Here is a 72,089-nt window from a genome sequence, read left to right as displayed (position 1 = left end):
GAGAGGGCTGCGTCGCTTCTAGCTCTTAGGAAACTTTGCAGTATTTTGTTTTTGGGCGGCAGGTAGCCTTGTGGTTAGCGAGATGGGCCAGTAAAGTTTGCAGACGACACAACAGTAGAAGGCTTGATTACCAACAATGACGAGACAGCCTACAGGGAGGAGGAGAGGGCTCTGGGAGTGTGAAAAACAAAGGAGATGATCGTGGACTTCAGGAAACAGCAGAGGGAGCACCCCCCTTATTCACATCGACGGAACGTGGAAAGCTTCAAGTTCCTCTGTGTACATATCACTGTCAAACTGAAATGGTCCACCCACAGAGACAGTGAGGTGAAGAAGGCACAACAGCACCTCTTCAACCTCAGGAGGCTGAAGAAACTTGGCTTGGCACCTAAAACACTGGCAAACTTTTACAGATGCACAATTGAGAGCATCCTGTTGGGTTGTATCACCACTTGGTACGGCAACTGCACCGCCCGCAAACGCAGGGCTCTCCAGAGGGTTGTGCGGTCTGCCCAACGCATCACTGGGGGCAAACTACCTGCCCTTCAGGACACCTACAGCACCCAATGTCACAGGATCGCCAAAAAGATCATCAAGCACAACAACCTCCTGAGCCACTGCCTCTTCACCCTGCTATCATCCGGAAGGCGAGGTCAGTACAGGTGCATCAAAGATGGGACCTAGAGACTGAAAAACAGCTTCTATCTCAAGGCCATCAGACTGTTAAATAGCGATCATTATAGCCATCACTAGCTGCTGCCTATATACAGAGACTTGAAATCCCTGGCCACTTTAATAAATAGAACACTAGTCACTTTAATAATGTTTACTTATCTTGCATTACTCACCTCATATGTATATACTGTATTCTATACTATTCTACTGTCACGGCTGTTTGAAAGAGCGGACCAAGATGCAGCGTTTTCGTAGTTCCACATGTTTTATTTAAATCAGTGAAACCGAATGCAACAATTAACACTTTAAGTAAATACAAAACAAACCGTGACGCTGGAGGAACATAAACCTCACAAAGAACAATCACCCACAAACACCTGTGGGACAAACCTAAACTTAAATAGGATCTCCAATTAGAGACAACAACAACCTGCTGCCTCTAATTGGAACACATGCCAAATAACACCAACATAGAAATACAAACCTAGAACCAAAACATAGACATACAATAACCAGACAAACACCCTCTGTCACGCCCTGACCTAATCTACCATAGAAAATAACACTCACTATGGTCAGGACGTGACATCTACTGTATCTTAGTCTTTGGGCTCCCGAGTGGCGCAGCGGTCTAAGGGACTGCATCTCAGTGCTAGAGATGTCACTACAGACCCTGGCTCAATTCCAGGCTGTATCACAACCGGCTGTGATTGGGAGTCCCATAGGACGGCGCACAATTGGCCCAGCATCGGCCGGGTTTGGCCGGGGTAGGCCCGTTATTGTAAAATAAGAATTTGTTCTTAACTGAATTGCCTAGTTAAATAAAGGTTAAAAAAGAGAAATGTCGCTATGATAGTGCTTGTCCATACATTCTTAATTCCATTCCTTTACTTTTTTGAGTATTGGGTATATATTGTGAAATTGTTAGATATTATATATTACTGCTCTGCCGGAGCTATAAGCACAAGCATTTCGCTACACCCGCATTAACATCTGATAAACACTTGTATGTGACCAATAAAATGTGATTTGATTTGATTTTATACTTTTTTTATTTCAAAAAAGCTTTCGACTCAATTTGTTATGAGGGTCTGCTATACAAATTGATGGAAAGTGGTGTTGGGGGAAAAACATACGACGTTATGAAATCCATGTACAAAAACAACAAGTGTGTGGTTAAAATTGGGGGAAAAAAACAGACATTTCTTTCCACAGGGCCATGGGGTGAGACAGGGATGCAGCTTGAGCCCCACCCTCTTCAACATATATATCAACGAATTGGCAAGGGCACTAGAAGTCTGCAGCACCCGGCCTCACCCTACTAGAATCTGAAGTCAAAAGTCTACTGTTTGCTGATGATCTGGTGCTTCTGTCCCCAACCAAGGAGGGCCTACAGTAGTACCTAGATCTTCTGCACAGATTCTGCCAGACCTGGGCCCTGACAGTAAATCACAGTAAGACAAAAATAATGGTGTTCCAAAAAAGGTCCAGATGCCAGGACCACAAATATAAATTCTATCTAGATACCGTTGCCCTAGAGCACACAAAAAACTATACATACCTCGACCTAAACATCAGTGCCACAGGTAACTTTCACAAAGTTGTGAACGAACTGAGAGACAAGGCAAGAAGGGCATTCTATGCCATCAAAAGGAACATAAAATTCTACATACCAATTAGGATCTGGCTAAAAATACTTGAATCAGTTTTAGGATCCATTTCCCTTTATGGTTGTGAGGTCCGGGGTCTGTTCACCAACCAAGAAGTCACAAAATGGGACAAACACCAAATTGAGATTCTGCAAAAATGACCTCAGTGTACAACGTAAAACACCAAATAGTGCATGCAGAGCATACAGATCAGAATTAGGCCGATACCCGCTAATATCAAAATCCAGAAAAGAGACGTTCATTTCTACAACCACCTAAAAGGAATTGATTTCCAAATCTTCCATAACAAAGCCATGACCTACAGAGAGATGAACCTGGAGAAGAGTCCCCTAAGCAAACTGGTTCTGGGGCTCTGTTCACAAACACAAACACAGAGCCCCAGGACAGCAACACAATTAGACCCAACCAAATCATGAGAAAACAAAAAGAGATAATTGGGTGAAATACCACAGTGTGTCATCACAGCAGCAAGATTTGTGACCTGTTACCACAAGAAAAGGGCAACCAGTGAAGAACAAACACCATTGTAAATACAACCCATATTTATGCTTATTTATTTTCCCTTTTGTACTTTAAGTATTTGCACATAATATGACATTTGTAATGTCTTTATTCTTTTGGAACTTTTTAATGTTTACTGTTAATTTGTACTGTTTATTTCACTTTTGTTTATTATCCAGTTCACTTGCTTTGGCAATGTTAACATATGTTTCCATTGCCGATAAATTGACATTGAATTTAATTGAGTTCAGAGAAAGAAAGAGAGAGAGAGAAACAGAGACAGATGTTTATGGTTTATTTCACTTGCTTTGGCAATGTAAACTTACAATATATTTCTTATGCAAATAAAGCTCCTTTGAAATGAATTGACATTTTGAGAGAGTGTGGGAAGGAGAGCAGAGAGAGAGAGCGAGAGAGAGAGAGAGAGAGAGAGAGAGAGAGATAATCATCTTGATTAGAGGAAAGCTGGCTGTTGTTCAGTCCTCATCCTCTCCCCCTCCTCCTTCACAATCCCTCTATGGTGCAGGACCACTCACAGGAAGAGTGACAGGAAGAGCTAAGAGTATGCACGACACGCTCTCACCACTGATTGTGTGTGTGTGTTTACACACTGAATGTTCTATGTCCCACTGCATGACAGAGGTCAGGGTTCACCTCCTATGGATCAGTCACCAACATCCTTCCTTTCTGTCTGTGCATGTCAGGCAGGGCCGTTCACAGTCTTTAGATGGGCAGGTGCTCAATGTGGACCCCCAACACACACACACGCAACAACAACAACAATTATACCCAAATTCCTTACTTTCTTAATTCTCTACTGCTCATAGACAAATTTCAAAAAATATTATTTGAGCATTTTTCTTTTCAGCAAAAACATTCTTTAAGCAAGCTACCTAGCCTACTACTCACAGAAAGGGGCTATAGGGGAGTATCAGCTGATCATAGCAAATGTAGATGTTGTAAATCAGTTCACTAGTTATGTTGTAACAATGTAGCTATTCTTTACCTGTGATTGGAGTTTGTCCTGCTGTTGTAACAATGTAACTATTATTTACCTGTGATTGGAGTTTGTTCTGCTGCCAACATCTGCGTTGTAATCCTCCTGAAAACAGTCAAATTGAACCCTTCCCTGACCCCGACCCTGTCCTTGACCCTGTTCCTGACCCTGTCCCTGACCCTGACCTTTTCGCTGACCCTGTCCCTGACCATGAGAGACGACGTACAACTCAAAAAGTAGCCAGTATGCAACTACTCATACTACCGCTAGGCGCCCGTAACTTCTGCTTGTGCAGCAAGAGGAGAAGGAGGACATTGGGGCAGAGGAGCGTGGAGGGGCAATTTTCTAAAATTCCAAAATAAGATATTAACTAGTTTGATGGGTAATTCTTTGACATTCCACTTGCAGTTTGTGTTTGATATAGCCCCTTAGGATAGGTAGAGGAAAATACCTCTCTGTCACATCCTGCAACATGAATTGGTTTACCCTCGCTGTACAACCAGTCACCAGGCTGATGCTCTGCAATTTGATTACAGTGTGGATGAATCAAGTTATTGATCATATTTCCTCTGTGTCCACATCACTAAGGGCCTATCATGGTCCAAACACACCAACACAGTCTAGAAGAGGGCACGACAACACCTCTTCCCCCTCAGGAGACTGAAAAGATTGGGTCCTCAGATCCTCAAACAGTTCTACAGCTGCAACATTGAGAGCATCTTGACTGGCTGCATAACTGCTTGGTAGGGCAACTGCTTGGCAAGTAAGCAAGGCGCTACAGAGGGTAGTGCGTACAGCCCAGTACATCACTGGGGCCAAGCTTCCTGACATCCAGGACCTCTATACTAGGCAGTGTCAGAGGAAGGCCCTACAAATTGTCAAAGACTCGAGCCATAGACTCAGTCATAGACTGTTCTCTCTGCTACCCCATGGCAAGTGGTACCGGATTTCCAAGTCTAGGACCAAAAGGCTCCTGAACAGCTTCTACCCCGAAGCCATAAGACTGCTAACCGGACTATTTGCATTGACTCCCTTTTTTTTGTTGCATTGACTCTCTTGCACTGGTTCTATGCACACTCTCTGGACTCTACCCACACACTCATACTACACTGACACTCCAACACACTCATATACGCACACGCACACGCACACACACACACACACACACACACACACACACACACACACACACACACACACACACACACACACACACACACACACACACACACTAGTCTAAGCGTCTGAGTCATTGGAACCAGGCAAGGTGACAAGCAGAAACAAAACAACACTCTTTCACACTCTTTTCATACGCTGCTGCTACTCTGTTTATTATCTGTTCTGAGTGCCTAGCTACTTTTACCCCTACCTACATATTACCTCAATGACCTCAACTACCTCGTACCCCTGCACATTGACTCGCTACCAGTGCTCCTTGTATATAGTCCTGTGTTGCTCAGTTGGAAGAGCATGGTGCTTGCAATGGGTTTGATTCCCACTGGGGACAAGTAAGAAAAGTATGAAAATATATGCCCTCACTACAGTAAGTCACATCTGCTAAACGACTAAAATGTAAAACATATTGTTTGTACCGTGTAGCTCAGATGGTAGAGCATGGCACTTGCAACGCTGTGGGTTTGATTCCCACGGGGGACCAGTATGAAAATGTATGCACTCAATACTGTAAGTTGCTCTGGATAAGAGCGTCTGCTAAATGACTAAAATAGATATGTTATTTTTTTGTGTTACTATTCCCTTTTTTTGTGCCTTTTTTAATACCTTTTTTTACTTGCGAATGGGCTCGAAAGTAAGCATTTCACAGTAAAGTCTACATCTGTTGTATTCGGCGCATGTGACAAATACAAATTTATTTGCTTTTGATTTTATATTGTGGTTGTTTGTATGTATGACAGAGAGCAGTCTCCATTCTAGTAATAGGTCTTGTTCACTTGCAATTCTTATAATTCAATTACAGATAGAGTTACAGTATGTAGACAGAGCAGAGAGGACTACTCTCATTTACCAGCCAAAAACCGAGCCTAGAGGTCTGAGTCAAGGACTTGGAAGTCTTAACACAATGATATCACCTGCTGGACACCCATTGTAACTGCATTTTGTTTTGAATCCCAAATGGCACCCTATTCAATATCAAGGGCACTACTTTTAAGGCCCTTAAAAAAAGCAACAAAGTTAGACCTTGACCTGAAAGGTACTACAGAAACCTCCATCAGCAATGAAATAAAGTGTTGGCCTATTAGGCCCTAATAGGCCACGCCATGGCCTATTAGGGCCATGGCTTTCAGATAATTATTTTTGGCCACCAGTAAGAGTAAATGTAATTCCTATTGATGATGTTGACAAACTTAACTTTGTACATGGCAAAGTAAAATTTTCCTCTAATATTTTCACACATTTAATATTCTGATATAAAATTCTTAACATTATATTTACGTATCCAAACATTTGGAAATGCATAGGCTAAGCCATGCCTCCAGTCTTCTGATCTGTCCCACTGGGTTATATCTTAATAAACCATCTACAATAACCCAGCACCCAGCATCAATAACCCAGCAGTTTTTAAAGAAAACAATGAGGCCAATGAGAGGTTTTCAAACCACCGGTCGGCCATATTGGCAGTCCTCCATACGAATGAATTCATGGAATTCTACAGTATTTCAATTAAATGTTTCAAGGACAAAATTCTGTGTATATTTTATAAAAATGATGTATTGGAAATTTAACTCACATAAAATAATTTAAAAGTATCATCAAGGTGTCTGTAATAAAATGCATGTGTGTCACGTTCTGAGCTGTAAAGGTGTGATTTGTTATTGTTTAGTTTGGTCAGGGCGTGGCAGGGGTTATTTGTTTTATGTGATTCATGGTGGTTGTGTGTATGTGTCCATGTAGAGGGGTATTTGATTTATTAGTCCAGGGTTTTGGTTATTGTTCTATGTGTCACGTCCTGACCAGTATAGAGTATATTTGGTTATTGTAGTTTGGTCAGGACGTGGCAGAGGGTAGTTGATGTATGTTTATGGGGTTTGTCACTGGTCTATGTCTGTGTTTCTATGTCTAAGTTGATTGGGGTTGGACTCTCAATTGAAGGCAGGTGTGTTGAGTTGCCTTTGATTGGGAGTCCTATATAGTAGGGTGTGTTTGTCTTTGTGTTTCGTGGGTAGTTGTATTTCGCACTGCGAGTGAATGTATAGCCTGTGAAACTGTCACTAGTCGTTCGTTGTTTTCTTGTTTTCACGTGTTCACATTCATTTAATAAATTAAGATGATGAGCACGCAACCCGCTGCGTATTGGTCCACTTTCTCTGACAGTGACTTCAACTTATCGTCAGAAGACGAGGTTTGTGACACTATGTTAGTTTATTTCTATGTTCTGTCTAGTCATTTATATTTCTGTTTAGTTAATTGGTGTTGGGGCCTTCAGTTGGAGGCAGCTGTCTATCATTGCCTCTGATTGAAGGTCATATAATTAGGGGTGTGTTTGTATTGTGGATTGTGGGTAGTTGTATTCTGTTTTGTGCTTGTCACCTAACAGAACTGTTAGTGTCGTTTCTGTTAATTGTATGCGTGTTTATTTTGTTTCTCCTTATATATTAAAAAGAGAAGATGAGTATACACTTCCCTGTTGCTGTCACGGTTGTCGTCGGTGAAGGAGGACCAAAACGCAGCAGGTACGTGTATGCTCATCTTGATTTTGAATTACTCTCAAAAATGAACATACAAAAATAACAAAGAAACGAACGAACGAACAACTACAAACAGTCTGGCCAAGCAAAGCTCCACACAGCACAATCACCCACCAATCCCAAACACAAACACACCCTACTATATGGGACTCTCAATCAAAGGCAGATAGACAACACCTGCCTTCAACTGAGAGTCCCAACCCCAATTAACCAAACATAGACATACACTCACTAGACTCTACATAGAAATACCTAAACATAAACCAACACCCGGAATTACTAATCAAACACCCTTTTTACAAAAACACACCACCCTGAACCACATAAAACAAATACCCTCTGCCACGCCCTGACCAAACTACAAAACAATTAACCTTATACTGGCCAGGACGTGACAGTACCCCCCCCCCCCCTGAAAGGTGCTACCCCGGAAGCACCTTAACAAAAAATAACCCCAAGCAACACCAAAAGAAAAAATTCCCCTTTTCTAAAGGGAGGGAAGGGAGGGTGGCTGCCGTCAACGACGGCACTGTGCTACACCCCCCCTCCCCAACCCACCTATTTCTGGAGGTGGCTCCGGCTCAGGCCGTTCCAGGTTGTCTGAGCAGTCTGGCAGCTCGGGACAGTCTGGGCAGTCTGGCAGCTCGGGACAGTCTGGGCAGTCTGGCAGCTCGGAACAGTCTGGGCAGTCTGGCAGCTCGGGACAGTCTGGGCAGTCTGGCCGCTCGGGACAGTCTGGGCAGTCTGGCCGCTCGGGACAGTCTGGGCAGTCTGGCCCCTCGGGACAGTCTGGGCAGTCTGGCCCCTCGGGACAGTCTGGCCAGTCTGGCCACTCGGGACAGTCTGGGCAGTCTGGCCACTCGGGACAGTCTGGGCAGTCTGGCCACTTGGGACAGTCTGGGCAGTCTGGCCACTCCGGCAGTTCAGGGCAGTCTGGCCACTCCGGCAGTTCAGGGCAGTCTGGCCACTCCGGCAGTTCAGGGCAGTCTGGCCACTCCGGCAGTTCAGGGCAGTCTGGCCACTCCGGCAGTTCAGGGCAGTCTGGCCACTCCGGCAGTTCAGCGCAGTCTGGCCACTCCGGCAGTTCAGCGCAGTCTGGCCACTCCGGCAGTTCAGCGCAGTCAGGCCACTCCGGCAGTTCAGCGCAGTCTGGCCACTCCGACAACTGTTGACTGGCGGGCAGCTCCGACGACTGTTGACTGGCGGGCAGCTCCGACGACTGTTGACAGGCGGGCAGCTCCGACGACTGTTGACTGGCGGGCAGCTCCGACGACTGTTGACTGGCGGGCAGCTCCGTCGACTGTTGACTGGCGAGGCTGGGTTTACGCACTTGCCGGCTAGTGCGGGGAGCGGGAACAGGACGAGTCGGACTGGGTTGACGCACTTCCGGGTCCGCACGAGAGACAGGAGCTGGAAACCCCGGGCTATGGAGGCGCACAGCCGGTCTAGATCTTACCTCCTGCAGAACCCGCCTTGGCTGGATGGAACTTGTAGCCCTGTACGAGCGGGGTGCTCGTACAGGGCAGACTGGGCTGTGCAGGGGCCTGATGGTAGCCGTGCGTAGAGCGGGAGTTGGGTAGCCTGGTCCTCGGAGGCGTACCGGCAACCAGATGCGCTGCGCAGGCATCCTCCTACCAGGCTGGATGCCCGCTCTAGCACGGCACCTGCGAGGGGCTGGAATAACTCGCACCGGACTGTGCGTGCGTATTGGTGAGATAGTACACTTCTCAGCGAAACATAGCTCTCCCCACCCCATACGCTCCTCCATATAACCACGGGTAGCTGGCTTCCGGCTCTTCCTACGCCTAGCCAAACTACCTGTGTGCCCCCCCCCCAAAAAAATTATTGGGGGTGCCTCTCGTGCTTCTCCCTCAGCGCGTCTCTGGCCTCGTACCACCGCCTCTCTGCCTTGGCTGCCTCAATTTCCCACTGCGGGCGGCGATACTCCCCAGCCTGGTGCCAAGGTCCGGCCCCGTCCAGAACTTCCTCCCAAGTCCACTTCTCCCGCCAGTCCAACTCGAAAACTGTCCGCTCCTTCCTCTGCTGCTTGGTCCTTGAGTGGTGGGTGATTCTGTCACGGTTGTCGTCGGTGAAGGAGGACCAAAACGCAGCAGGTACGTGTATGCTCATCTTGATTTTGAATTACTCTCAAAAATGAACATACAAAAATAACAAAGAAACGAACGAACGAACAACTACAAACAGTCTGGCCAAGCAAAGCTCAACACAGCACAATCACCCACCAATCCCAAACACAAACACACCCTACTATATGGGACTCTCAATCAAAGGCAGATAGACAACACCTGCCTTCAACTGAGAGTCCCAACCCCAATTAATCAAACATAGACATACACTCACTAGACTCTACATAGAAATACCTAAACATAAACCAACACCCGGAATTACTAATCAAACACCCTTTTTACAAAATCACACCACCCTGAACCACATAAAACAAATATCTCTGCCACGCCCTGACCAAACTACAAAACAATTAACCTTATACTGGCCAGGACGTGACAGTTGCGTCTTGGTCCTCCACACACGACAACCGTTACAATGTGGCAAAAACAGATGTGGAAATTAATAAATGCATTTTTACAGCTTCCGAAATATTTTTTTACAATAGGGGGTACTAAAATGGAGGGGTGGATTCAAAACAGCGCCCCCTGTAAGTCATCTAGTGTATATATAAATCATTGGTTATAACTTTTATGAGGTCTAAAACCATGGGTGAATTAGAACAATTCAAGCTTGCATTTTGAAGCATTCGTTTTGAAACACCTAGAAGCTAGTCTTTGTGTTTCCAAGAGTTAGTTTTGACAGTCTGATAATCTGTGTCTGTGTGATTGACAACTTCATCAGGGATCTGTCTGAATTATCTTCCACCACCTGTGATCCCTGAAAATGTCCTCAGTTTAGGATTCTGTTTCTTAGCTTCAATAAGCATTTTTCTACGGCTGGCCATGCTTTCCACCTTGCTACCCCTACCCCGGCCAACAACTCAGCAACCCCTGCAGCAACTTACCCAAGCCCCCCCCCCCCCCGCTTCTCCTTCACCCAAATCCAGACAGCTGATGTTCTGAAAGGGCTGCAAAACCTGGATCCCTACAAATCAGCTGGGCTAGACAATCTGGACCCCCTCTTTCTAAAATTATCCGCCAAAATTGCTGCAACCCCTATTACTAGCCTACTCAACCTCTCTTTCGTATCGTCTGAGATCCCCAAAAATTGGAAAGCTGCCGCGGTCATCCCCTCTTCAAAGGGGAGACACTCTAGACCCAAACTGTTATAGACCTATACCCATCCTGCCCTGCCTTTCGAAAATCTTTGAAAGCCAAGTTAACAAACAAACAGATCACTGACCATTTCGAATCCCACCGTACCTTCTCCACTATGCAATCTGGTTTCCGAGCTGGTCATGGGTGCACCTCAGCCATGCTCAAGGTCTTAAACGATATCATAACCTCCATCGATAAAAGGCAGTACTGTGCAGCCGTCTTCATCGACCTGGCCAAGGCTTTCGACTCCGTCAATCACCACATTGTTATCGGCAGACTCAACAGCCTTAGCTTCTCAAATGACTGCCTTGCCTGGTTCACCCACTACTTCTCAGAGTTCAGTGTGTCAAATCGGAGGGCCTGTTGTCCGGACCTCTGGCAGTCTCTATGGGGGTGCCACAGGGTTCAATTCTCGGGCTGACTCTTTTCTCTGTATATATCAATGATGTCGCTCTTGCTGCTGGTGATTCTCTGATCCACCTCTACGCAGACAACACCATTCAGTACACATCTGGCCCTTCTTTGGACACTGTGCAAACAAACCTCCAAACAAGCTTCAATGCCATACAACACCCCTTCTGAGGCCTCCAACTGATTTTAAATGCTAGTAAAACTAAGTGCATGCTCTTCAACTGATTGCTGCCCGCACCCGCCCGCCCGACAAGCATCACTACTCAGGACGGTTCTGACTTAGAATATGTGGACAACTACAAATACCTAGGTGTCTGGTTAGACTGTAAACTCTCCTTCCCGACTCACATTAAGGATCTCCAATACAAAATTAAATCTAGAATCGGCTTCCTATTTCGCAAAAAAGCCTCCGTCACTCATACTGCCAAACATACCCTCGTAAAACTGACTGTCCTACCGATCCTTGACTTCGGCGATGTCATTTACAAAATAGCCTCCAACACTACTCAGCAAACTGGATGTAGTCTACCACAGTGCCATCCGTTTTGTCACCAAAGCCCCATATAATACTCACCACTGCGACCTGAATGCTCTCGTTGGCTGGCCCTCACTACATATTCGTCGCCAAACCCACTAGCCCCAGGTCATCTATAAGTCCATGCTAGGTAAAGCCCTGCCTTATCTCAGCTCACTGGTCACCATAGCAACATACCCCCCGTAGCACGCGCTCCAGCAGGTATATTTCACTGGTCATCCCCAAAGCCAACACCTCCTTTGGCCTCCTTTCCTTCCAGTTCTCTGCAGACAATGACTGGAATGAATTGCAAAAATCACTGAAGTTGGAGACTTATAGCTCCCTGTATAACTTATGCATCAGCTGTCCGAGCAGCTTACCGATCACTGTACCTGTACACAGCCAATCTGTAAATAGCACACCCAACTACCTCATCCCCATATTGTTATTTATCTTTTTGCTCTTTTGCATCCCAGTATCTCTACTTGCACATCATCATCTGCACATCTATCACTCCAGTGTTAATGCTAATTTGTAATTATTTTGCCTCTATGGCCTATTTATTGCCTTACCTCCCTAATCTTCTACAATTGCACACACTGTTCATAGATTTTTCTATTGTGTTATTGACTGTACGTTTGTTTGTTAAACTCTGTGTTGTTTTTGTCGCACTGCTTTGCTTTATCTTGGCCAGGTCACAGTTGTAAATGAGAACTTGTTCTCAACTGGCCTACCTGGTTAAATAAAGGTGAAATATTTGTATTTAAAAAAAAAGCTTGATCCCCCAGCTGTTTGAAACCTCTCTCTGTCTCACACTCTCTGTGTCTCTCCCCCTCTCTCCCTTGTGGTCCTCACCGCCTACAACTATAAGGGCACAAGGCGAGATCCAGATGCAGACACGGGAGGCAGATGGTTTGAGTCTTTGATAGTTATTAATCAATCCAAATGGGATAGGCAAGAGAATGGTCATGGACAGGCAAAAGGTCAAAACCAGTTCAGAGCCCAGGAGGTACAAAATGGCAGGCAGGCTCGAGGTCAGGGCAGGCAGAATGGTCAGGCAGGTGGGTGCAGAGTCAAGAAAACAGGCAAAGGTCAAAACCGGGAGGACTAGCAAAAAATAATAGAAGCAGGAGAACGGGAAAATACGCTGGTTGACTTGAAAGACATACAAGACGAACTGGCACAGAGAGACAGTAAACACAGGGATAAATACACCAGGGAAAATAAGCAACACCTGGAGGGGGTGGAGATATTGATTTTGGTCTAGTAAACTGCAATGCTCTCTCACTATCTCTCAATTCAATTTAAGGGCTTTATTGGCATATGTTTACATTGCCAAAGCAAATGAAATAGATAATAAACAAAAGTGGCATAAACTAAAATAATTATACATTAAACATTACACTTAATAAAGTTCCAAAATAATAAAGACATTTCAAATGTCATATTATGTACTGTATATATATACAGTGTTGTAATGATGTGCAAATAGTTAAAGTACAAAAGGAAAAATAAATATAGGTTGTATTTATAATGGGAATGGTTCTTCACTGGTTGCCCTTTTCTTGTGGCAACACGTCACAAATCTTGCTGCTGTGATTGCACACTGTGGTATTTCACCCAAAATACACGGGAGTTGATCCAAATTGGATTTGCTTTCAAATTCTTTGTAGGTCTGTGTAATCTGAGGGAAATATGTGTCTCTAATATGGTCATACTATCACGTTTGAAGGTAAGACCCAGGTGCAGACAGTGTCGAAGTAACAAAAGTTGATTAAATTGAACACGGGCAGGCAAAGGTACAGGATGGAAGGCAGGTTCAGGGTCGGGTCAGGCAGAGGTCGGTAATCCAGAGTAGTGGGGCAAAGGTACAGGACAGAAAGGTCAGGGCAGGCAGAAAGGTAAAAACTGTGAAAACTAGAAAAACAGGCACTATAGACAAGATAAGAGCAAGGGGGAAAACGCTGGTAGGTTTGATGAACAAAACAAACTGGCAACAGACAAACAGAGAACACAGGTCTAAATACACAGGGGATAATGGGGAAGATGGGAGACACCTGGAGGGGGGTGGAAACAATCACAAAGACAGGTGAAACAGATCAGGGTGTGCCACCTGGCATCCTACCTAGGCACATACCTGGTTGACGGGGTGTGAGCGTTGGAAATCTGCAATGAGGCCTGGGTCCAGGATGTCTCTGGCAGGGACCTAGCACCTAGCGCTGGGTTCTGGAGGTGATCTGCTTGTCGCCGATACCTGGAGGTGGTCTTGAAGAGAGCTGACCTGGCTCTCCTCCAGGTACGATGACAGCGGCGGACAAACATCTGGGCAGAAGGTATGCCGACCCCTTCTTCCTGCTCAGGGAAAAGCGGGGGCTGATACCCCAGGGAACACTCAAAGGGAGATAGGCCCATGGCAGAGCAGGGAAAGGTGTTGCGGGCGTATTCGACCCACAGCAGCTGCTGGTTCCAGGTAGTAGGATTGGCAGAGACCAGGTAGTGAAGAGCAGTCTCTATGTCCTGGTTGGCTCACTCCGACTGTCCGTTGGACTGGGGGTGGAACCCGCAGGAAAGGCTGGCCAATGACCAAATGAGGTTGCAGAATGCCTTCCAGAACCGGGACGAGAACTGAGGGCCATGTCGACTGGTAGTCCACTGATCCGGAAGACGTGCTGCACCATGAGCTGGGCTTTCTCTTTGGCAGAGGGTAATTTAGGGAGAGGAATGAAGTGGGCAGCTTTGGAAAACTGATCCACCACAGTCAGGATGGCAGTGTTGCCATCAGATGGGAGAAGAAAGTCCAGGGAGATGTGGGACCAGGGACAGTGAGGGACAGGCAGAGGTTGGAGGAGACCAGCCAGAGCTTGTCGAGGAGTCTTGTTTTGTGCACAAACCGTGCAAGCGGTGGCGAATGCGGAGACGTCAGGGACCATGGTAGTCCACCAAAAGCGTTGTCGCACAAACACCAGTGTCCGGCGGGAGCCCGGGTGACAGGCCAGTCTGGAGGAGTGGGCCCACTCCAGGACCACAGAGCGGACCGCGTCAGGCACGAACATTCGGTTATCTGGGCCCCCCGGGGTTCGGCTGGTAATTCTGTGCCTCCCGGACCTGCTTCCCTATACCCCAGCTGAGTGCCGTCGCCAGGCTCGATGTGGGTATGATGGTCTCGGGCTCCGGGGTAATAGCCGTGGGGCTATAATGGCAAGACAGTGCATCCGGCTTGACATTCTTGGTTCCCTGCCGATATGAGAGGGAAAAGTTGAACAGTGTGAACAGCAGGGCCCATCTAGCTTGCCTGGAGTTGAGACGTTTGGCGGTGCAGAGGTACTCCAGATTTTTGTGGTCGGTCCATACGATGAACGGGTGTTTCCACCTCTTCCAGCCAGTGCCTCCATTCCTCCAACGCCATCTTCACTGCGAGAAGCTCACGATTCCACACATCGTAGTTTTTCTCCGTGGCGATGGGAGAAGAAGGCGCAGGGATGTAGCTTCAGGTCCAGGGCAGAACGCTGGCACAGGACCGCTCCCACTCCTACATCAGAACCATCGGCCTCCCCCACGAACTGACGGGAAGGGTCAGGATGAACGAAGATGGGAGCAGTGGTGAAGTGGTGTTTGAGGTCCCGGAACGCCCGGTCAGCAGCGGGGGACCACGTGAACGGAACCTTGGGAGAGGTAAATGTTGACAGGGGAGAAGCCAGGGTGCTGTAACCCCGGATAAAGCGACAATAAAAGTTTGTGAACCCCAGGAAACGTTGCAGCTGCACCCTGGACGTGGGCTGGACGTGGGCCAATCCACCAGCTCTCTCACCTTCCCGGAATCCATCTGGACACTCCCAGCGGAGATGATGTACACCAGAAAGGGGATGGTGGAGCGATGGAACTCACACTTCTCTGCCTTAACAAACAGCTGATTCTCCAGGAGGCGTTGATGAACCTGTCGAACATGGAGCACATGTTCTTGGGGGGAGCGGGTGAAAATGAGGATGTCATCAATGTAGACGAAGACGAACTGGTTCAACATGTCGCAGAGAACATCATTTACCAGAGTCTGGAACACAGCAGGGGCATTGGTGAGACCAAATGGTATGACCAAATATTTGTAGTGGCCGCTGACCGTATTGAAGGCGGTCTTCCACTCACCCCCCCCCCCCCCCGTATCCGCACCAGATGGTAGGTGTTCCGTAGATCCAGCTTGGAAAACACGGTGGCCTCCTGGAGGCTGGCTCAAAGGCCAAGGAGATGAGTGGTAGCGGGTAGTAGCTCGTCACCATTATGTCATTGAGTCCCCAGTAGTCAATGCATGTGCACAGGGTCTTGTCCTTCTCCACAAAGAAGAACCCTGCACCGGCGGGAGAGGACGAAGGACATATAAATCCTTCAGCTAGGGAGTCCCCAATGTAGGTTTCCTTTGCCTTGGTCTCTGGTCCCGACAGCGAGTACAATCGTCTCCAGGGTCGGAGTGGTGCTAGGGAGAAGGTCAATCCCGCAATCATAAGGTCGGTGCGGTGGAAACGAAGTGGCCCGGGCCTTGTTGAACACCTCCCGAAGGTCCTGGTACTCCGCGGGAATGGCGGAGAGGTCTGGGGCACCTTCCGAGCCCCCAGGAAGACGATCCGGGGCAGGTTGTGCTGACTTCAGACAATGGGCATGGCAGAATGGACTCCAGCCTATGATGGAACCAGTAGACCAGTTGATGGGGGGATTGTGTCGCTGGAGCCAGGAGAATCACAAAATTATGGGAATCCGAGGAGACTTGATGAGCAGAAATTGAATAGCGTCACCTCGATTCCCTGACACCCATAGGTTGTTGAGAGTGGTATTATGAGTGACCCGGCCTATAGAGCGCCCGTCCAGTGCTCTAACCTCCATGGGAATGGAGAGGGGCTCTTGGCAATGGGACCTTCGGGGACTTCCGGGATGACTCGGAGGCAAGGTGGAATCCCTGGACATGTGAGCGAAGTCAAATTTCCTCTCCCTCCATCGTTCCCGTAGTTGCCCATCGATTCGGATGGTCAAAGAGAAGAGGGAATCACGATCCGCTGCAAGCTCATCCTTGATCTCCCCCGAGACACCATGCAGGAACATATCAAACAGTGCTTCCTGGTTCCAAGCACTCTCAGCTGCCAACGTGCGGAAATCCACCGCTTAGTCTGCCACATTGCGGGAGTTCTGCCGAAGCTGGATTAGCTTCCAGGCAGCTTCTCTCCCGGAGAACGGGGCATCAAAAACCTTCTTCACCTCTCCCACGAACCCCTCCAGACTAACGCATATGGCCGGTTGTTGTTCTCATACCACAGTAGCCCAGGTGAGAGCCCTCCCGGACATCGGCGTGATGTGGTAGGCTATCTTGGAGCGATCCGAGGGGAAGGAAGAGGGCTGAAGCGGGCACACTGAGCTATAATCTCCCGGCTCTCCATTGAAGCTAGAATCGCCAGGTGCTCGGCTCTCCATTGAAGAGTTCCGGTGGTGGTGGTGGTGGGGGGGGGGTGTAAGCGGGGCTCCCGGGAAGGTGGAGTGACCGATGAGATGGCACTGCTACCCGCTGAGTGACTGAGGGGCTGTGGGGTTACCACCGTGGTAGGCTGCCTCCCAGACAATCCACGGAATTGCTACAGCAAAATGTCCAATGCCCGGTCATGTCGTTCAGCCAACGTTTGGAACCCCTCCATCAGGTCACAAAGCAATTCCTCCTGCCTACCGATGGTGGCTACTTGGGAGGAGATGGCATTGCGCAGCTGGCCCGGGTGGGTCAGTCATGGCCAGTTTGTACTATCACGTTTGAAGGTAAGACCTAGGTGCAGACAGTATCGAAGTAACAAAAGTTTATTAAATCGAACACGGGCAGGCAAAGGTACAGGATGGCAGGCAGGCTCAGGGTCAGGGCAGGCAGAAAGGTAAAAACTAGAAAACAGGCACTATAGACAAGACAAGAGCAAGGGGGAAACCACTGGTAGATTTGATGAAAAAATGACCTGGCAACAGACAAACAGAGAACACAGGTATAAATACACAGGGGATAATGGGGAAGATGGACGACACCTGGAGGGGGTGGAGACAATTACAACGACAGGTGAAACAGATCAGGGTGTGACATACATTTGGCAGGAGGTTAGGAAGTGCAGCACAGTTTCCCCCTTATCTCTCTCTCTGTCGCTGTCTCTCACTCTCACTCACTCTCAATTCTCAATTTAAGGGCTTTATTGGCATGGGAAGCATATGTTAGCATTGCCAAAGCAAGTTAAGTAGATAATACTCTCTATCACTCTCTCTCAATTTCTCTCGCTCTCTCTCACACACTCTCACACTCTTTCTCACTCTCTCTCTCTCTGTATCTCTCTCACTCTCCCTCAGGCTCTCTCACTCTCTCAATTCTCAATTTCTCAATTTAAGGGCTTAATTGGCATGGGAATGTTAGCATTGCCAAAGCAAGTGAAGTAGATAATAGTCTCTCTCTCTCTCTCTCTCTCTCTCTCTCACTCACTCACTCACTCACTCACTCACTCACTCACTCTCTCTCTCACCCTCTCGCTCTCTCGATCTCTCCCTCATGTTCTCGCTCTCTTTCTTTCTCTCTCTCACTCTCTCTCTCACTCTCCCTGTCTCTCTCTCTCTCACTCTCACTCTCACTCTCCCTGTCTCTCTCTCTCACTCTCACTCTCACTCTCTCCCTGTCGGTCTCACTCTCTCTCTCTCTCTCTTTCTCTCTCTCTCTCTCTCTCTTTCTCTCACACACACACTCTCACATTCTCTCTCTCACACACTCTTCACACTTTCTCTAGTACTCTCTCTCTCTCTTTACAGTAGATGGCACTGTGCCATAATATCATAAATCCCACCATAATCCACTTCACAGAACACAATAAATGATCAGGCCTAAAATAAAGAAATTAAAAAGACACTGTGAATTGAAGTTTGACATGAAGTCTGGGGTTGACTTTCAGTGCATGGAAAGTACTCTGGAGAGTGGAGTGTTAGTGGGTGGGCTTTTGGGTCTGATGAAATGCAGACAGGCCCATGCTCAGCTGGGCATTGATTGGCATGACGACAGCCAGCCAGTGTGGAGGAGTTAGAGCAGTACTGTGCAGTAGTCTAATGGAAGACTCATTGGGGACCGGAATACAACGCTAAAATACAACGCTAGCTTAGAATGGAATTCTCCTTTTGACCAGGAACAGCTGCTCATGTGACTTGTAAGGGATTTCTTTGCTCAATGTTACAGGAAAAGCAGGATTTTTGTCAAGAGATTTGGTCACTATGTTCAGGGATATAGATACTGTGGTTCCAGTCTGAGGAAACATTTAAACAGATGACAAACCAGAGACATCTACATATTCTGTCTGACAGCATTGGATATTTTGTTATTATTTTGTTATCTAGTCGTGATTATGTCATTATTTTGTAATTACCATTTAATTTTTAGTAAATATTGAGTAAATGAAACATAACATTATATCATTGATTCATCAGGCTCATCCTATGCTCTATAATTAGGTTAGCAGAGAGATCCATCTTTCTGGTGAATCATGCTTCTGCCTCTAAACACAGTATGTAGAAGCTGCCCTAACCATAGGTCCAGTCAGCTATGTTTTAAACTCCCTAATGGGTAGGGTTAAACTTGGAGTTAGGGCTAATCTTATCCTGGATCTGTGGTTAGGGACTTCTACACAGTGTGTCATAGTGCCCTGGCCCCCGTCCTGCCCTGCCCCCGCGGCCCTGCCCTGCCCCCGCGGCCCTGCCCTGCCCCCGCGGCCCTGCCCTGCCCTGACCCGAGTCCCATTCTGGTGCCGCTGATAGGGGCAGCTGGAGGCCTTTATCAGCCTCCTCCCTCCCTTTCTGAGAAACCTGGGCTGACCTCTCCTCTCCCAGACCTGGGCCATGACCACTGGAGTTCCAACCATAGATACACAGACAAATGGAAATTAGGCACATCTGGTTTTAACAAAAATGGTGTGGTTCTACAGTAAATATAAAGCAATAAATACCCACAGATGTATCTCAGAGCATGTTGTTGTTTTTTTCCATTTATGTCAGTGTAAGATCTAACCCTACTGTTGTACGCATATGTATGAATATGTATAACCTATGTTTTGCCTACTGTACACTACTGTAGGATAAAGACCATGATCCTACAAGATGTTGCAAGCTGTCTTGGATTTTGGTTTTATTGTAATATGTTTGTTGGGACCCTTGAATTGGACTTGTATGCAGATGCTATATTTCAAAGATTTTGTGGAAACTAGAAACATGGGCAGGGCAGTGCACTGTTCCAGGTGATAAGCAAACCTTCACTGCAACCTGGCTTGGGTTGAAGACCTACATAGAGGCATCTAGTATGGCTCATAAATGGGTCATTGTAGAGAAGTGGTGCAAATAGGGGATTGGAAAACAATTCAAATTAGTATCCTATTTCTCCCAAACTTATATCACACATGTCTTCCAACATATGTCAGATAGACATAACTACTACTCACACTTTGTTTATATTGCATATTTGAAATATTGTCCTGAATTCCTGACCACCCCACTAAAATTGTCACTACTGAAATATAGTGGAAAAGTTGCAGTAAAGGGAGAACCAGGCACAGTAATGCTAATTTTGATTAACCTTCTTTTACAGATACATTTTACAAAACAATATGCAACATTTACAAAATAGTTCAAATCGGATTTTTTTTTTTTACCTGATTTTCAAAACCCTTAAATTGAATTTAGAGAAATATGATCTCTATTTTTCTTTGTAACATATTCTATTTGGTTTTATGAATCTGACACTTATTGATTGATTGAAGTACTTATGCATCTAATTAATTATGTTGTTATATGTTTAAATAGTCACTTTTCCTATTTTTTTGTGGCAAAATATCAGTTGTTTCAGTAGTGATGTCATTGTTTTGGATGTGACCTGGCATATACAGTGGGTATAGAAAGTCACCACCCTCTTTCAAAATGTTCACCTTTTGTTGCTTTACAGCCTGAAATGAAAACACATAAAATCAGACTTTTTCCAGATTTATTTACACACAGTTGTCACACCCTGATCTGTCTCACCTGTCCTCGTTATTGTCTCCACCCCTCCAGGTGTCGCTTGTTTTCCCCTGTGTATATATCCCTGTGTTTCCTGTATCTCTGTGCCAGTTTGTCTTGTATGTTCCAAGTCAACCAGGATTGTTTTCCTGTTCTTCTGGTTTTTTGTTATTCTCCTTTTTCTAGTCCTCCCGGTTTTGACCCTTGCCTGTTTCTGGACTCTGTACCCGCCTGCCGGACCATTCTGCCTGCCTTGACCACGAGCCTGTCTGTCACTCTGTACCTCCTGGACTCTGATCTGGTTTTGACCTTTTGCCTGTCCACGAACAGACTCTTGCCTACCCCTTTTGGATTAATAAACATTGTAAGACTCCAAGCATCTGCCTCCTGTGTCTGCATCTGGGTCTCGCCTTGTGCCTTGATACACAGTAACCCACAATATCCAAGTACATTTCTTTCTCTAAAAAACTCAGAAAATGTATTAACATTAAAAAGTAAAATATCCTATTTGGATAAGTGATCACCTCCCTGAGTGAATACTTTGGAACCACCCTTTGCTTGAATTACAGCCATGAGTCTCTTTGAATACTTCTCTACTAACTTTGCACACCTAGGCTGTGCAATATTTGCCTGTTGTTCCTTGCAGAATTGTTCAAGCTCAGTCAAATTGCATGGTGACTGCACTCTTCAAGTCATTTCACAGATTCTCAATGGGATTTAGGTTGTGGCTCTGACTAGGCCACTCAAGGACATTCACCTTGTCCTTCATCCACTGGATGATTGCTTTGGCGGTGTGTGAACCATCTTCGCATTTTCAACTTCCTGGCAGAGGGCTGCAGGTTCTCCTCAAGAATCTGTCTGTATTTTACACTGTCCATTTCCCCTTCTATCCTGACAGGTGCTCCAGTCCCTGCTGAAGAGAAACACCCTCTCAAAAGGATACTGCCACCGCCGTGCTTTACTGTAGGCATGGTGTTCTTTACTGTAGGCATGGTGTTCTTTACTGTAGACATGGTGTTCTTTACTGTAGGCATGGTGTTCTTTACTGTAGGCATGGTGTTCTTTACTGTAGGCATGGTGTTCTATACTGTAGGCATGGTGTTCTTTACTGTAGGCATGGTGTTCTTTACTGTAGGCATGGTGTTCTTTACTGTAGGCATGGTGTTCTTTACTGTAGGCATGGTGTTCTATACTGTAGGCATGGTGTTCTTTACTGTAGGCATGGTGTACTTTACTGTAGGCATGGTGTTCTATACTGTAGGCATGGTGTTCTTTACTGTAGGCATGGTGTTCTTTACTGTAGGCATGGTGTTCTATACTGTAGACATGGTGTTCTTTACTGTAGGCATGGTGTTCTTTACTGTAGGCATGGTGTTCTTTACTGTAGGCATGGTGTTCTATACTGTAGGCATGGTGTTCTTTACTGTAGGCATGGTGTTCTTTACTGTAGGCATGGTGTTCTATACTGTAGGCATGGTGTTCTATACTGTAGGCATGGTGTTCTTTACTGTAGGCATGGTGTTCTATACTGTAGGCATGGTGTTCTTTACTGTAGGCATGGTGTTCTTTACTGTAGACATTTTCTTTACTGTAGGCATGGTGTTCTTTACTGTAGACATGGTGTTCTTTACTGTAGGCATGGTGTTCAATACTGTAGGCATGGTGTTCTTTACTGTAGGCATGGTGTTCTATACTGTAGGCATGGTGTTCTATACTGTAGGCATGGTGTACTTTACTGTAGGCATGGTGTTCTTTACTGTAGGCATGATGTTCTTTACTGTAGACATGGTGTTCTTTACTGTAGGCATGGTGTTCTTTACTGTAGGCATGGTGTTCTTTACTGTAGGTATGGTGTTCTATACTGTAGGCATGGTGTTCTATACTGTAGGCATGGTGTTCTTTACTGTAGGCATGGTGTTCTATACTGTAGGCATGGTGTTCTTTACTGTAGGCATGGTGTTCTTTACTGTAGACATTGTGTTCTTTACTGTAGGCATGGTGTTCTTTACTGTAGACATGGTGTTCTTTACTGTAGGCATGGTGTTCAATACTGTAGGCATGGTGTTCTTTACTGTAGGCATGGTGTTCTATACTGTAGGCATGGTGTTCTATACTGTAGGCATGGTGTACTTTACTGTAGGCATGGTGTTCTTTACTGTAGGCATGGTGTTCTTTGCTGTAGACATGGTGTTCTTTACTGTAGGCCTGGTGTTCTTTACTGTAGGCATGGTGTTCTTTACTGTAGGTATGGTGTTCTATACTGTAGGCATGGTGTTCTTTACTGTAGGCATGGTGTACTTTACTGTAGACATGGTGTTCTATACTGTAGGCATGGTGTTCTATACTGTAGGCATGGTGTTCTATACTGTAGGCATGGTGTTCTATACTGTAGGCATGGTGTTCTTTACTGTAGACATGGTGTTCTTTACTGTAGACATGGTGTTCTATACTGTAGGCATGGTGTTCTATACTGTAGGCATGGTGTTCTTTACTGTAGACATGGTGTTCTTTACTGTAGGCATGGTGTACTTTACTGTAGGCATGGTGTTCTATACTGTAGGCATGGTGTTCTATACTGTAGGCATGGTGTTCTTTACTGTAGGCATGGTGTTCTATACTGTAGGCATGGTGTACTTAACTGTAGGCATGGTGTACTTAACTGTAGGCATGGTGTTCTTTACTGTAGGCATGGTGTTCTATACTGTAGGCATGGTGTTCTATACTGTAGGCATGGTGTTCTATACTGTAGGCATGGTGTTCTATACTGTAGGCATGGTGTTCTATACTGTAGGCATGGTGTTCTATACTGCAGGCATGGTGTACTTTACTGTAGGCATGGTGTTCTTTTGGGTGGAAAGATGTATTGAGTTTTCGCCAGACATATCGTTTTGCGTTCAGGCCAAGAAGTTCAATTTTGGTCTCATCTGACCACAGCACCTTTTGCCACTTGGTCTCGGAACCTACAATGTGCTTTTTGGCAAAGCTCACATGAGACTTGATGTGGCTTTTTTTGAGGAGGGTTTTTTTTCTTGCCACCCTCCCATAGAGGCCAGATTTGTGGAGCGCTTGTGATAATGTGGTCGCATGCACACATTGACCAGTCTTTGCCATAAAGGCCTGAAGCTCCTTCAATGTCGCCATTGGCTTCTTGGTAGCCTCTCTGATCAGTCTCTTCCTTGCCCGGTCATCCAGTTTGGAGGGAGAGCCTGATCTATGCAGGGTCTGGGTGGTGCCATACGTCTTCCACTTCTTAATAATGGTCTTAACTGTGCTATGAGGGGTAGACAAAGCCTTTGAAATCTTTTTATATCCATTCATGGTGACTTTCAATTCCCACTGTCCATTCTGAACTTAATTGATACCATATCTAAATGGGGCATGTGATTCACATATATCAAAATCAATAGAAGACACAAGTCTTTCTATCTGTGTCTTCATGCCTTTTCCCTGTGCTGTCTTTGACTTGAACTCCATCTTGCTCTTGTGTACCTCTTCTCCCTCAGATCAATATTTTGACTAATTTGACCTTACCCTCTTCCTTTCTATTAGTATTTACGTATTTCCCTTTCCTTTTCAGATATTCTTGATATCGCACAGGGTCAGACTTCATCCTCTCTCTGTACTCACAGGGTCAGACTTCATCCTCTCTCTGTACTCACAGGGTCAGACTTCATCCTCTCTCTGTACTCACAGGGTCAGACTTCATCCTCTCTCTGTACTCACAGGGTCAGACTTCATCCTCTCTCTGTACTCACAGGGTCAGACTTCATCCTCTCTCTGCACTCACAGAGTCAGACTTCATCCTCTCTCTGTACTCACAGGGTCAGACTTCATCCTCTCTCTGTACTCACAGGGTCAGACTTCATCCTCTCTCTGTACTCACAGGGTCAGACTTTATCCTCTCTCTGTACTCACAGGGTCAGACTTTATCCTCTCTCTGTACTCACATGGTCAGACTTCATCCTCTCTCTGTACTCACAGGGTCAGACTTTATCCTCTCTCTGTACTCACAGGGTCAGACTTTATCCTCTCTCTGTACTCACAGGGTCAGACTTTATCCTCTCTCTGTACTCACAGGGTCAGACTTTATCCTCTCTCTGTACTCACAGAGGCAGACCTTATCCTCTCTCTGTACTCACAGGGTCAGACTTTATCCTCTCTCTGTACTCACAGGGTCAGACTTTATCCTCTCTCTGTACTCACAGAGGCAGACCTTATCCTCTCTCTGTACTCACAGGGTCAGACTTTATCCTCTCTCTGTACTCACAGTGTCAGACGTTATCCTCTCTCTGTACTCACTGACTGTCTGCTCTACTTTTCGGCATATTGGCACCTTCTGGATGTCCCTGTCCTTCAATAACTCTACAAATAATCCAAAATATCAATAATGATCTATGTGTTTAATGTAGATTATCATTTCAAGTGTTTAAAAAAAATGTTTTGGGGGGTAAATGCAGTGGATTAACAATTGTGCCAATCATAGAGATATAACCCGTTTTACCTTGGACATTGCAATTGATGGATTACATTTTAAAGTGGTATAGTTCAGTACAGTCAAGTAGAGTAGGTTATAGTACAGTACAGTAGAGTAGGGTGTAGTGCAGTACAGTACAGTACAATAATTGATAGACCTCTATGTTTGGGCTCTTGGAGGGTTGAAGCCCCCTGCTGGCTATGCATCTCAATACACTTTTTCTTGAAGTGTGCACTTGTCAACTACCTACATGGTGGGCCTCTGTAGCTCAGTTGGTAGAGCATGGTGTTTACAACTTTCAAATGGAGATAGCTCCATGCCATGACAGGCACCATAATGGCACAGATACAAAGATGAAACATTGTACATGTTTTCTGTTGTGGCTGTTTTAGACTTTCATGTATTCTCATAGCATTCTCATTCGCATATGGCTCACTAGCTTTCATTTGGACAGATGTACATCCCAGCAAACATATATTTTAGTCCCAAAACCATACTTTACATATTTCTTGAAATATTAGATGTTCGGTAATGACACTTCTTAAACATACATGATTTACCAACTTGCTCACTCATCTTCTTCAAAATGTTTGCAGACAGACATGCAGCCATGCTGGAAAGAGGTGATATATGTAGGGGTGTAGCTTAAAGCAAAATCATTCTACCGTCTTTTAAAGTGTGTGTTAGTGAGGTCGGGCACTGATGTTGGGAGATAAGACATGGCTCGCAGTCGGCGTTCCAATTCATCCCAAAGATGTTTGATGGGGTTGACATCAGGGTTCTGTGCAGGCCACTCAAGTTCTTCCACACCGATCTCGACAAACTATTTCTGTATGGACCTCGCTTTGTGCATGGGGGCATTGTCATGCTGAAATAGGAAAGGGCCTTCCCCAAACTGTTGCCACAAAGTTGGGAGCACAGAATCGTCTAGAATATAATTGTATGCTGTAGCGTTAAGATTTCCCTTCACTGGAACTAAGGGGCCTTTCCCGAACCATGAAAAACAGCCCCAGACCAGTTATACGGTTCTAGAAACATAAATCCCTCTACTTTCAAATCACATACAAATAATTTCACAAATGCAAAATAAATACTTACTGTACACCGTTTAACAGCCGACAGTATTTTTCACTGACAACATGTTTGTGGCATCTGTCTTCCTTTTACACACAGATGTTAAGAGATGCCGATAGCTAATAAGCCCGGATAGTTGACTTTTTTCCCCTTCTGTTTTCCTAAACATGCTGTAACACACATATATGGTCAGTGTGTGAACACTAACCCTATAAAGGTGTGTATCTACAACAACAAAAATATGTTTACGGATAAGAAAGATAAGGTCCTTAATGCTTCCAAAAAAGTACTGCAAGTGATGCGTGTTAATGTTCAGACCAATGTTCAAAACTCCTACGTAGCCTACCTAAAGAAGACGCCTTCATCGATAACTTTTATGTGTAATGTAATGGATCTGAGAGTCATTATCAAGGGCTAATTTGTGACACACCATCTGCAATTTCACACATTCACCCAAACCGCTGTATTCCATACATTTATCTACAGTTGAAGTTGGAAGTTTACTTACACCTTAGCCAAATACATTTAAACTCAGTTTTTCACAATTCCTGACATTTAATCCTAGTAACAATTCCCTGTCTTAGGTCAGTTAGGATCACCACTTTATTTTAAGAATGTGAAATGTCAGAATAATAGTAGAGAGAATGATTTATTTCAGCTTTTAATTCTTTCATCACATTCCCAGTGGGTCAGAAGTTTACATACACTCAATTAGTATTTGGTAGCATTGCCTTTAAATTGTTAAACTTGGGTCAAACTTTTTGGGTAGCCTTTGACAAGCTTCCCACAATAAGTTGGGTGAATGTTGGCCCATTCCCCCTGACAGAGCTGGTGTAACTGAGTCAGGTTTGTAGGCCTCCTTGCTCGCTTTTTCAGTTCTGCCCACAAATGTTCTATAGGGTTGAGGTCAGGGCTTTGTGATGGCCACTCCAAAACCTTAACTTTGTTGTCCTTAAGCCATTTTGCCACAACTTTAGAGGTATGCTTGGGGTCATTGTCCATTTGGAAGACCCATTCGCGACCAAGCTTTAACTTCCTTACTGATGTCTTGAGATGTTGCTTCAATATATCCACATAATTTTCCTACCTCATGATGCCATCTATTTTGAGAAGTGCACCAGTCCCTCCCCCATGGATGGTGTTCTTCGGCTTGCAAGCCTCCCCCATTTTCCTCCAAATATAACGATGGTCATTATGGCTAAACAGTTGTATTTTTGTTTCATCAGACCAGAGGACATTTCTCCAAAAAGTACGATCTTTGTCCCCATGTGCAGTTGCAAACCATAGTCTGGCTTTTTTATGGCAGTTTTGGAGCAGTGGCTTCTTCCTTGCTGAGCGGCCTTTCAGGTTATTTCAATATAGGACTCGTTTTACTGTGGATATAGATACTTTTGTACATGTTTCCTCCAGCATCTTCACAAGGTCCTTTGCTGATATTCTGGGATTGATTTGCACTTTTCGCACCAAAGTACGTTCATCTCTAGGAGAGAGAACGCGTCTCCTTTCTGAGCGGTATGGCGGCTGTGTGGTCCCATGGTTTTTATACTTGCGTACTATTGTTTGTACAGATGAACGTGGTACCTTCAGGCATTTGGAAATTGCTCCCAAGGATGATCCAGACTCGTGGAGGTCTACAATTTTTTTCTGAGGTCTTGGCTGATTTATTTTGATTTTCCCATGATGTCAAGCAAAGAGGCACTGAGTTTGAAGGTAGGCCTTGAAATACATCCACAGGTACACCTCCAATTGACTCAAATTATGTCAATTAGCCTATCAGAAGCTTCTAAAGCCATGACATCATTTTCTGGAATTTTCCAAGCTGTTTAAAGGCACAGTCAACTTAATGTACAGATGGATATCATTTGTTGAAGGCAAAATTAAGTATAAAGTGTATTAAAAATGTATTTGAATGTGGTTTTTACTAAACGAGTCATTATTGACATAATTGTGGCGCATGTGCACTCAATGCCCCAGGTAGAAAGCCAAATAGGGTGCCATTTGGAATGTAACAGTGCATAAAGGCGATGTGTCAAAGTGGACTATCATTGCGTAATGTTTTGATTATCCTGCAGCTACATACAGTTGCTCTTTAATATATTGGCACCCTTGCACTTTACATTGTAGTGCAATGGACCATAATGTTCTGGGTGAATGGCTATTTTTACGCTATATACCCCTGCAATTTACCACAGTTGAGAAATTATACAGTAAAGGAGAATCACCTAGTCCAGGCCATTTTTTTTTACTTGAAGTGAAAATGTCAATCTCAGTATTTTTTGTTGTTGTCCTGTGCTGTTGTAAATCAAACAAATACATGCGTGAACACCAAAAGTTTTTTCAACGTCAACTTATTTGAAAATAAATAGTGAATCGTGAAGGGTGCCAATATATTATAGCGCAACTAGGCCTAAGTGAAGCACATCGGGCCTGTGTGAGGCCCACCCCGTATGTAAACATATACCATCTGAAGCTATAAATAACCATGTTATCATTTGCGTCTCCTTTTGGCAAATGTTGCATTCATCACTGATTTAAATGTAGATTCTTGCCACATGTATTAAATTAATGTCCTATCAGTTTAAAAAATGAACACGTAGGCATGTTTATCATGGCAAGAATGAAGTTCGAGAGCTCTCCTTTTGGAGCTTCGTTTGGAGTCAGTAATGGGTGACGGTCTTACTGTTGGAGATAACGCAGATGTGTGTGTGGGGGGGGGGTTGTAGATAAAGGGATCTACAAAGAATACGCAAACGGCGCGGCAGAGCGTATAGCGCAGTGTCGCAATGTCGTTTTTCGTCACAAAATGTTCTGCTCCTTGTCGTGCGCTCCGAAATTCGACTTTTCCCGTGTCACATGAAAATTGTAACGCACTGTATCTCACCTTCCGTAGCGGTGGGGGCAGTGTCGTGTAGGTAATGAAGCTTGATTTGTTCCTTGATCTGATCTATACACTATGCATCAAAGTAGCCTATTTTGCATTGATAAGCAAATATAATCTCAGCGAATGTTCAAACAATAAACCAAACAACATTGTAGCCTTATTAGAATCCCTTCCAAAATGTATTTTGTTTAGAAGTAGTAATTAGTGATTCCAGGCTACTGGTAAAAACAGCTGCGAAATACAGTGCCTTGCAGAGGTATTCAGACCCCTTGGATTTTTTCACATTTTATTGTGTTACAAAGTGGGGTTAAATTTGATTTCATTTATAATTTTCTGTCAACAATCTACACAAAATAATGTCAAAGTGGAATAAAAAAAACTGTATATATATATATATATATATTTTAAATTACAAAGAAAATATAGTCATTGCATAAGTATTCAGCTCTCTGAGTCAAGACATGTTAGAAACACTTGTGGCATCGATTACAGCAGTGAGTTATCTTGGGTAAGTCTATAAGAGTTTTCCATACCTGGATTGTGCAATATTTACCCATTATTCTTTTCAAAATTATTCAAGCTCTGTCAAGATGTTGGGGATCATGACTAGACAGCTATTTTCAAGTCTTGCCATAGATTTTCAAACAGATTTAAATCAAAGCCATAGATTTTCAAGCAGATTTAAATCATAACTGTAACTTGGCCACTCAGGAAAATTCACTGTCTTAGTAAACAACTCCAGTGTAGATTTGGCCTTGTGTTTTAGGTTATTGTCCTGCTGAAAGGTGAATTCCTTTCCCAGTCTCTGGTGGAAAGTAGACTGAAGCAGGTTTTCCTCTGGGCTTTTGCCTGTGCAAATCCCATATATTTTTATACTGATAAACTCCCCACTATTTGCCGATGACAAGCATACCATACATACCATGATGCAGCCACCACCATGTTTGAAAATAAGGAGGCAGTTACTCAGTGATGTGTTTTGTTGGATTTGCCCCAAACATAAGGCTTTGCATTAAGGCCAAAAAGTGTATTGCTTTGCTTTGTTTTTTTGCAGTATTACTTTACTGTCTTGTTGCATACAAGATGCAAGTTATGGAATATTTGTATTCTGTAAATGTGTATTCTTCTTTTCACTCTGTCATTTAGGTCATTATTGTGGAGTCACTACAATGTTGTTGATTCATCCTTGATGTTCTACCATCACAGACATTGAACTCGGCTGTTTTAAAATCACCAATGGCCTCATGGTGACATCCCTGAGAAGTTTTATTCCTGTCCTGCAGCTCAGTTCAGAAGGACAACTGTATCTTTGATGTGTCTGGGTGGTTTAATATATAATCAACAGCATAATTATTAACTTGACCATGCTTAATGAGATATTCAATGTCTGATTTGTTATTGTTACCCATCACTGCCCTTATTTTTTTTTAAATTAAAAATGTAACTAGGCAAGTCAATTAAGAACAAATTCTTATTTACAGTGACGGCTTACCGGGGAACAGTGGGTTAACTGCCTTGTTCAGGGGCAGAATGACAGATTTTTACCTTGTCAGCTCGGGGATTCGATCCATCAACCTCTAGGCTACCTGCCGCCCCACTAGGCTACCTGAAGCTTTCGAAAAAATCCCTGGTCTTTGTAGTTGAATCTGTGCTTTAAATGCAATACTTGACTGGGGGACCTTACAGATGTTATGTATGGGTGACAGAGGAAGGGTTAGTCATTCAAAAATCATGTCAACCCCTATACTTCACACTGAGTGAGTCCATGTAATTTATTATGTGATTTGTTAAGCCAAATTGTACTCCTGAACTAATTTAGTCTTGCCTAAACAAAGGAGCTGAATACTTACTCAACGACTATATTTTAGTTATAAAATAAATTAAAAAAGACAATTAAATAAATGTTAATCCCACTTTGTAACACAATAAAATGTAAAGAAATGTAAGTGGTCTGAATACTTTTGCAAGTTACTGTATGTGCTTTCTCTCCATGACCAAAACTTGATGACATTCTATTTTTAGCAAAATGGGAGTAATACATTGATGCAGCATAACAAACTGGGATAGGTTTTTGTAGGTTACACCGGTAAGTATAAGAATATTTGCCAGGGCATATTATTTATTTAAACATCTGATTATATCACATGGTACGTGGGAAGCTAATCAACTTCACATAATCAATTCAACTTCCAAATTGCTGTCTTGGTTTAGCTTGGCATTAAATAAGCAGCCTATTTTGCATTGATAACCAAATATAATCTCAGGGACTGTTCTAACAATAAACCAAGCAACATTGTAGCCTTATAGAATCCCCCCCAAAATGATTTTGTTTAGAAGTGATAATGTTGTTCTAGGCTAAAACAGACAGCCATGTGCTTTTTTTTCTCCCTGACAAGAATTATGACATTCTATTTTTAGCTGATGTGGGAGCAATACATTGAAGCAGCATTTCAAATGATGATAATGTTGTAGGTTATATTAGGATAATGTTGTAGGTTATATTAGGATAATGTTGTAGGTTACACTGGCAAATATAAGAATATTTGCCAGGACATACAGTGGGGGACAAAAGTATTTGATCCCCTGCTGATTTTGTACGTTTGCCCACTTACAAAGAAATTATCAGTCTATAATTTTAATGGTAGGTTTATTTGAACAGTGAGAGACAGAATAACAACAAAACAATCCAGAAAAAATGCATGTCAAAAATGTTATAAAATGATTTGCATTTTAATGAGGGAAATAAGTATTTGACCCCTCTGCAAAACATGACTTAGTACTTGGTGGCAAAACCCTTGTTGGCAATCACAGAGGTCAGACGTTTCTTGTAGTTGGTCACCAGGTTTGCACACATCTCAGAAGGGATTTTGTCCCACTCCTCTTTGCAGATCTTCTCCAAGTCATTAAGGTTTCGAGGCTGACGTTTGGCAACTCGAACCTTCAGCTCCCTCCACAGATGATTTTCTATGGGATTAAGGTCTGGAGACTGGCTAGGCCACTCCAGGACCTTAATGTGCTTCTTCTTGAGCCACTTCTTTGTTGCCTTGGCCGTGTGTTTTGGGTTATTGTCATGCTGGAATACCCATCCACGACCCATTTTCAATGCCCTGGCTGAGGGAAGGAGGTTCTCACTCAAGATTTGACGGTCATGGCCCCGTCCATCATCCCTTTGATGCGGTGAAGTTGTCCTGTCCCCTTAGCAGAAAAACACCCCCAAAACATAATGTTTCCACCTCCATGTTTGACGGTGGAGATGGTGTTCTTGGAGTCATAGGCAGCATTCCTCCTCCTCCAAATACGGCGAGTTGAGTTGATGCCAAAGAGCTCCATTTTGGTCTCATCTGACCACAACACTTTCACCAGTTGTCCTCTGAATCATTCAGATGTTCATTGGCAAACTTCAGACGGGCATGTACATGTATTTTTGAGCAGGGGGACCTTGCGGGCGCTGCAGGATTTCAGTCCTTACCAATTGTTTTCTTGGTGACTATGGTCCCAGCTGCCTTGCGATCATTGACAAGATCCTCCCGTGTAGTTCTGGGCTGATTCCTCACCGTTCTCATGATCATTGCAACTCCACGAGGTGAGATCTTGCATGGAATCCCAGGCCGAGGGAGATTGACAGTTCTTTTGTTTCTTCCATTTGCGAATAATCGCACCAAATGTTGTCACCTTCTCACCAAGCTGCTTGGCGATGGTCTTGTAGCCCATTCCAGCCTTGTGTAACTCTACAATCTTGTCCCTGACATCCTTGGAGAGCTCTTTGGTCTTGGCCATGGTGGAGAGTTTGGAATCTGATTGATTGATGGCTTCTGTAGACAGGTGTCTTTTATACAGGTAACAAGCTGTGGTTAGGAGCACTCACTTTAAGAGTGTGCTCCTAATCTCAGCTCGTTACCTGTATAAAAGACACCTGGGAGACAGAAATCTTTCTGATTGAGAGGGGGCCAAATACTTATTTCCCTCATTAAAATGCAAATCAATTTATAACATTTTTTACATGCATTTTTCTGGATATTTTTGTTGTTATTCTGTCTCTCACTGTTCAAATAAACCTACCATTAAAATTATAGACTGATCCTTTCTTTGTCAGTGGGCAAACGTACAAAATCAGCAGGGGATCAAATACTTTTTTCCCCACTGTATTATTTAATAATAAATCTGATTATTTAATGTGAAAATGTCAGAAGCTAAAAGGCTAGCTTGCAGTGTTTAGCCAACTTGCTAGTAAGGGAATACAAGACAAGACTCTTCTTTTGCTTTTACAACAAATGAGAAGGCGACAACAAAACCCAAGAATCCACCCAAAAAGGTATTTTGTTTAGAAGTAATAACTAATGATTATAGGCTATAGTGAAATGGTAGATCCTGCTGTAGCCAACTAGCTAGACATGTGCTTTGTTCTCCATGACGTTCTATTTTTAGCTGATATGGAAATGAATACACAAGCAGCATATCAAACTGGGATAATGTTATAGGTTACACCGGCTAGTAGAAGAATATTTGCCGGGCTGATTATTTCACATGGAGATGTGGGAAGCTAAAAAGGCTAGCTATAGCTTGCTATGTTTTTAGTCAGGCTGCCAGCTAGCTACTACTACCAAGGGAAGGCGACTCTTCCTTGTTAACACAAAATGAAAATACAAAAATAAAATACTTTTGTTTAAGCCCCCTGTGAATGGGAGTGGGACTGCGAGGATATTGTGTTACCAAAAGGTGTCTGCTACTCCAAAACTCCCACTCCGCCCATGTGCACGCACATCGATCAACGGAGTGGAGGTTGTAGTAACACCTATTATACGTACAGTATTTTATTCATGTGCTTTTATTTTGTAATAAAACATGACAAAACCCTTAATGAGTTAACTTGTGTCATTAACACTATAATGTGGAGGAAATCGTTACTTGTTCAGCTGTATTAACTTTTGTTCTGTCGGACAGTAGTGACAGAACTGATCTAAAATAAACTGTCTGCGGTGGACCGTACATTTCTAATTGGCAACAGATGGATATCATTTGTTGATGCCACAATTAAGTATAAAGTGTGTTAAAAATGTTTTTCAATTAGGTTTTTACTAAACAAGTCTGTCAATACTGACACGTCAGAGGATGGGAAACTTTGTCCCAATTTGAGGATTTTAACTAAAGGTTTGTTTGTAAATCTTTCAATAAATTTCAAACGATGGCATCAAATTGATCTGAACGTACAGCTCATGCCATTGTATGTAGCCTCGTTATTGTTCTTTTATTGTCTTACTTTTAATTACCTTCTTTACTTAAGTATATTTAGCAAATGTTTTATTACCTATATTTATTGAACTGCATTGTCGAGGACTTAAGGGCTTGTAAGTTAGCATTTCACGGTAAAGTCTACAGATGTTGCATTCAGCGCATGTGACAAATGAAATTTCATTGGATTTGAAGGAAGAAACCACAACGAAAAAGTGGTAAGCAAGTTAGGTCCCAAAAAATTATTTTCGCACAAGTCCAATTCATTTATTGTGTTAGAGGTTTCATGATGCTTGTATTGAAACCAAAGTAGATAATTTAAAGATTGTTCTATACATCAATTGGGGTCTCTATAAGCTTCAATATGAGGTCCTAAACCAAGCATGATAGTGCATCCTTGTAGCTGTGTGGGCTACTAAATATTTTAATAGACACTTATCCAGAGCAAGTTACAGAAGTCTGTGTATATATTTCCATACTTTCTATCTGTACTGCTCCCCCATGGGAGTCAAACCCACAACCCTGGTGTTGCAAGCACCATGCTCTACCAATTGAGCCACAAGGGACCCTATATAGTTGAAATGTTTGCCTTGGGGTAAGTTGAGTCAATGGCCATGGGCTAAGTTGAGCCAAAGGTTCAGCCAATGGCAAGCTAAGCAAACATAAGTGTTTTCTTCCCAGGCATAATGCAATACATGTTAAAAGTGTTTTTTTTTTAAGTACAAAGTGTTTGTTAGGTGTTAAGCCTGTGTTAAAATATGCCTATTCTATTAAAATGATTCAAAAACAAAAAAAGCTATTTTGATTGTCTTTGGGAATTAAAAAAAAAGGTATTGGTAACATTTCATTCAGTACAGAAATTTGAAGGTGGCTTTCTTAATCCTGTCCCATACCCGGGGTAAATCATCAAATCAAATCAAATGTATTTATATAGCCCTTCTTCCATCAGCTGATATCTCAAAGCGCTGTACAGAAACCCAGTCTAAAACCCCAAACAGCAAGCAATGCAGGTGTAGAAGCACGGTGGCTAGGAAAAACTCCCTAGAAAGGCCAAAACCTAGGAAGAAACCTAGAGAGGAACCAGGCTATGAGGGGTGGCCGGGCCTCTTCTGGCTGTGCCGGGTGGAGATTATAACAGAACATGGCCAAGATGTTCAAATGTTCATAAATGACCAGCATGGTCAAATAATAATAATCACAGTAGTTGTCCAGGGTGCAACAGGTCAGCACCTCAGGAGTAAATGTCAGTTGGCTTTTCATAGCCGATCATTCAGAGTATCTCTACCGCTCCTGCTGTCTCTTGAGAGTCGGAAACAGCAGGTCTGGAACAGGTAGCATGTCCGGTGAACAGGTCAGGGTTCCATAGCCACAGGCAGAACAGTTGAAACTGGAACAGCAGCACGGCCAGGTGGACTGGGGACAGCAAGGAGTCATCATGCCAGGTAGTCCTGAGGCATGGTCCTAGGGCTCAGGTCCTCCAAGAGAAAGAAAGAATTAGAGAGAAAGAGAGAATTAGAGTGAGCATACTTAAATTCACACAGGACATCGGATAAGACAGGAGAAAAACTCCAGATATAAAAGACTAACCCTGGCCCCCGACACATAAACTACTGCAGCATAAATACTGGAGGCTGAGACAGGAGGGGTCAGGAGACACTGTGGCCCCATCCGATGATAACCCCGGACAGGGCCAAACAGGCAGGATATAACCTCACCCACTTTGCCAAAGCACAGCCCCCACACCACTAGAGGGATATCTTCAACCACCAACTTACCATCCTGAGGCCGAGTATAGCCCACAAATCTCCGCCACGGCACAACCCAAGGTGGGGCGCCAACCCAGACAGGAAGACCACGTCAGTGACTCAACCCACTCAAGTGACGCACCCCTCCTAGGGACGGCATGGAAGAGCACCAGTAAGCCAGTGACTCAGCCTCCTTAATAGGGTCAGAAGCAGAGAATCCCAGTGGAGAGAGGGGAACCGACCAGGCAGAGACAGCAAGGGCGGTTCGTTGCTCCAGTACCTTTCCGTTCACCTTCACACTCCTGGGCCAGACTACACTCAATCATAGGACCTACTGAAGAAATGAGTCTTCAATAAAGACTTAAAGATTGAGACCGAGTCTGCGTCTCTCACATGGGTAGGCAGACCATTCCATAAAAATGGAGCTATATAGGAGAAAGCCCTGCCTCCAGCTGTTTACTTAGAAATTCAAGGGACAGTAAGGAGGCCTGCGTCTTGTGACCGTAGCGTACGTGCAGGTTTGTACGGCAGGACCAAATCGGAAAGATAGGTAGGAGCAAGCCCATGTAATGCTTTGTAGGTTAGCTGTAAAACCTTGAAATCAGCCCTTGCCATAACAGGATGCCATTGTAGGGAGGCTAGCAATGGAGTAATATGATCACATTTTTTTGGTTGTAGTCAGGATTCTAGCAGCTGTATTTAGCACTAACTGAAGTTTATTTAGTGCTTTATCCAGGTAGCCAGAACGTAGAGCATTGCAGTAGTCTAACCTAGAAGTGACAAAATCATGGATTAATTTTTCTGCATTATTTTCGGACAGAAAATTTCTGATTTTTGCAATGTTACGTAGATGGAAAAAAGCTGTCCTTGAATCAGTCTTGATATGTTCGTCAAAAGAGAGATCAGGGTCCAGAGTAACGCCAAGGTCCTTCACAGTTTTATTTGAGAGGACTGTACAACTATCAAGATTAATTGTCAGATTCAACAGAAGATCTCTTTGATTCTTGGGACCTAGAACAAGCATCTCTGTTTTGTCCAAGTTTAAAAGTAGAAAGTTTGCAGCCATCCACTTCCACTAAATTATGCCAATAAACCACTTTTTTTGGACAAACTATGTTTTAAACACTGTAATGTTGACATGAACGCTGATTATTTCTAGGGATACACAACATGCTGAAAAATACTTAGATATCTTTGTTAGAAATAAAACTATATTTCCCTTGATGGAGTGACCCTGATTGTGAAAAATGGCTCAATTTACCCTACTCCCCCCTAAAGGAGCTTAATGTGGAGTCAGTAATGGGTGGAGGGTCTTGTTGTAGGAGATTACACAGATGCGTGTTTGTTGCAGATAACACGTCAGAAGATAGGAAAACCTGGTCCCTATTTTTGGATTGTAACAAACATTTTATTTGTAACGCTTTCATTTCATTAAAATGTTTACATTTTAGTCATTTAGCGACGCTTTTATCCAGAGCGACTGAATTATAGCCCATGCCCTTGTTATTTCAACTATGGAACAAGGGCACCATCAGGATGCAGGGTTGCAATGAAACCAATGCCATGCCAATGTCATACATTATCATACATACATCTCGACTTATTAATGATTATCAATGCGAACTCATTCAAATGCAATGACAATTATTCAAAATCCCCAAATTATGGCGAAATAGACTAATGGAGAGTAGGCCTGTATTACTAAATAGGCTACTGCATATGTAAACCTCCAATATTTTGCAGGTTACCCACATGATCTATTTTTGGTTTCAGAAATGTTTGGTTTTTTGCAGTTTTACGAAAAACCGCTTGATAGTAGGCCTTTTGTCCTAAATGAGGGCCCAATGTTCAACAATGTATTATCTAAAACATGGGTTACCTCCAACCAATCACATTCACGTTTTCGTCTTGGGGGCGGTGTGCAAAAATACCATAAAAAGAAAGATTTTTCCGAATTTGTTCATAATTCTGATTCTCACTAGCATCTAAGCTAAATCATCACGAGCAAACATGGTTGTGTGGACAGATGAAGAGCGCGCATCCATCTCCGACATCTTCTCCAAGCTAGACTATGACGACGTTGGCCCAAAGTGCCTGTCAAGGTAAGACAATAAACGTAACTTTAATTTGATTTGGAGTGTTAGTCCCCTTAATCTTCATCTTCTTCGTCATGTTATGTTGTTGTTCAGCCTCACACTGTTCTCTCCGCTCCCCTCAGGTGTCTGATCGTTTACCCCTGGACCCAGAGGTACTTCGGGGCCTTCGGCAACCTGTACAACGCAGAGGCCATCATGAACAACCCTCTGATCGCTAAGCACGGCACCACGGTGCTGCGCGGTCTGGAAAGAGCGCTGAAGAACATGGACGACATAAAGAATACCTACGCCGAGCTGAGCATTCTGCACTCCGAGAAACTACGCGTGGATCCCGACAACTTCAAGGTAAGATACAAAAGAACCTTGAAGTGCACTTTTTGCGCGTGCAAAGTATAGTATATTATGTCATTGCACCACTCGATCAAGCTACCCCCAAAGACATTCTAAACATCTCAGTTCTGCTTTGGTTTGTTCTCTTTTAAAGCTGTTGTCTGACTGTCTGACCATTGTCATCGCTGCGAGGATGGGCACCGCCTTCACCCCCGAGTATCAGGCCTCCTTCCAGAAGTTCTTGTCTGTGGTGGTGTCCGCTCTGGGCAGGCAGTACCACTAGAGTCAGTCCTCCATACCTGACAGAGGAGACATGTGTTTCACTCCTCAATTAAAAAATAAAAGAAGCATAGAAGCATCTGTTTGTTGATTTTGTATGTTCATTTTACTCGTGCGTAATTGTATCCATATGGGCCTATAATATAATAGAATAAGACAACTTTAAAGGTTTCAATGTTTTCAATGGTTATTTCATTAATAGATGTTATATCTACACATTATAAATAATACATTAGCCAAGATGAACAAGTTGGCGAATGGATGCACATTGCCTACAAGCTTACAGAGTTGGCCCGGCTGAATTGTATAATGTCGCTGGCTGTAAAACACGTGACACACAATATGTTAATTAACATATAAAAGGTACAAAAACAAAACTATGAAGTGACCACTGTATTGTTTTTAACTAATAAGAAAACTTGGACCATAAAACGAACATAGACGCATCATGGATGGAATGCGCAATTTACATTTTTGTTCACAAAACTTTTTTTTCTTCATTATTGACCTTTGAGTCTTTAACAGTTAATATGCATTTGTCAAAACTATTTACCTTATATTGACATGAGTGTACTGTAGCAGTTGTCATATTCATATCCGTTATGTAAAACATAATTCCAGAAATGTTTAATCCCCTTTAAGATTGTTTTCCGTTTTGTTTGATACAATTGACCTACACTTGTACATTGAGCAAACGCTAGTTTGTTTGGTGTAGCAAACTGCCCCATATTCATTAAAAAAAAGTTTGACATATTGGTCCCATTTTTTTATAATAAAGGGATGAGATTCAAGTTTCCTATACCAGATCCCTACATGAGCTATATGATTGCAGTAGCCTACATGACCCACAGCAACCTAGTCCATGCAGGCCTCTGCAGCAGCTGGCTTCTTCACCTATGATCCTACGTGAGGTTTTAGAATATAAAAATGGGAACACCTAGTGTTATCTTTAACCACATACAGTAGGCCCACACATGATCTGAGAAAATCTATGAGTAAAAGGCATATCTATGCCTTTACATTCAATTTAATGAAAACATCCTAATAAAATGTATAACCATAGGTCTCTCCATTGTGCCTGTACTGTTCCCTACTAGATGATTCCTCCTCATCCCCCAGGGAGGTGTAGGAGAAGCCATATATTTGCTGCCACATACGTAACACCTTCATGAAGAAAGTGACATAACATTTTCTCGGTATAGCGATATCAGGTTCTTCATTTTAGAAATCATTCTATTCGTAAAGAACCGACCAAATGTTGTTGGTCTTCATTCTGTCTTTTCCCCATCTCCTAATATCAAGTCACAACTCCGCTGTTAGCAACTATTTTATTTTTATTTAACCTATATTTAACTAAGCAAGTCAGTTAAAAACAAATTATGTTTACAATGACGACCTACCCCTGCCAAACCCTCCCCTAAACCCGGACGACGCTGAGCCAATTGTGCGCCGCACTGTCGGACTCCCGATCACTGCCGGTTGTGATATCCGGCGACGTCTGTACGCTGCTGGTGAGATGGCTAAAGAGAAGCTATCAAGAAGCTATCATCTTCACAGGGGAGGATAAATGGCAAATTTGATCGACGAGCTGAGCCTCGTCACTTTAGTCCAGGTGACCAGTTTCTTGCTCTGCTGCCAATTGTTTGTTCTCCATTTCAAGCCAAGTTTCAAGGTCCATATACGGTTGAAGGTCATTTAGCAGAAGGTCATTTTGAAAACCTTGACAGATCAGTGAAAAATGCATAGTGGGTTGATAAATGTCGTAAAAAGCTATAAATCAATCTCCATTACATACTAGCGATTACAACCACATTGTTTCATTGCATACTTCACTTACCGGGAAAGAGGATGATCGCATGGGAGGATCGGGTACGTTCCAAGTTGCCTTGGTTGAAGTCATGATGCGCATTTGTGTTGTAGGTCAACATACACAGATTCTGCACAGAAGAAGAATATACATTCAAACTGCCTGGAAATGCGTTTCTTAGATTAATTTAATATTCTTATATAAACCGAACAACCCAGAAAGTAACGTCCCCTGCAGCCTATTGTGTTGACGAGCTGGAACGCGCTCTGCAATACATTGGCTTGAAGATGCAGTGGCGGTTCTAGACCATTTCAACTGGGGGGGCCAAGCTGGGGCCAGTTGTACTGTTAGAGGGGACAGTTACATTAGACTTATTGTTGTCATATCGTTTTGCATGTGGTACGATAAAGCATGTGGTACGATACCGCCTAAAGCCGTCCCTCTAGAAAATGTGTGGGTTAAATTAGTGTTCCGCGTTGCCACTGTCTAATAAAGGATGTAAAAAAAGAAAGATAGCAAAAATGTGTTATGTAAAAATTATTTCCTACTCCACATTTAGGGGGGCCACAAGGGGGTCCAAAATTGTTGTCACATGTATCAAAGAGCATTGGTTAAATGAGGACATTCATACTACGGAAGAGTGGCTTGGTAGATTGAAAGAAATGTATTTAATGGAAAAATCACCAATAAAATAAATCTGAAGACAGATGTAGGCTATGTATGTAGGCTAAACATTGGAACCGCTCCTTGAAAAATATTATTGTGTAGACATGACTTATTAGTCTTAAAGCAACCAAACATTTGTTAATGTTATATTTAATTTTTTGCATTTATTTCATTAATACTTTATTTCCTTTAGTTTCTTAATTCTATAGTTATATTGTTTGCTGTAATAGCCTGTATCTCAGACGACCAGAACCTTAATAATAATCACCATACTTACTTCACAAACAACAACTATACTAGTAGTGACTGCACGGACACAGTATGATACTGACTCACTCCGCGGTGGTGGTGAATGGGTATGAGGGCTGGACACGCCGCGACCCAGACCCTACTGTTGTCTATTACACATACTAATGCCTCGTTCACGTGCTATTGGTTTTCTCGGAAATTCCTAGTTCCGACTGGGAAATTTCACTTGAATGACCCTCCAAATAGGAATTACAAGTGGGAAATGAGAAAAGGATGTTGCCAATCTTATTGGTTTAAGAATTGTTCCGACTTCAAAAGCACTTGAATACAATCATGTCGGAGTCTCAACTGCCCATTTTTCTATTTCTCACACGAATGTGAAGCCAGCATAATACATCATTCAAGTCCTAGTCGGCACTAGGAAAATGAAATTTCTGACTTACTAACTGGTTGAACGCGCTACAGTAGCCTAAGTATATAACATGATTGACATGACCGTAATAATCATCATGGAAAGGCCTTGGATGTGCCATAAGTGTAAGCCAACATAACTCATTATTTTACAATAACCTGTTTAACGTAATAAATGCGTTATGAAGAAAACCGTGTACTGTTGCCTACACGAAAAAAGGGCCTTTCTGATGACAAGTGCACCAGTATCCCAAAGTATTATTGAAATCAAGCATAGAAAACAGCATTGATATTAATAATACATTTTTTCCCACGAATTAAGTCGCACGTAAATGTGTTTATTTTCTCACAAATTCTGTTCACCAAGTTTAAAACACTACATATACGCATACAATTACATATTTTAAAACAGGGTTAAATAAAGAAATAATTTCTGTATATTCATAACGTTGAATTAGCCATAAAGAAGAAGAAAATGAAATATAGGCTATCGTGTCTATGGTTTTTGCAAAGGCTTGTGTGTAGCGTACTGGTTACATTTGTGTCTTTTCGCACGAATTAAGCCACACAAAAACGCACGAAAATGAATTGAATGTGAGATTGTGTTGGCAACACATAATCCAAAACACTACCAAAACAAACTGCAAACGTATCCAACACGTTTGTTGTCACATTGCGTGCTAGGAATATGGGACCAAACACTAACTTTTGACTACTCTAAAATGTATGGCATTAGTTCATTCCAACCCTGCCTCCTGAGAGTGCACCTGTGCCGTAGTTGATGGGCTGTAATTTCAGATCAATTTGATGCCATCGTTTGAGATTTCCTTAGGCCTAATTAAAAGCGTGAGAAATAAACTTTTAGTTACAATCATAAAAATCGGGACCATGTTTTCCCACCCTCTGACGTGTTATCTGCAACAAACACGCATCTGTGTAATCTACAACAAGACCCTCCACCCATTACTGACTCCACATTAAGCTCCTTTATATCTGGAAACTTCTCGAGCGTCATTCGTGCAGTGATAAACATGCCTGCGTGTTCATTTTTTAAATTGATAGGACATTAATTAATTGAATGTGCCAAGAATCAACATTTAAATCAGCAGTGAATAAAAAATGAAATAAAACACGGTGACACGAAAGGAAATCAGAGTTATTTATACTTTGTAGCCTGTATTACATGCCTGTCCAAAACAGTAAAAATAATCATTTACATTCTTCACTTCGAGGTAAAAAAATGTCCTGGACCAAATTATTCAGAATTTGGTTGGAGGCAGGTGATTCTTGTTTACTGTGTAATTTGGCTCACGTGGGTAATTCTTGAACTGTGGTGATAATGCTGTCCCTGGACTTTGGCAACATGTAAAACACTTTAAAAGTACAAAATTAATATAGTGGCGAGAATGGGTTCAAAGGATGACAGAAAGGACACAAGATCAGTTAGATAACAAAGCAAGTGTTCTATCATGTAGGAACTACACTATATATACAAAAGTATGTGGACTCCCCTTCAAATATGTGGATTTGTCTATTTCAGCCACACCAGTTGTAGTCAATGAACAGCATTCTCACACATAGGTGTTCCTTTTGTCAAGGTGGGAAAGGGCAGTGAGGAGTGCGATTGAGATTGTATCATCTGTGAATCTGTTAGGGCGATAATGCGAATTGGAGTGGGTCTAGGGTTTCCGGGATGATGGTGTTGATGTGAGCCATGACCAGCCTTTTAAAGCACTTCATGGCTACCGATGTGAATGCTACGGGGCAGTGGTCATTTAGGCAGGTTACCTTTGCTTTCTTGGGCACAGGGATTATGGTGGTCTGCTTGAAACATGTAGGTATTACAGACTCGGTCAGGGAGAGGTTGAAAATGTCAATGAAGACACTTGCCAGTGGGTCCGCGCATGTTCTTGGTACACGTCAATCCGTCTGGCCCAGCAGCCTTGTGAATGTTGACCTGTTTTAAGGTCTTGCTCACATCAACTACGGAGAGCGTTAACAGCTGTTGCTCTCATGCACGCTTCAGTCCCCAGCAGAAGGTGCACCTGTGTAATGATCGTGCTGTTTAATCAGCTTCTTGATATGCCACACCTATCAGGTTGATGGATATCTTGGCAATGGAGAAATGCTCACAAACAGAGATGTAAACAAATTTGTGCACAGAATGTGAGAGAAATAAGCTTAATGCGGTAGGGAACATTTCTGGGATCTTTTATTTCAGCTCATGAAACAAGAGACCAACACTTTACATGTTGCGTTTACATTTTTGTTCAGTGTAATTAGCCTGCCTGCCTAATATGGTTAGCCTGCCTGCCTGACTGTCTAATTGATTAAACTTAATTTCAAACGGTCTAACGTATAAAAGTGGTTTTCCATAAATCTCTTTGACTCAGATGTTGTCACTAGTTACCACAAAGTCAAAATTGGCTATATGATAAAAATTCAAGAAAACAAAAATGTGCTGTGTGGTTAGGGTTAAACTTTTAAGAAACTGTAGAAATAGGCGGGGTTTAGCCATAATTATGACTTTGTGGCTGTGGTAACTAGTGAAGACCAGGACATAATTCTAGGCCTCAGGAACTAACAATACAACCTTGAACTTGCTAAAATGCTGAACACCACTCTGTTCCAGATAACATGACAAAGTAGCAGAAGTTTAACTGTTGTCATTGTTCATCTGCAAGTTCTATCAGTTTCATATCTACCAAAGTCTGTAATGATGTTTACATAAATCAGAATGACTATATAGTCTTGAGGCCTAGAAGCATTTTTATATTTTTTATTTTTTTATTTCACCTTTATTTAACCAGCTGGCTAGTTGAGAGCAAATTCTCATTGACAACTGCGACCTGGCCAAGATAAAGCAAAGCAGTGCGACACAAACAACAACACAGAGTTACACATGGAATGAACAAAAACATACAGTCAATAATACAATAGAGAAAGCCTATAGAGTGTGTGCACATGAGGTAGGATAAGGGGGGTGAGGCAATAAATAGGCCACAGTGGCAAAATTATTACAGTATGGCAAATTAAACACTGGGTTGATAGATGTGCAGAAGATGAGTGTGCAAGTAGCGGTACTGGGGTGCAAATGAGCAAAATAAATAAAATAAATAACAATATGGTGATGAGGTAGTTGGATGGTGTCACGCCCTGACCGTAGAGAGACTTTTTATTTCTCTATTTGGTTAGGTCAGGGTGTGATTTGGGTGGGCATTCTAGATTATGTATATCTATGTTTTGATTTTCTATGTTGGCCTGATATGGTTCCCAATCAGAGGCAGCTGTCTTTCGTTGTCTCTGATTGGGGATCATATTTAGGCAGCCTTTTCCCACTGGGCTTTTGTGGGATCTTGTTTTTTGGTTAGTTGTCTGTGAGCACACCATTTACTTCACGTTTCGTTTGTGCTTTATTGTTTTTGTTGTTTTGACAGTGTTTGTTTTTAATAAAGAAAAAATGTTCGCCTACCACGCTTCACCTTGGTCGCCTTCTTACGACGGACGTGACAGAAGATCCCACCAAAAACGGACCAAGCAGCGTGGCCAAGATGAGTGGACTTGGGAGGAAATTATGAATGGAGAAGGGCCCTGGACGCGGATTGGAGAGTATCGCCGTTCAAGGGAGCAGATGGAGGCAGCAACGGCGACGATACGAAGAATTAGAATAACAACAGAAGACCAAGAGGCAGCTCCCCCAATTATTTTTTTTGGGTGGGGCACACGGGGAGATTGGAGGAGTCAGGGTTTAGACCTGAGCCAACTCCCCGTGGGGAGCGTGTGACCAGTCAGGCACCGTGTTATGCGGTAACGCGCATTGTATCTCCAGTGCACATTCATAGCCCGGTGCGCACTGTGCCTGCGCCCTGCATTTGCCGAGCTAGAGTGGGCATTCAGCCAGGACGGGTTGTGCCGGCTCAGCGCTCCTGGCCTCCAGTACGCCTCCTCGGTCCAGGATATCCTGCGCCGGCTCTACACGCTGTGTCGCCAGTGAGCCTTCACAGCCCAGTGCGTCCTGTGCCTGTGCCCCGCACTTGCCGGGCTAAAGTGAGCATCATGCCAGGACGGGCTGTACCAGCCCTACGCTCCATTTTTTTACATTTTTGTCATTTAGCAGACGCTCTTCTCCAGAGCGACTTACAGAAGTGAATGCATACATTTCATACATGGCCCCCCGTGGGAATCGAACCCACAACCCTGGCGTTGCAAACACCATGCGTTGCAAACACCATGCTCTACCAACTGAGCTACAGAGAAGGCTGTACAGAGAAGGCTCCAGACCTCCAGTGTGCCTCCACGGCCCAGTATATCCTGTGCCTGCTCCATGCACCCGGCCTCCAGTGCGTCTCTCCAGCCTGGTATGCCCTGTGCCTGCTCCACGCACCAGGTTTCCAGTGTGTCTCCCCAGCCTGGTAAGCCCTGTGGCAGCTCCACGCACCAGGCTGCCAGTTCGTCTCCTCAGTCCGGTGAGACCTGTTCCGGCTCCACGTACGAAGCCTCTAGGGATGATCCATGGCACGACGCCTCCAGTGATGATCCATGCCCTGGAGCCTGTAGTGATGATCCATGGCACGAAGCCTCCAGTGATGATCCATGGCACGAAGCCTCCAGTGATGATCCATGCCCCGGAGCCAGTAGTGATGTCATTTGACAGTAATGAGGGGTGGTCGCTTGACCGCAGACCCATTACGGACGCAGGCAATGAGGCAGTGATCGCTGAGATCCTGGTTGAAGACAGCAGAGGTGTATTTGGAGGGCAGGTTGGTTAGGATGATATCTATGAGGGTGCCCGTGTTTACGGATTTGGGGTTGTACCTTGTGGGTTCATTGATCATTTGTGTGAGATTGAGAGCATCAAGCTTAGATTGTAGGATGGCCGGGGTGTTAAGCATGAAGATAAATGGGGGGCAATCAATTCGCATATGGTGTCCAGGGCACAGCATAATTGCAATTTTTGAACATTTGCCTTTTAGCAATGCTCTTTAGCCACCATGCTATTGGCCTTGGCCTTTTAGTCCTTGGTGCTATTAGCCTTTGCATTTTTACACCACCTGTATCCAGAAAGCTCTGTATTAAGCCTTTTACGTCTCCACATTTACCTTTACATAGTCAACTTGCTAAATTCGGTCTTCAGTATACAGTATATCAACCACACTGTAGAAGGATCTATAGATGTTTCTAATACATTTGAACTCGTTACCTTCAAAATGGAATTTGAATCAAGAAACGAAAACATGCCAGTAGACCTCCTGCGATAGGACCAGCCCAGTAAACCCGATGGTAGGTCCAGTAGTTGGCCATCACTGCTGGCCCCAGAGCCCTGGCTGGCTTCAGACAGGTCCCAAACACATCCCTTCTGCACCAGCACACAAACTGGTTAACTGCTGCACACACAAAAATCTAGGATAAGAGTCTACACAGACATGCTGTTTGGTAAAGGGGACATTATCAGGCACATGATACAAACTTGACAATGTTAATGAAACAGACTATTGGTGATTTCTGAGCATGTGGGTGTTGTAATAGTCTAGCTAGGGCCAGTTTCAGAGACAGGGCTTAGATAAAGCCAAGAGTAGGCCTTAATGTGTACTAGTTAAACTAGGACATTTAAGTATCTTTCATGAACGTGGCTTAAATTTGGCTTAGTTAGTTGGAGACTATGGAGTCATGGAGTAATAAGGTAAGTAAGCCTAAATGAGAACACCTAGGTTAAGCCTGATTAGGTTAAGTATGAGCACATGCTGTTGGTCTAATGGTGCTCATAAAAACCCGGAATGGAATAGAAAACACTATTACTGGTGTGAATCTTGAGACAACACAATGGCAGAGGCAAAAATAATTAGTTCAAAAACCTTAGTGAGTATGAAAAAACTATACTAAAACTAATTTTGTCAATCCATCCAGTTATTGAAGGTAAAAACCATACTGCTGCTACTGGGCAAAATAAAAAGAGTGGTTGGGCTGCAATTTGCAGTGAATTCAATGCAAATGAAAATGTAACCACAAGAAGAGTACAACAACGTCAGGTGAGATATCTTCATTATTATCAGTATTTCACATTTCTCATATTCATATTTTTGTGACATCACTTATATTGAATGATATCTGCCTTTAAATACTCTGTGGAATGACATTAAACTGGCTTTAAAAAGAGAGAACGCAGAGATCAGAAGAGAGCGATTTACTACTGGTGGTGGACTACCAAAAAAAGACAAGACTGATGAATTGAGTGACTTGCTGTCTGGAATAATAGAGCACCAGCAACCTCTGGATGGTATATCAGACGATGACCAACCTCTGGATGGTATACCAGACGATGACCAACCTCTGGATGGTATACCAGACGATGACCAACCTCTGGATGGTATCCCAGACGATGACCAACCTCTGGATGGTTTACCAGACGATGACCAACCTCTGGATGGTATACCAGACGATGACCAACCTCTGGATGGTATACCAGACGATGACCAACCTCTGGATGGTATACCAGACGATGACCAACCTCTGGATGGTATCCCAGACGATGACCAACCTCTGGATGGTTTACCAGACGATGACCAACCTCTGGATGGTTTACCAGACGATGACCAACCTCTGGATGGTATCCCAGACGATGACCAACCTCTGGATGGTATACCAGACGATGACCAACCTCTGGATGGTATCCCAGACGATGACCAACCTCTGGATGGTATACCAGACGATGACCAACCTCTGGATGGTATACCAGACGATGACCAACCTCTGGATGGTATACCAGACGATGACCAACCTCTGGATGGTTTACCAGACGATGACCAACCTCTGGATGGTTTACCAGACGATGACCAACCTCTGGATGGTTTACCAGACGATGACCAACCTCTGGATGGTTTACCAGACGATGACCAACCTCTGGATGGTTTACCAGACGATGACCAACCTCTGGATGGTTTACCAGACGATGACCAACCTCTGGATGGTATACCAGACGATGACCAACCTCTGGATGGTATACCAGACGATGACCAACCTCTGGATGGTTTACCAGACGATGACCAACCTCTGGATGGTTTACCAGACGATGACCAACCTCTGGATGGTTTACCAGACGATGACCAACCTCTGGATGGTTTACCAGACGATGACCAACCTCTGGATGGTTTACCAGACGATGACCAACCTCTGGATGGTTTACCAGACGATGACCAACCTCTGGATGGTATACCAGACGATGACCAACCTCTGGATGGTTTACGAGACGATGACCAACCTCTGGATGGTATACCAGACGATGACCAACCTCTGGATGGTTTACCAGACGATGACCAACCTCTGGATGGTTTACCAGACGATGACCAACCTCTGGATGGTTTACCAGACGATGACCAACCTCTGGATGGTATACCAGACGATGACCAACCTCTGGATGGTTTACCAGACGATGACCAACCTCTGGATGGTTTACCAGACGATGACCAACCTCTCGATGGTTTACCAGATGATGACCAACCTCTGGATGGTATACCAGATGATGACCAACCTCTGGATGGTATACCAGACGATGACCAACCTCTGGATGGTATCCCAGACGATGACCAACCTCTGGATGGTTTACCAGACGATGACCAACCTCTGGATGGTTTACCAGACGATGACCAACCTCTGGATGGTATCCCAGACGATGACCAACCTCTGGATGGTATACCAGACGATGACCAACCTCTGGATGGTATCCCAGACGATGACCAACCTCTGGATGGTATACCAGACGATGACCAACCTCTGGATGGTTTACCAGACGATGACCAACCTCTGGATGGTATACCAGACGATGACCAACCTCTGGATGGTTTACCAGACGATGACCAACCTCTGGATGGTTTACCAGACGATGACCAACCTCTGGATGGTTTACCAGACGATGACCAACCTCTGGATGGTATACCAGACGATGACCAACCTCTGGATGGTTTACCAGACGATGACCAACCTCTGGATGGTATACCAGACGATGACCAACCTCTGGATGGTTTACCAGACGATGACCAACCTCTGGATGGTATACCAGACGATGACCAACCTCTGGGTGGTTTACCAGATGATGACCAACCTCTGGATGGTATACCAGACGATGACCAACCTCTGGATGGTATACCAGACGATGACCAACCTCTGGATGGTTTACCAGACGATGACCAACCTCTGGATGGTTTACCAGACGATGACCAACCTCTGGATGGTATACCAGACGATGACCAACCTCTGGATGGTACACCAGACGATGACCATTTGGACAGTTCAGATGAAGAACTGAGCACAAATGGTACATATACCAAAGAAAGTAAATTGGTTACTTACTTTGGTAAATATATTCCACTGTCTGTGTCAATCTTTATTCTTCTTTCATTCTAAGGACCATGAGATTATTTGCGCTTCTAATGGTGTTCTTTTTCCAGAGGAAAGGAATCTGAACAGGTTGGAAGAGCCAGTGCACAGTGAGTGTGTACCCTGATCTTCCATTGGAGGATCAGGACAGCAATGCTACTTCAGGTAGTTGTGCCGCACAGCTGTAGCAATGATCACCTTGCAGCATCTTCATGGCTTGAAACGAAGTGTATTGAGTAAACACTGGAATCGATTTTTCCATACTCCAAACATATGCTTCACCATCGCTCTCGTGCAGATATGAGCTCTGTTGTATCTTTGCTGCTCAGCTGTTGTGGGATTTATGTGTGGAGAGAATAAAAAGTTACTCTGACCATATCCACTGTCACCAAGTAGTGGTCCACTACGTTGTCCTCTCTGAAACTGGGCAACAATGTCTTAAAACTCCAAATGTTATTATGTCAGAATAATAGTAGAGAAATATTTATTTCAGCTTTTATTTCTTTCATCACATTCCCTGTGAGTAAGAAGTTTACATACACTGAATTAGTATTTGGTAGCTTTGCATTTAAATTGTTCAACTTGGGTCAAACGTTTCGGGTAGCCTTCCACAAGCTTCCCACAATAAGTTGGGTGAATGTTGGCCCATTCCTCCTGACAGAGCTGGTGTAACTGAGTCAGGTTTGTAGGCCTCCTTGCTCACACATGCTTTTTAAGTTCTGCCCACACATTTTCTATAGGATTGAGGTCAGGGCTTTGTGATGGCCACTCCAATACATAGATTTTGTTGTCCTTAAGCCATTTTGCCACAACTTTGGAAGTTTGCTTGGGGTCATTGTTAATTTGGAAGACCCATTTACGACCAAGCTTTAACTTTCTGACTGATGTCTTGAGATGTTGCTTTAATATATCCACATCAATTTGCTACCTCATGATGCCATCTATTTTGTGAAGTGCACCAGTCCCTCCTGCAGCAAAGCACCCCCACAACATGATGCTGCTACCCCTGTGCTTCAAGGTTGTGATGGTGTTCTTCGCCTTGCAAGCCTCCCCCTTTTTTCTCCAAACATAATGATGGCCATTATGGCCAAACAGTTCTATTTTTGTTTCATCAGACCAGAGGACATTTCTCCAAAAAGTATGATCTTTGTCCCCATGTGCAGTTGCAAACCGTAGTCTGGCTTTTTTATGGCGGTTTTGGAGCAGTGATTTCTTCCTTACTGAGCGGCCTTTCAGGTTATGTCAATATAGGACTCGTTTTCCTGTGGATATAGATACTTTTGTACCTGTTTCCTCCAGCATCTTCACAAGGTCCTTTGCTGTTGTTCTGGGATTGATTTGCACTTTTCACACCAAAGTACGTTCATCTCTAGGAGACAGAACGCATCTTCTTCCTGAGCGGTATGACGGCTGTGTGGTCCCATGGTGTTTATACTTGCATAACATGGTACCTTCAGGCATTTGGAAATTGCTCCCAAGGATGAATGACTTGTAGAGGGCTACAATTATTTTTCTGAGGTCTTGGCTCATTTCTTTTGATTTTTCCATGATGTCAAGCAAAGAGGCACTGAGTTTGAAGGTAGGCCTTGAAATACATCCACAGGTACACCTCCAATTGACTCAAATCATGTCAATTAGCCTATCAGAAGCTTCTAAAGCCATGACATTTCTGGAATTTTCCAAGCTGTTTAAAGGCACAGTCAACTTAGTGTAAACTTCTGACACACTTGAATTGTGATACAGTGAATTATAAGTGAAATAATCTGTCTGTAAACAATTGTTGGAAAAATTACTTGTGTCATGCACAAAGTAGATGTCCTAACCGACTTGCCAAAACTATAGTTTGTTAACAAGAAATTTGTGGAGTTGTTGAAAACAAGTTTTAATGACTCCCACCTAAGTGTATGTAAACTTATGACTTCAACTGTATTATTTCCAATGCATTTTCTTTGTACATACGAAAGCGGTCTCGAAAAGCTATTTCATCAAAGTCATTTAATGGATTACTCCTATCCACAAGTACTCGTCTGGCTGGCCTCTGTATAGTGCAGGTTGGTCTTCATTTAGGTATTCCAAATCGTCCATGCTCCCTCACAAACAGTACTAAGCAGAAGTTAAACCTGCCTCTTTGAAGGATTAATTTCCGCTTCAATTTAGTCCTGGAGTAGCTCTAATCCTCCCTCTTGCAATCTGCTTTATTTAATACAGAACAGGCTAAATCTACGACTACTTTAAAATAAGACTGTGCACGTCGCTTTGAGTTAAGACAGCTGAAACAGGCATTTTAGTCTGGGACTAGGCTTAAGCCTTGTTTGTGAAACCAGCCCTAGATTTAATAGGGCACATTTAAAAATGTGATGTTATATTCTTAAATATTGTAAAATTAAATTAATATATTCTCTCAGCTCACCCTTCTAGAATGTTGATGATTGCAGTACAGCCTACCAGGAAAGGTACCATGGAGCTTTTGCTCTTTGAGTTGACTGCCCCTAGCAACACTACCATGGAAACCAGTCACGTAATGGCAATCTCTCCAAAGATTTGCCCCCGCCAGCTGGTCCTCTGATTGAAGGATGTTAAACGCCGCTCCGGTGGCGTTGGTGTAGTTCTTCTTTGATATCATCTGAAGGACAGTATACAACTGTCAACTGCTGACCTACATGTTTCAGGTGCTAAGCACAGCAGGATACCACTTCACATTAGTGACAAATCTATTCATAAAAAGTGCTAGGCCTACACATATAATGAATTGATTCATTGATTGAGTTTCTTAACTTTATAAGCATGCCTTTCCCTAACCTTGTACCCAGGCTCAAAGAGAGCCGGCTGGTGGAAGAGAATATCCTTTCCGCTATAGAATTATAATTTGTTCTCCATTTGTACCACTGTAACTGCTCATTAGAGGTTACCGCACGTGAACATTAATAACTCAACTGACCTTTGACATGGCAGCTCCCAGCACCCCTCCTATTAACTGGCTGATAAGGTATGGGATGACCATGAACAGATGCATGCCGCCACACAGTTAGATGGTGAAGGGAGGGTTGAAGTGGGATCCATGAAATTGCATGAAAACATTATGAAAGCTTAACCAAGTTTAATCTGCCCAGAGGGTCAATACAGCTGCATTCAGACATAAACATTTTCACAAGCACTGATATTTAACCGTTAGGCTGAGTCTCCTCCTACCCATCTGTACAAACATCGTTCTTTACTGCTAGGCAGGAAACCAGTGATACGGGCCATGAACTTTTATTTCTCCCTTAAGGTGACCTGACCTGACCTCAACCCCCCTCCATCACTAATCCATGGCTCTCTACCATTATCAATGCCTGCCACATGTAATTGCTTCCCTGTACTCAACACATTCCAAGCTTAGTTGCACACACTATATACCTTCCTCCTATAACCATTCACTTCTGGTGTAGACCCTCTAAACCTCAGCACTCCATCAGTGACATGAATAAGTATATTTCATGCTCTCAGAACCCAACAAAAATAAAAGCCTGTACACTGATTTAGTTATTCAAATTAATTTATATTTAATTATTTCTGTCTATAACAAACAATTTTTCATACATACATTTTATCTGAAAATTTCAATTCCAAAATATATTCCAATTTATACAGCATACCATTAGCTTCTGCAACCAAAGCTTCAAGTTGCAAGAAAAAGCCAGGTGAGAATAAAGGGTGCGTACAGGCGGCAGAGAAGTCAGGCGCAGGAGAGCAAAAATTGTGTTCCCAACGGAGCAGTTTAATAATAAAAACCACCGGAAAATAGAACAATCAATGGGTAACAAAACCCGTCACACACTAGATAACGTGCACAAGCACTTACAATAAACAATTCCGGACAAGGACATGGGGGGAACAGAGGGTTAAATACACAACATGTAATGATGGAATTGAAACCAGGTGTGTGGGAAGACAAGACAAAACAAATGGAAAATGAAAAGTAGATCGATGATGGCTAGAAGACCAGCGACGCCGACCGCCGAACGTCGCGTGAACAAGGAGAGGCATCGACTTCGGGGGAAGTCGTGACAGTGAGGTAAGATCACACAGGAAAGATGAACCAGGTCAGTACAGGTGAGTCCTACCTGATCTGATCCATGCATGCCAACATGACGGCGCCGGCTGTACCATGCCTGCAGACTCAATGTTCTCGATTACTGACACAGACACGATGAAGACGATGAACATGGTGGGTGGCTACTTCGAAGAATCTCAAATATAAAATATATTTTGATTTGTTTAACACTTTTTTGGTTACTACATGATTCCATATGTGTTATTTCATAGTTTATGTCTTCACTACTATTCTACAATGTATAAAATAGTCAAAATAAAGAAAAACCCTTGAATGAGTAGTTGTGTCCAAACCTTTGACTGGTCCTGTGTATATAGTGTATTTTATGTTTGAGACACTGTTAATGTCAGGGATGCATGACAAATGTGAAAACATTAAAAACATTTTTAGATATTGTCAATAAATCATATATGCATGCCAGATGAAGTGTGTTTTGAATTTATTTTATCAGTCAGTGAGTTCAATGCGTCTGTTGAGTTCAAAAAGTTATTACACCACCTATAGTGTAATAAAATAGTAAAAATGATTCATGATTTCCATTAAAGAACTTTGAACCAAACATAAACAATGATTGACGGATTGAATGGCCAGACGTGACCATAGGTTTGAATGTACTGTACTTATGCAAATTGTTTTTGTTATACAGTACAGTTCAAAACAATATGACGTGTACGACAAGATGTGAAATACAAAAGATCTACAAGCTATGAAGGGAAATACAATATTTTGGAAGACAATGCCCCCATGTCTCCAAGATAACACTTTTACTTCAGAACAAGACGTGTCTTCTGGTCGCCAAACAACAACCTGTGTACAAAAATAGGAATTCAATGATAGTAAACAATACATAAATTACAATGCGATGAAGCAATACTCTTCTACTGACTGTATAGAGTAAGATGTATGACAGGCTGAAACAGTATGGAAATGCAGTGCCATTTTATTGCCTCTAAGGTCACAATCTATGGTAGAAGGGTAATACTATCTATAAATAGGTGAGTAAAGAAGGCTGGGTGTGCTGTATCCTACCTGACCAAGCTGCCAGTGATAAGGGCCCCTGCAACCGGTCCCACCCAGTAGATCCAGTGGTACTCCCAGTAGTTAGCCATCACTGCAGGGCCAAACGCCCGTGCTGGGTTCATACACCCTCCAGATACTGACCTGCTAAAAGACCAATGTGACAAACACATCTGGTTTCTATATTGATCGAACAATGCATTACATCAGATCAATACACGTAGTAAGTAGAATTAATCGTTATCAGTCAGGCAGTGATATCATCAGGCAGGCAGTGATGTCAATGGCAATGTCCTCTTTATTCCTGCTGTGTCATTTCTTGTTATTGTCGATAATGGCAAAGCAGGAATAGTATTGAACCTGTTCTGCTGTGAACCCTTGTCATTTCAATACACCATCTACCATGACAGGTGTCCATTGATTTTCTCAGCCCTTACCCAGCCAGTATGTTAGCAGTCACAGTGAGCCCAATGCAAAGTGGGGCCAGTGGGGTTCGGGTCCTGCCGTTGACGGCCCCCATACAGACCACAAGGGACAGGAAGAGGGTCATGACCATCTCTGCTAGAGTGGCACTGCCGATGTTGCCGCTGGTTTTAACCACGTTGAACGCTCCCCCTGCTGCACTGTCATAGCTGATGATGGAGTAAACTGCCTGTGGAATATCACAACATCTGTACGATTAGATTAGGATTAGATTGAGGTTTTATTGGGATTAGATTGGGATTAGATTGGGATTCTATTTGGATTAGACTGGGGTTTAATTGAGATTATATTGGGGGTTTATTGGGATTAAATTGGGGTTTTGTTGGGATTATATTGGGGTTTTATTGGGATTATATTGGGATTCGACTGGAGCTTTATTGAGATTATATTGGGGTTTTATTGTGGATTATATTGGGGTTTTATTGTTTTGGGGGGTTTTATTGGGGTTTTATTGGGATTATATTGGGATTACATTGGGATTATATTGCCATTTATGAATGTTTTTTGTTTGGATCCAAATGCTTGTGAATTTTTTTTTCAAAATGCGTAGACTACGCAAAACTATGTATGATGCAAGTAATTTGTTTAATGAACAAACATTCTCACGTTAAATACATCTATGATCATATGGAGCATCACTTGTGTGTACCTATTGTCATATTTGACTTGCTTTGTAACATGCGGTAGGAAATAGCACAATTGCCGCTCTATAATAACTGCAAGGTGCTGTTAAAAGGGCAGACTGGGGCTGGTTCTCTCATCATGGGTTGGTTGAATACGGGAGACTGGGGCTGGTTCTCTCAACATGGGTTGGTTGAAGTGGGAGAATGGGCATGGTTCTCTCATCATGGGTTGGTTGAATATGAGAGACTGGTGCTGGTTCTCATCATCATGGGTTGGTTGAAATAGGGGAGACTGGGGATGGTTCTCTCATCATGGGTTGGTTGAATATGAGAGACTGGGCCTGGTTCTCATCATCATGGGTTGGTTGAAGTGGGGAGACTGGGGCTGGTTCTCTCATCATGGGTTGGTTGAAGTGGTGAGGCTGGGGCTGGTTCTCATCATGGGTTGGTTGAATACGGGAGACTGGACCTGCTCGGACACCTGTCACCATCTGATCCTGCTAAGATCCTGCTAAGACATGATCCTGCTAAGACATGATGAGAATAGTGTTGTGTACTGACTGTGCACCATAATAGCTAACGTTAGCCAACATTTGGCCAGTTCTCTCTCTAACGATGCATCAACTGGCGAAAGCTAGCCAAGTTAATTTACTTCTGTTGAAACAGGACAAAACAAAGGCTACAAAACATTTCCATACAAACAACAGCTGTTAGATAATAATAGTAGCCACCTCATATCGCTATCTGCCAGATAACTAGAGTCTAGAGCTGACCTGGCTGTGGTAAGTTAGCTACTAGCTAGCTAATTAATTCACCTCAGTTGCGAGGGGATGAAACATTATCTAACGTTACATGTCAGTTACACTAGTTAATAGCTCAACACTGGGAATAAACACCAGTTAACTTTTTTTCTATTAAGTTAAACAGCAGTTACATCAGTCAACTAAAGAGTAGACCGTTTCTGCTCTGCTTGCTTTAACAACTCGGAGAAAAAGCGCAACACACTGACAGCAGCTGCCTCTGTTCAACTCTCCTGTGCTGGTCCAGCCAGCCTTCCTCAAGCTTTGCCTTTTACAGATCCTGTCTGCCCGCTTTGTGGTGTCTGCATGGTCCTAAATCCAACTGACTGAAAACTCCAAACAGCCTACCCGACCACTCTGAGGCGTCCACATAGATCCTAAAGAATTGCCTTTTTTGGTATCACATTGCAATGATAAAACTGGAAGAGGAGCACAAAAGTGCAATTTCAGAATGTAGGGGGACATGACCCTCTCCCGTCCAAAGTGAAAGTAGCCTTTATGCTAAATTGGGAGTGATTATATAACAAATTCTACTTACAAAGTTTAAGCTGTTGAATTGTGTTATGAATATTGTTCTATCAAAATCAATATGACTATTTCTAAGACTGTAGGCGAAATGTCTTCATTTCCAATGGATAATAACTCCAAAAGGGTGCCCATTTCAACCCCAAGACCTAGCTGCCTAATTTCCACTCCATGGTGAAGGACGTTTCTGATGAACTCCACCTTTCTTTGTTTGCTGAAATCCATACTTTTTCAATAAATGTTAAGGAAATGCCACCGACTTGTTGAGATTCAATTGCCACATGCTCATTTACGCTGAGTTGCCATTGTAGAGCAACAGCAATGAGAAAACAGTCAGTGGTTGTATTTGATTACTGTTTTTAGAAAAAGTATTAATTTCAGCAAACAAAGAAACGCAACTACAGAGGACAAACATAGGTACAAGGTAAACATTTCATAAGTAAACATTTTTTAAGTATTGACCTTGGGCGAAACGATGTAGTAGGAGCTGAATTCCACAAAGCCTGGTCTCTGCTCCATTCCATTGGTGGAGTTCATCATATACTTCCTTCACCATGGAGTGGAGTTTAGTCAGCTACCCAAGACCCTGCTCTCTTGTTTAAAAGAGTCTCTTATGATATAGATCTACCGTTATTGAGAAATATACACAGTAAGAAGTGTGACAACCAGTCTCAGTCTCCCCTGCAGCTCCACTGGATGTGCTCATAAATGCACAGCTACTCACAAAATGTTTCAGAGCTATCAAGTTTTGACATTGCGTCAAACAAACAATACTGCGGGTCTCTGGTTATTTTCCTCTGTTTGGTCTATACTGCATTCTCACCTGCAGTGAAGCACACCACATACAAATGGAATCAGACAGACCGTACTTTGAGTGAACCACAGCGCGTTGTTTGGTGCGCACTGAGTGCGGTTCATATTTACACCTGTCCAAAAAAAATGAATTTAGGGGGTAATCACTCCAGAGTAAAAAAAATCCCCCGCTCTAAACAAACTTGATGTGAAAGCCCCCTTACCTTTGCCAAGCCAGCCCCGGTCATCCCCCCCACTATCTGTGAGAGTATATACGGCCCCAGTAGGATGACGTCCAGTCCTCCACTGACGCACACACTCACAGACACAGCTGGGTTGAAGTGGCCACCACTGGATTCAGACAGAATAACATGTTTAGCACTGATACTCATGCATTAGGAAAATCACACTGATAAAAGAGATTAATATACTTGTTATAACTAGAGCCCTACCGATATGTTTCTTGGGGTCCGATACTGATTCCGATTTTTTGGGGGGGACAAAACTTACTAATACCGATATCTGTGCCAATATACTGTTTTACAGTGGGGAAATAAAAAAGTGTAATTTTCCACACTGAATTATCATAAATTGGCATCCAAAAGAGTGATTGTCCAATAAATATGCTTCAAATGTTGATTTCATACATTGTAACAATAATGACACATCATAAGAATGGCCACAAGTGTTCAGATCAGCATGAGATTCCCTTTTCATCCTGTTTATTGAATATCGGTTATTGGTTGAGTTATTGCTGATACTGATAAAGCAGTAAAAGTCATGAGAACACAATTATATTCAAATAATTCACAAAAACATAGTAAAACTTTCTGACCTCAGAGTGAGATGTTACCAGGTGCCAGCATGTCCTTACCTGATCTCTCCCAATACAGCGATAACAATTGCTAGCGCCAGCCCATGAGCCAGAGCGGGCTGGATGCTCCCCGGAACGCCAGCATTCTCAATAACAGACCCGCATCCCACGAAGATGAAGAGAGTACATCCTAACACCTCAGCCAAGCACGGCTGGATATATCTCTCAAAGGTGGTGACTATTTTCCTGGGGTTGACTACCCCTGAACCTGGCCCTGAGTCCCCAGTGTCAGCCCCAGCCACGGTGAAGAGCTCCGTCTTTGACTCTATCACAGACATATTGCTGACTACTGCTGCTCTCTGTGTCACTTACACCTGCTCTGTCAACCGGTCAGCCAGAGTGTGACACATGCACTGATAAGAGTGCAGACAGGACCGTCACATTAGGGTGGTCTCAGGATATGCGTGGGAGTATCGCCACAACGCCATCTCCCTTTGCTATGATGGCATGTTTTGGCACACATCCCCGTATTTAGCTGTAGCGGAAGTGGCTATTGTAGTGCATGACAGACTGATGATGGAATACCTTACCAGTCGTACGGGCTATACAATGTGTGAAATACATTTTTTGGAGCTCCCTTGTCCCCATACTCCATAGTAGTTGCCACACCAGATTACCTCGTGATCCCAGATGGCAGGGCACCTTTAGGGAGATATGGTGTGAACTCAGGAAAAGTTGGATATAAATCTTTATTTTCACACATTGTATAGCCCGTACCAACTGGTAAGTAGGGTTGGATGGTATCCATATTTTCATATCGTCATACCGTCTTTACTCATCCTGGGATTAATGGTATTATCATCTTAGTACACAAGGGGGCGCTAAAAACACAAAAAGCCCATTGTGCGTCTATTACCGGAATACTAACAAAATTAGCACAGGTAATAGCGAATTGCCATAGAGGCTGCTAGCTAAATATGCTAGCGAGCGCAAATGAAAATTAACGAATTGCAAAACCAGCTGTGACAATGTGACAGGTGAAATTAAGAACACAATCTGCTTTATCTCCTAAGTTATTGCACAAGTTGACTGCAGGTATTTACTTAAAAAGTATCTACAAATATTAATATTTATTGAAAAACGTTTCCAAATACCCCTGTATACGGTATACTGCCCGAGCCTACTGGTAAGGCCATTCCAGATTATAGATCTGCTTTCAGTGATGGGAAAAGTTTAATCGGAAATAGGTAAACCAGTGGGCTGGTAAAAATTATTTTCAGGATACAGAATTTCACCAATAGCATCATTGCACAAAAGAGTACGCTGCATCATCTGGATATGTGTGCAACAAAAGTTCAACATTCACCTTCTGCTGCCATTTCTGTCAGGCCATCTACGTATACAGTTTGACCCATTCGTTCGATAAATCCAACATATGCACCACACAGAATGCACTTTAGGACGACTGTACAACCATCAAGATGAATTGCCAGGTCAAAAAGCAGATCCCTTTGTTTCTTGCTACCTAGAACTAGCAACTATGTTTTGTCCGGGTTTAAATGTAAACATTTGCCACCATTCACTTCCTTATGTCTGAAACACAGGCTTCCAGGGTAGGCTATTTTGGGTTTCATCGAAATGTACAGATGTGTGTCGTTCACATAGCATTGAAAGTAGACATTGTGTTTCCGAATGACATCACCAAGAGGTAGAATATACAGTGTATAGTGAAAACAATAGTGGTCCTAAAACAGAACCTTGAGGAACACAGATGTTTAGACATGTTACGAAATCTATCCTCCTAACGTTGATGCACTTTATGTCTAGGGGTCTTATGCTTAGTTAACTGGTCTGTAACCTGATTTAAGGTGTGCATCAATGTGAAATATCAGCGTATGAGGACTGTGTTGAATGCACATGTGCCCGGGAAACAGCTAATTTACCAGGGTCCAGGGCCAGCTCCTTCTTGACCTCTTGGTCGGCCAGCCAAGAGGATTATTATTTGTTCAGATGGTGACTAAAATGATTATACAAAATATAAAACTAGAAACAGGCATGCCCAAACTAAAGAATCAAAACGTAACGAAAGGCCTCATTGCCACCAAACAAAACCAGCAGCCTCACAGCTCTGCAAGCTGGGACACTGACTAATGATCACCTAATTTCCTGCACCTGATGTGCCTATAAAATGTTTGTCTGCGCTACAGATGGCTATATTGGTCCGCTAATACAGGACTAGTAAAGGCCCAGTGCACTACTTTTGGGAAATCTTGTAAAAAAAACGGAATATCTTTTTTATTAATATACAGTACCAGTCAAAAGTTTGGACACACCTAGTAATTCAAGGGTTTTTCTTTATTTTTACTATTTTCTACATTGTAGAATAATAGTGAAGACATCACGACTATGAAATAACACATATGGAATCATGTAGAAACCAAAAAAGTGTTAAATCAAAATATATTTTATATAATTCAAAGTAGCCAAAGTTGCCTTGGTGACAGCTTTGCACACTCTTGGCATTCTCTCAACCAGCTTCATGAAGTCACCTGGAATTCTATTATCAGGTGTGCCTTGGTAAAAGTTAATTTGTGGAATTTCTTTCCTTCTTAATGCGTTTGAGCCAATCAGTTGTGACAAGGTAGGGGTGCTATACAGAAGATAGCCTTATTTGGTAAAAGACCAAGTCCATATTATGGCAAGAACAGCTCAAATAAGCAAAATAATGCAAAGACTGTGCAAGTAGTGTGTATTTTTACTAGGCACTGTAATTCAGTGTTATAAACATCTCTCTAGCCTTACCATGTCTTCAGTGCTCTAGTGCTGCTATCTCTATCTCTACCTCAGTGTACACAAGGTCATATTGGGTTAATGTTTCTCTGGAAAAACACAGGTCTGACCATCAGGACACAGTTCACAGAGGGTGACAGGCGAAACTCAAACATTTCCTTTCTGTGCCCTCTAACTACCATGTGTCATCCATGTGGAAATGACATTGGACTTTCATGGTATCAAATGTACAGTTTGTTGACCACATGATGGTGGTCAGGTTTCCATACACAAATATTAAACAGCTTTATTCAACCGCCATAGACCTGCATTGTCATGTCATTGGTACTGTTGTATCACTTCCGAGGACTTGAAATCGCTCTGCTGAGTGAAAATGCCCTGCTTATTTCTTCCAGACAAGAATCCTAGTTACATGCAAATGTATCTATTGCTACTGCAAATCCAGCAATTGAATCAAACAGATCCGTTAAAGTGCATCCAAAGTATTAATTCCTAATTTCTATACATAAGAAAATATCTGTCTTAGCAATACATTTCTAAATAAACAAAACATATTAGTTCACAACACAATGGCACATTAAAAACTTGACAAATAAAAATAAATCTTCCTTTGACTTTTCTCCAACATCCAGCAAACCTGCTTTATGTTGTCTGAATGAACATTAGAAACAGACAGTGCAGAGCAGACAGATGGATAAAATGAAATGAAGGCTAGGGCTTATGTCCTTAAGCTATCAGTGTCTGTCACGTCCTGACCAGCAGGTGGAGTAGGTGTATAGTTTTGGTCAGGGCGTGGCAGAAGAAGTTGTGTTTTCTATGTTCTGTCTAGGTTGGGTGTTTCTATGTAGAGTTAATTGGGGTGGACTTCCAATTGAAGGCAGCTGTGTGGTGTTGCCTTTGATTGGAAGTCCTATATTAGTTGGGTGTGTTTGTCTGTGTGTTTGTGGGGAATTGTTTTTGCACTGCGTTTTTTTTTGTATAGCCTGCAAAACTGTTGCACTATCATTGTTTTTTGTATCATGTTCACGTTAGCGATTTATTAAATTCAAAGATGAACACGACCTCCGCTGCGTATTGGTCTACTTTGTCTGACGAGGACTTTTGTATTTCTTCTGAAGACGAAGAATGTTGTGACAGAATTCCCCACCACCAAAGGACCAAGCAGCAGAGGAAGGAGCAGAGGGAATTTGGATTGGATAAACGGGAGAAATGGACATGGGAGCAAGTTTTGGCCGGAGAGGGCCCATGGAAGAAATGGAGCAAAGACCGGGAATGCTACCGAGGAACACGACTGGCGATTAAACCCGAGAGGCAACCCCAATAAAACATTTTGGGGGGGCATATGGGTAGTTTGGCGGGGCAAGTTTGGAGCCCCAGGCCAAATCCCCGGACTGTTTCTCGGAGGCCAGTTAATGGACAGGTCTTATGCTTCGGGGTAATGGGTGTTATGGTGAGGCCAAGTGTTTTTAGGCCAATACGCGCTATACCAGCGCCCCGCATTTACCAGGGGGTAGTAGGCATTCAGCCAGAAAGGGCGATGCCAGGTTTAAGCTCGAGACCGCCAGTAAGCCTCCACGGTCCTATATATCCTGTTCCCGCTCCACGCACTAGCCTAGAGGTGCGTGTTCCCAAGCTGGCATATCCAGTACCAGCACCACGCACCAGGATTATAGTGCGTCAGCCCAGTCCAGTACGTCCTGTTCCCGCTCCACGCACTAGCCCTAAGGTGTGTGTTTCAAAGCTGACATATCCAGTACCAGCACCACGCATCAGGCGTCTAGTGTGTCAGCCCAGCCTCGCCAGTCATGAGTCGCCAGAGCTGCCCGCCAGTCATAAGTCGCCAGAGCTGCCCGCCGGCCAGGTTCTGCCAGAGCTGCCCGCCGGCCAGGTTCTGCCAGAGCGGTCCGACTGCCCGGTTCTGCCAGAGTGGCCAGACTGCCCGGTTCTGCCAGAGTGGCCCGACTGTCCTCCGGCCCAGTCCGAGTGGCCCGTCTGCCCGGAACTGCCAGAACCGGAGCCACCTCCAGATATAGGTGGGTTGGGGAGGGGGGGTGTAGCACAGTGCCGTCGTTGACGGCAGCCACCCTCCCTTTCCTCCCTGTAGTTAGGGGGATTCTTTCGGGTTGTTTTGGGTGTTCTGTGTTTTTTCTTTTGAAGGTGCATTCGGGGTCTGCACCTTTAGGGGGGGGTAATGTCACGTCCTGACCAGCAGGTGGAGTAGGTGTATAGTTTTGGTCAGGGCGTGGCAGAAGAAGTTGTGTTTTCTATGTTCTGTCTAGGTTGGGTGTTTCTATGTAGAGTTAATTGGGGTGGACTTCCAGTTGAAGGCAGCTGTGTGGTGTTGCCTTTGATTGGAAGTCCTATATTAGTTGGGTGTTTTGTGGGGAATTGTTTGTGTGCACTGCGTTTGAGCCTGCCACACTGTTGCCGTTGTGAGTATTGTTTTTTTTTTCTTCAAGTGGATACCTTACATGTTTTTATCAGTAATAAACATGAGTGTCCACAATCTCGCTGCGCCTTGGTCCTTCTCTCTCCCATACGACATATTCACCGAAGAGTATGACATTTTCTGTGACAGTGTCTTGTCATTCATACAGTGCATTCGGAAAGTATTCACACCCCTTGGACTTTTTCCACATTTTGTTACATTAGAGCCTTATTCTAAAATGTATTAATTGTTTTCCCCCCTCATCAATCTACACACAATATCGCATAATGACAAAGCAAAAACAGTTTTAAAAAAAAAAATATGCTAATTTATTCCCCCCCAAAACTGAAATATCACATTTACATAAGTTTCCAGACCCTTTACTCAGTACTTTGTTGAAGCACCTTTGGCAGCAATTACAGCCTCGAGTCTTCTTGGGTATGACGCTGCAAGCTTGGCACACCTGTATTTGGGGAGTTTCTCCCATTCTTCTCTGCAGATCCTCTCAAGCCCTGTTAGGTTAGGCACAGCTATTTTCAGGTTTCTTCAGAGATGTTTGATCGGGTTCAAGACCGGGCCACTCAAGGATATTCAGACACTTGTCCCGAAGCCACTATTGCGTTGTCTTGTTGGAAGATGAACCTTTTCCCCAGTCTGAGGTCTTGAGCAGGTTTTCATCAATGATCTCTCTGTACTTTGCTATGCTTATCTTTCCCTCGATCCTGACTAGTCTCCCAGTCCCTGCCGCTGAAAAACATCCCCACAGCATGATGCTGCCACCACCATGCTTCACCATAGGGATGGTGCCCGGTTTCCTCCAGACGTGACGCTTGGCATTCTGGCCAAAGAGTTCAATCTAAGATACTGAGTGTTGGAGAAGCTGCTGCAGAAGTTCCTTTTCATCCAGAAACTCCAGATGCTCTATTCTGTATAAACAAGGGTGGAGAAAGTTATCAGAGCTAAACAACGTGAAAACAGAGGAATAACATGAGATGTACCATTTGCCTACTGTATGTAACAGACTGTGTCTTACCTTGCCACGTCATCCTGAGGTATAACACTGTACACAGTCATCATATCCAGAGCATCTACATTCTCCCAGCCCGTCTTTAGGAAGCGCTCTTTCTACTAATGCAAACATGTTCCACTTCAGGGAATGTCTTGCACAAAATCAACACTTGGGATTTGTCGTTTAATTGTCATGATTTAGTTCTCATACCGGCTGTGACGGCAGTAAATGACGATAGTTGCTAATCAAAACTCCATATTTGGTGAGTAATGAACATGTTTTGACATTATTTAGCTTGAAAAGCTGGTGAATGGCAGATTCAATGGCTGCTTCCTGGGCTTAAAGGAGATTCGCCATATCAACGTCTCCTGTAAGGACCAGATTCTGGTTCAGTGTTTGGGGTGACATTTGATCAAGTTTCAATATTTAATATTTCCAAGCAACAGATCATAATGAGTGAAAAACTAGAGAGTCAGGTAGCCTAGCGGTTAAGAGCATTGGCCCAGTAACCGAAAGGTTGCTGGTTCGAATCGCCTAGGTGAAAAATCTGCCGATGTGCCCTTGATCAAGGCACTTAACCCTAAATACTCCTGTAAGTTGTTCTGGATAAGAGTGTCTGCTAAATGACTAAAATGTAAACTTTCTAAAGCAAGCAAAACTCTTGACCTAGTGACTTCCTAAGTCTTTGGCCCTGAGACCGTGGTTTGGTTTCAGACAGAGAGATCAGGAGACTGACACAGCTGCAGTAAACACAGATTTGGGGTCTCCTAATCACAAGTGTTCCTCTATACAGGCCTGGAAGGCACCCACTCAGCACGTAAAATACAGCATTTGCGTCACAATGTGTACCTTATCTAACCATACCCCATTATCAGCGCTTCCCTTATATTTATCTGTAACGTCCCTTCAGATCTAACAAAAAGGTGTTTTGATGTGTTGTTGTAAGGTTGTTGTATAGTTGCTAGAGGGTTGAGGGTACTGTACCTGGGACTCCAGTGACTGACACCCCCCCCACTCCTGCCAGGTTACACTGACGAGGCTGCAGATTCTCAATCATCACCTGGCCAAAACGATCCATCATGCTCACGTAGACAGAGATGGAAACCATTAGCCTAGATGTGCAGCAATTCAGACAGACTGCCTCTGCTGATTCCATCTAGCCATAATTCAGAGTCTGATCTTGCTCATTTACTTGCTCATAGTTGACGAACATGGCTGTGTGGAAGGCGTATGAGGCCCAGTTCACCTGCTTGGATGACTGATCTGGAGTCATGTAGACGAGCACACACTGACAGGAACAACATAGGCAACCTGGAAGAATGAGAACAAAACATCCCCACGTTAGAAAAAGCCATGTGATTCCCAAATCAGGTTTGTAAAAAAAGTATACGTTTTGCGTCAGGGATGCATCCAACATGTAAAAATAGACAACATTAATTTTCATCTTCTTAATTTCGCCAGAATCTCTGACATAACACCACATCCATAGAGCCTTCGGCACAAGTGGAGGACATTTCAGAAGACACTTGAATCCACAGAGAACTCATTCTAACGTCGTCGAGGCTTGGGTGGTGGACCAGACCTCACAGGAAGCCGTGAATATATGCACTTAAACAGTATGAATACAATTTTTGTAAACGGAACGAGGCTTTCCAAGTCTCATAGGCTGAGATCAAAGGAGAAGGAAAATCAAAGAGCACCCAAGTACAGTTGAAGTCGGAAGTTTACATACACTTAGGTTGGAGTCATTAAAACTTGTTTTTCAACCACTCCACAAATTTATTGTTAACAAACTATAGTTTTGGCAAGTCGGTTAGGACATCTACTTTGCGCATGACACAAGTAATTTGTCCAACAATTGTTTACAGACAGATTATTTCACTTATAATTCACTGTATCCCAATTCCAGTGGGTCAGAAGTTTACATACACTTAGTTGAAAGTGCCTTTAAACAGCTTGGAAAATTCCAGAAAATTATGTCATGGCTTTAGAAAGTTCTGATAGGCTAATTGACATAATTTGAGTCAATTGGAGGTGTACCTGTGGATGTATTTCAAGGCCTACCTTCAAACTCAGTGCCTCTTTGCTTGACATCATGGGAAAATCAAAAGAAATCAGGCAAGACCTCAGAAAACAAATTGTAGACCTCCACAAGTCTGGTTCATCCTTGGGAGCAATTTCCAAATGCCTGAAGGTACCACACTCATCTGTACAAACAATAGTACGCAAGTATAAACACCATGGGACCACGCAGCTGTCATACCACTCAGGAAGGAGGCGCGTTCTGTCTCCTAGAGATAAACACACTTTGGTGCGAAAAGTGCAAATCAATCCCAGAACAACCGCAAAGGACCTTGTGAAGATGCTGGAGGAAACAGGTACAAAAGTATCTATATCCACAGTAAAACGAGTCCTATATTGACATAACCTCAAAGGCCGCTCAGCAAGGAAGAAGCCACTGCTCCAAAACTGCCATAAAAAAGCCAGACTACGGTTTGCAACTGCACATGGGGACTTTTTGGAGAAATGTCCTACGGTCTGATGAAACAAAATAGAACTGTTTGGCCATAATGACCATTGTTATGTTTGGAGGAAAAAGGGTGAGGCTTGCAAGCCAAAGAACACCATCCCAACCGTGAAGCACAGGGGTGGCAGCATCATGTTGTGGGGGTGCTTTGCTGCAGGAGGGACTGGTGCACTTCACAAAACAGATGGCATCATGAAGTAGGAAAATTATGTGGATATATTGAAGCAACATCTCAAGACATCAGTCAGGAAGTTAAAGCTTGGTCGCAAATGGGTCTTCCAAATGGACAATGACCCAAAGCATACCTCCAAAGTTGTGGAAAAATGGCTTAAGGACAACAAAGTTAAGGTATTGGAGTGGCCATCACAAAGCCCTGACCTCAATCCAACAGAACATTTGAGGGCAGAACTTAAAAAGTGTGCGCGAGCAAGGAGGCCTACAAACCTGACTCAGCTACACCAGCTCTGCCAGGAGGAATGGGCCAAAATTCACCCAACCTATTGTGGGAAGCTTGTGGAAGGCTACCCGAAACATTTGACCCAAGTTAAACAATTTAAATGCAATGCTACCAAATACTAATTGAGTGTATGTAAACTTCTGACCCACTGGGAATGTACTGAAAGAAATAAAAGCTGAAATAAATAATTTTCTCTACTATTATTCTGACATTTCACCTTCTTAACATAAAGTGGTGATCCTAACTGACCGAAAACAGGGAATTTTTACTTGGATTAAATGTCAGGAATTGTGAAAAACTGAGTTTAAATGTATTTGGCTAAGGTGTATGTAAACTTCTGTTTAGAGGTCGACCGATTAATCGAATGGCCGATTAATTAGGGCCGATTTCAAGTTTTCATAAGAATCGGTAATCGGCATTTTTGGACACCGATTGTGGCCGATTACATTGCACTCCGCGAGGAGACTGCGTGGCAGGCTGACTACCTGTTACACGAGTGCAGCAAGAAGCCAAGGTAAGTTGCTAGCTAGCATTAAACTTATAAAAAACAATCAATCTTAACATAGTCACACATGGTTGATGATATTACTAGTTTATCTCGCTTGTCCTGCGTTGCATATAATCGATGCCGTGCCTGTTAATTTCTCATCGAATCACAGCCTACTTCGCCAAACGGGTGATGATTTAACAAACGCATTCGCAAAAAAAGCACTGTCGTTGCACCAATGTGTACCTAACCATAAACATCAATGCCTTTCTTTAAAATCAATACACAAGTATATATTTTTAAATCTGCATATTTAGTTAATATTGCCTGCTAACATAAATTTCTTTTAACTAGGAAAATTGTGTCACTTCTCTTGTGTTCCGTGCAAGCAGAGTCAGGGTATATGCAGCAGTGTAACGGCTGTCTTTGGAAGAAGAGGACCAAGGTGCAGCGTGGAATTTGTTCATCTTTTATTTTGGATGAAAAAAGCACTTCACAAAGAAAAAACAAACGACAGCCAAACAGTCCTGTCAGGTATCCTAACACACTAAACAGAAATTAACCACCCACAAAACCCAAAGGAAAACAGGCTGCCTAAGTATGGCTCCCAATCAGCAACAACGATATACAGCTGTCCCTGATTGAGAGCCATACCCGGCCGAAACAAAGAAATACCAAACATAGAAAAAAGGACATAGAATGCCCACCCCAACTCACGCCCTGACCAACCCAAAATAGAGACATAAAAGGATCTCTAAGGTCAGGGCGTGACAAGCAGTTTGGGCCGCCTGGCTCGTTGCGAACTGTGTGAAGACCATTTCTTCCTAACAAAGACCGTAATTAATTTGCCAGAATTTAACATAATTATGACATAACATTGAAGGTTGTGCAATGTAACAGAAATATTTAGACTTAGGGATGCCACCCGTTAGATAAAATACGGAAAGGTTCCGTATTTCACTGAAAGAATAAACGTTTTGATTTCGAAATTATAGTTTCCGGATTTGACCATATTAATGACCAAAGGCTCATATTTCTGTGTGTTATTATGTTATAATTAAGTCTATGATTTGATATTTCATAGAGCAGTCTGACTTAGCGGTGGTAGGCAGCAGCAGACTCGTAAGTATTCATTCAAACAGCTATTTTGTGCATTTGCCAGCAGCTCTTCGCTGTGCTTCAAGCATTTAGCTGTGTCACGTCCTGGCCAGTATAAGGTTAATTGTTTTGTAGTTTGGTCAGGACGTGGCAGAGGTTATTTGTTTTATGTGGTTCAGGGTGGTGTGTTTTGTAAAAAGGGTGTTTGATTTAGTAATTCCGGGTGTTGGTTTATGTTTAGGTATTTCTATGTAGAGTCTAGTGAGTGTATGTCTATGTTTGGTTAATTGGGGTTGGGACTCTCAGTTGAAGGCAGGTGTTGTCTATCTGCCTTTGATTGAGAGTCCCATATAGTAGGGTGTGTTTGGATTTTGTGGGTGATTATTCTGTGTTGAGCCTATGCTAGCCAGACTGTTTGTAGTTGTTCGTTCATTCTCGTGTTTTGTTATTTTGGTATTCATTTTGGAAAGTGAAATAAAACAAGATGAGCCTACACGTACCTGCTGCGTTTTGGTCCTCCTTCACCGACGACAACCGTGACAAGCTGTTTATGACTTCAAGCCAATCAACTCCCGAGATTAGGCTGGTGTAACCGATGTGAAATGGCTAGCTAGTTAGCGGGGTGCGCGCTAATAGCGTTTCAATCGGTGACGTCACTCGCTCTGAGACCTTGAAGTAGTTGTTCCCCTTGCTCTGCAAGGGCCGCGGCTTTTGTGGAGCGATGGGTAACGATGCTTCGAGGGTGGCTGTTGTCGATGTGTCCCTGGTTCGAGCCCAGATAGGGGCGAGGAGAGGGAGGGAAGCTATACTGTTACATTGGCAATACTATAGTGCCTATAAGATCATCTAATAGTCAAAGGTATATGAAATACAAATGGTATAGAGAGAAATATTCCTATAATAACTACAACCTGAAACTTCTTACCTGGGAATATTGAAAACTCATGTTAAAACCTGTTGAGGATCTTATCCCGATCTTATCCCGGTATTGGGATTCATTGTCATGTGACCATGGCGGGGAATTCAAAACTGCAAGAGTAATCATTTCAAAAAATCAAATAATCAACTATTTTCCTCCATTTGAAAGATATATCTCCTAAATCTAACCACGCTGTCCGATTTTCAGAGGCATTACGGAGAATGCATAAAGTTAGGTTATGTGAGGAGAGTACATTGACAATAGCTGCGTGTAATGTTTAGCCAATTCAAAGAAGGGCATCAACAGACAGAAAACTAGCTAGAATTATGCACTTACCTTTGACAATCTGCATCAGATGACACTCATAGGACATTATGTTATACAATACATGCATTTTTAGTTCCATCAAGTTCATATTTATATCCAAAAACAGCATTTACAGTCGCGGTGAAATTCAGAATTTTTTTCGGCTCGAATGCACCCAGTGAATCCAGCATTACAAATCACGGAATTACTATTCGAAAACATTGGTAAATTATAATATTGTCATTCAAAGAATAATATATTATCATCTCGTAATTGCTACCGAATGGCCAGATCTCAAAATAACTTTACTGGGAAATCACATTTTGCATAAACTGGGTACTATGCTAACAACAATAAGCTATATGCTAAGCTAAGCTAAGCTATACCGTTAGCATTAGCATCATCTAATATCGATAATAACATTCTAAATATCCCCTTACCTTTGATTATCTCCATCAGAAGGCGCTGCCAGAGATCCCAGGTCCAGAACAAATGTGGTTTCTTTTGACAAAGTTCATAATTTATGTCCA

General features: G+C 43.2%; 2 protein-coding genes and 2 pseudogenes across 3 annotated transcripts; 1 reads left to right on the top strand and 3 right to left on the bottom strand.

The window, feature by feature from the left end:
- Nucleotides 1–38,138: 38,138 nt before the first annotated feature.
- Nucleotides 38,139–38,967, top strand: LOC115152951 (hemoglobin subunit beta-2). Its single transcript, XM_029697894.1, has 3 exons — nt 38,139–38,285; nt 38,402–38,624; nt 38,764–38,967. Exons 1-3 carry the CDS (start codon nt 38,194–38,196, stop codon nt 38,890–38,892), a joined length of 444 nt encoding a protein of 147 aa, XP_029553754.1. The 5' UTR covers nt 38,139–38,193; the 3' UTR covers nt 38,893–38,967.
- Nucleotides 38,968–47,223: 8,256 nt separating this feature from the next.
- On the bottom strand, nt 47,224–54,766 carry LOC115153661 (aquaporin-8-like; annotated as a pseudogene).
- A 140-nt stretch (nt 54,767–54,906) lies between these two features.
- Nucleotides 54,907–60,005, bottom strand: LOC115152950 (aquaporin-8). Of its 2 annotated transcripts, none has more exons than XM_029697892.1 (5): nt 59,599–60,005; nt 58,949–59,075; nt 55,939–56,153; nt 55,514–55,645; nt 54,907–55,291 (listed from the first exon to the last, which is right to left on the bottom strand). In XM_029697892.1, exons 1-5 carry the CDS (start codon nt 59,874–59,876, stop codon nt 55,249–55,251), a joined length of 795 nt encoding a protein of 264 aa, XP_029553752.1. In that variant the 5' UTR covers nt 59,877–60,005; the 3' UTR covers nt 54,907–55,248. The 2 variants fall into 2 exon arrangements, with proteins under 2 accessions (XP_029553752.1, XP_029553751.1); XM_029697891.1 differs by having other exon boundaries at nt 55,514–55,648; nt 59,599–59,999.
- Nucleotides 60,006–65,549: 5,544 nt separating this feature from the next.
- Nucleotides 65,550–72,089, bottom strand: part of LOC115153660 (leucine carboxyl methyltransferase 1-like) — an 8,657-nt pseudogene continuing 2,117 nt past the window's right edge.

This window comes from Salmo trutta, chromosome 18 (genome assembly GCF_901001165.1).
Source record: "Salmo trutta chromosome 18, fSalTru1.1, whole genome shotgun sequence".
Lineage (NCBI taxonomy): Eukaryota > Metazoa > Chordata > Actinopteri > Salmoniformes > Salmonidae > Salmo > Salmo trutta.
This window is presented reverse-complemented; position numbering and strand designations above follow the sequence as displayed.

Excerpts from the sequence above, each read along its gene's own strand:
- LOC115152950 (XM_029697891.1), bottom strand. The coding sequence starts at position 59,876 with ATGTCTGTGATAGAGTCAAAGACGGAGCTCTTCACCGTGGCTGGGGCT. Across the intron at positions 55,649-55,938 it reads ACTGCTAACATACTGGCTGG|CAGGTCAGTATCTGGAGGGT; the intron begins GTAAGGGCTGAG and ends TTGGTCTTTTAG. Across the intron at positions 55,292-55,513 it reads ATCACTGGCAGCTTGGTCAG|GTTGTTGTTTGGCGACCAGA; the intron begins GTAGGATACAGC and ends TTTTGTACACAG.
- LOC115152951 (XM_029697894.1), top strand. The coding sequence starts at position 38,194 with ATGGTTGTGTGGACAGATGAAGAGCGCGCATCCATCTCCGACATCTTC. Across the intron at positions 38,286-38,401 it reads GGCCCAAAGTGCCTGTCAAG|GTGTCTGATCGTTTACCCCT; the intron begins GTAAGACAATAA and ends CGCTCCCCTCAG. Across the intron at positions 38,625-38,763 it reads TGGATCCCGACAACTTCAAG|CTGTTGTCTGACTGTCTGAC; the intron begins GTAAGATACAAA and ends TCTCTTTTAAAG.